General features: G+C 46.9%; 3 protein-coding genes across 5 annotated transcripts in view; all 3 read right to left on the bottom strand.

The window, feature by feature from the left end:
* Window positions 1–25,826, bottom strand: part of plxnb3 (plexin B3) — a 153,573-nt gene extending 127,747 nt beyond the window's left edge. The window contains exon 1 of one of the 2 annotated variants that reach the window (XM_075475875.1): window positions 25,719–25,826. The gene's annotated coding sequence lies outside the window, so the exon portion shown is untranslated. Of the gene's footprint in view, window positions 1–8,306; window positions 8,413–25,718 lie in introns of those variants that run through there. The other variant, XM_075475876.1, reaches the window with a different exon arrangement.
* A 3,217-nt stretch (window positions 25,827–29,043) lies between these two features.
* abcd1 (ATP-binding cassette, sub-family D (ALD), member 1) lies at window positions 29,044–47,724 on the bottom strand. Of its 2 annotated transcripts, XM_075475878.1 has the most exons (18): window positions 47,614–47,723; window positions 45,895–46,163; window positions 45,714–45,817; window positions 43,744–43,901; window positions 43,237–43,424; window positions 42,817–42,991; window positions 42,448–42,638; window positions 39,350–39,530; window positions 39,133–39,275; window positions 38,855–39,026; window positions 38,602–38,696; window positions 38,261–38,406; window positions 38,031–38,176; window positions 37,122–37,206; window positions 36,479–36,604; window positions 34,650–34,737; window positions 29,813–29,961; window positions 29,044–29,756 (listed from the first exon to the last, which is right to left on the bottom strand). In XM_075475878.1, the coding sequence occupies exons 2-17, from the start codon at window positions 46,021–46,023 to the stop codon at window positions 29,848–29,850; spliced, it is 2,241 nt and encodes a 746-aa protein (XP_075331993.1). In that variant the 5' UTR covers window positions 46,024–46,163; window positions 47,614–47,723; the 3' UTR covers window positions 29,044–29,756; window positions 29,813–29,847. The 2 variants fall into 2 exon arrangements, with proteins under 2 accessions (XP_075331993.1, XP_075331994.1); XM_075475879.1 differs by lacking the exons at window positions 29,044–29,756; window positions 29,813–29,961 and adding an exon at window positions 31,347–31,700 and having other exon boundaries at window positions 47,614–47,724.
* A 7,826-nt stretch (window positions 47,725–55,550) lies between these two features.
* tsr2 (TSR2 ribosome maturation factor) lies at window positions 55,551–59,550 on the bottom strand. The gene is made up of 5 exons (XM_075475524.1): window positions 59,460–59,550; window positions 57,028–57,118; window positions 56,661–56,752; window positions 56,409–56,567; window positions 55,551–55,954 (listed from the first exon to the last, which is right to left on the bottom strand). Exons 1-5 carry the CDS (start codon window positions 59,535–59,537, stop codon window positions 55,850–55,852), a joined length of 525 nt encoding a protein of 174 aa, XP_075331639.1. The 5' UTR covers window positions 59,538–59,550; the 3' UTR covers window positions 55,551–55,849.
* Between the last annotated feature and the right edge of the window lie 4,572 nt (window positions 59,551–64,122).

Here is a 64,122-nt window from a genome sequence, read left to right on the forward strand (position 1 = left end):
AACAGAACCAAACAGAGCCCAACAGAACCAAACAGAACCCAACAGAACCCAACAGAACCAAACAGAACCCAACAGAGCCCAACAGAACCCAACAGAACCAAACAGAGCCCAACAGAACCAAACAGAACCCAACAGAACCCAACAGAGCCCAACAGAACCAAACAGAACCAAACAGAGCCCAACAGAACCCAACAGAACCAAACAGAACCCAACAGAGCCCAACAGAACCCAACAGAACCCAACAGAGCCCAACAGAGCCCAACAGAACTCAACAGAACTAAACAGAACCCAACAGAGCCCAACAGAACCAAACAGAACCCAGCAGAACCCAACAGAACCAAACAGAACCCAACAGAACCCAACAGAACCCAACAGAGCCCAACAGAACCAAACAGAACCCAACAGAACCCAACAGAACCCAACAGAACCAAACAGAGCCCAACAGAACCCAACAGCCGGTGGTTCATGTCATTTCTGCTCAGAAAAATGTAAACTTGTTATTAAACGGGCTCTCCGATGATCCGGTCCATTAAAGCAGCAGACTGGGCGGTTTGCCTTCGCTCACTAATCTCTGGAGTTAATCTGATGTTTGAAACTCAGCAAACTGACACAATATACAACTCTAATCTGCATATATGGAGCACATATACAACTCTAATCTGCATATATGGAGCACACATACAACTCTAATCTGCATATATGGAGCACACATACAACTCTAATCTGCATATATGGAGCACACATACAACTCTAATCTGCATATATGGAGCACACATACAACTCTAATCTGCATATATGGAGCACATATACAACTCTAATCTGCATATATGGAGCACACATACAACTCTAATCTGCATATATGGAGCACACATACAACTCTAATCTGCATATATGGAGCACACATACAACTCTAATCTGCATATATGGAGCACATATACAACTCTAATCTGCATATATGGAGCACATATACAACTCTAATCTGCATATATGGAGCACATATACAACTCTAATCTGCATATATGGAGCACATATACAACTCTAATCTGCATATATGGAGCACACATACAACTCTAATCTGCATATATGGAGCACACATACAACTCTAATCTGCATATATGGAGCACATATACAACTCTAATCTGCATATATGGAGCACACATTTGAACACGTTTGTGAAGGATTCTCTGAGTGCATGATCTGTGCTGCAGGTAGAAAACGATCAGCTCAGTTTCAGCTCCCGTTTACACCTGCTGTGAACATGTGATCCGAGTCTGGATCCAGACATCTGACCTGCGAACCCGTTAAAGCTCCATTTACCCCGGACCCAGCCCAGGGTCAGGGTTAAACCCAACGAACCAGCGAACCAGCAGCAGCCTCCAGCTGTATTTAACTTGTATATGCTCCCTTTGGGTCAGATATTACAGAACTTTAACATCAATTATCACAGTTATGCAGACGATACACAACTTTATGCAGACGATACACAACTTTATCAGAGAAAAACTGGCTTGGACTTTCTGGAGCGGTCCTTAACTGGTTCAGGTCCTACTTAGAAGGCCGGAGTTATTTTGTTACAGTTGGCAGCTCAGATTCATAATCTGAGCGAGTGGCCATGACTTGTGGAGTCCCCCAGGGGTCAATTATTGGACCTCTTCTCTTTAACTTGTATATGCTCCCTTTGGGTCAGATATTGCAGAATTTTAACATCAATTATCACAGTTATGCAGACGATACACAACTTTATGTGTCTCTGTCACCGGACGACTGCAGCCCAGCAGACGTTCTGTGTCAGTGTCTGCAGGAAGTAAACACCTGGATGAGAGAGAATTTTCTACAATTAAATGAAGACCAAACTGAGCTCATTCTGTTTGGTAGCAAAGAGAAGAGGGTCAGCGTTGGTAAATATCTTGAGACTCGGGACCTTACAATCACTGAGCGAGTCGGTAACCTCGGAGTGTTGATAGACTCAGATCTGACTTTCAGCAGCCACATCAAAGCTGTCACCAAGGCAGCTTTTTACCATCTCAGAAACATCAACAGAATTAAAGGTTTCCAGGAGAAACTCATCCATGCATTCATCTCCAGCAGACTCCATCACTGTAACGCTCTTTTAACTGGACTTCCCACAAAGAGCATTAAACATCTGCAGCTCATCCAGAACGCTGCTGCTGGAGTTTTAACCCGGACTAAGAGATCTGAACACATCACAGCAGCTTTAAAATCTTTACTCTGGCTTCCAGTCAGTCACAGAATAGATTTTAAAAGCCTGCTGATGGTTTACAATCTGTGATGTGTTCAGAGAATATAAAGCCAGCAGAGCTCTTAGATCCAAGGACTCAGGTCAGCTGGTCCAGTCCAGAGTCCAGACTAAACATGGAGAAGCAGCATTTAGCTGTTATGCTGCAAACAAGTGGAACAAACTGCCAGTGGAGATTAAACTTTCACCAAATGGAGACATTTTTAAATCCAGGTTAAAGACATTTCTGTTCTCATGTGTCTATGCATGAAATCTGCACGCTATCTTTGAACTTATCTGGACTGTTGCTGGTTTTTAAATTAATTTAAATGATTTTATTTGTTTCTCTTTATATTCTTTTATGTATTTTAATGCTTCTTCTTTCATGTTCCATTTTTATTCTTTGAAGAGAATCATGAAACCAATTGTTCATTCAGAAATGTCCTTTTTTCATGATAGTCGGGTTACTCGCTCACTCGGTGTCCTCGCTGTCAGAACGTGTTGGGAGAAGGTTCTCTGTCCTGACTTTTATGGGACGTGTTGCAGATCTGCACTGGAAAAAATGCCCCTCCAAAAATAAGCAAGAAAAACAACAAATAAAAGACGTTTCTGCTTGAAATAAGCAAAAAAATCTGCCAATGGAACTAGTGAAAATCGGCTTATCAAGATTTCTTGAAATAAAATGTGATATTTAGGACTTTTGAGATAAAAGTGATCTTGAAATTAGCTTAAAAACCTCTTCAAATGTAAAAAAAAAAGCTTGTTTCATATGATATGTGACTCAAAACAATTTGTTTAAGACTTTTTCATCTAACAAGATATTTCAGATGTATTGTCTTCAAACAAGTCCCTATATCTGGCTGAAATGGTGCTTGTTAGGCAGTTGTGTCTGATATTAAGTGTAATGAGATATTTGGACTAGAAATGAGACAAATATACTTGGTAAGACTTTGTTTTTTTTCCAGTGTGAGATGCAGAAATGATGTTTGTTAGCAGATGAGACGAAGCAGAACAGGAAACATGCTGAGTTCAGACTGCTAACAGGAAGTAAAGTCAAAGGAAATGAAGAATCACCCATTTATTTTAGTCTTCATTTCTCATTTTGTCTTCTGATTTGGGTTTTTACCGCCCCAGCTGTATGAAGTTCTTCTTTTATTGTGTGAATGTTCCGCTTGTGTCGGTCTGCAGCTGAACCAAAGCAAAGATTTAAGGTGTGTGTTTCTAAGTCGGGGGTGTAACAGAAGCTGGTGAATGGAGACAGCTGCTCTCCAAGATACCAATTATACCCTTTCACAGACACCCAGTGTGAGTCAGACCGTGATGCGGCGACAACACGTTATTCCGCCGTCTGTAATCTGAAGCCAGAGCAGTCGTTTAAAGGCCCAGCGTGGAGCTGAAAGCAGCAGGAACACAGCTCTGTTGTTAACAAACTACAGACTGTTCATTTCACTCTGAGCTACAGACTGTTCCTTTCACTCTGAGCTACAGACTGTTCCTTTAACTCTGAGCTACAGACTGTTCCTTTAGCTCTGAGCTACAGACTGTTCATTTCACTCTGAGCTACAGACTGTTCCTTTAGCTCTGAGCTACAGACTGTTCCTTTAACTCTGAGCTACAGACTGTTCATTTCACTCTGAGCTACAGACTGTTCCTTTCACTCTGAGCTACAGACTGTTCCTTTAACTCTGAGCTACAGACTGTTCCTTTAACTCTGAGCTACAGACTGTTCCTTTAACTCTGAGCTACAGACTGTTCATTTCACTCTGAGCTACAGACTGTTCCTTTCACTCTGAGCTACAGACTGTTCCTTTCACTCTGAGCTACAGACTGTTCCTTTAACTCTGAGCTACAGACTGTCCCTTTAACTCTGAGCTACAGACTGTTCCTTTAACTCTGAGCTACAGACTGTTCCTTTAACTCTGAGCTACAGACTGTTCATTTAACTAAGTTTCCTTCTCCTTAGTTTCCTCCTCCTTAGTTTCCTCCTCCTTAGTTTCCTCCTCCTTAGTTTCCTCCTCCTTAGTTTCTTCCTCCTCAGGTTTCCTCCTCCTCAGTTTCCTCCTCCTTAGTTTCCTCCTCCTTAGTTTCCTTCTCCTTAGTTTCCTTCTCCTTAGTTTCCTCCTCCTTAGTTTCCTCCTCCTTAGTTTCCTCCTCCTTAGTTTCCTCCTCCTTAGTTTCCTCCTCCTTAGTTTCCTTCTCCTTAGTTTCCTCCTCCTTAGTTTCCTCCTCCTTAGTTTCCTCCTCCTTAGTTTCCTTCTCCTTAGTTTCCTCCTCCTTAGTTTCCTCCTCCTCAAGTTTCCTCCTCCTCAGGTTTCCTTCTCCTTAGTTTCCTCCTCCTTAGTTTCCTCCTCCTCAAGTTTCCTCCTCCTCAGGTTTCCTTCTCCTTAGTTTCCTCCTCCTTAGTTTCTTCCTCCTCAGGTTTCCTCCTCCTTAGTTTCCTCCTCCTCAAGTTTCCTCCTCCTTAGTTTCCTCCTCCTTAGTTTCCTCCTCCTTAGTTTCTTCCTCCTCAGGTTTCCTCCTCCTCAGTTTCCTCCTCCTTAGTTTCCTCCTCCTTAGTTTCCTTCTCCTTAGTTTCCTTCTCCTTAGTTTCCTCCTCCTTAGTTTCCTCCTCCTTAGTTTCCTCCTCCTTAGTTTCCTCCTCCTTAGTTTCTTCCTCCTCAGGTTTCCTCCTCCTCAAGTTTTCTCCTCCTTAGTTTCCTCCTCCTTAGTTTCCTCCTCCTCAAGTTTCCTCCTCCTCAAGTTTCCTCCTCCTTAGTTTCTTCCTCCTCAGGTTTCCTCCTCCTTAGTTTCCTTCTCCTTAGTTTCCTCCTCCTTAGTTTCCTCCTCCTTAGTTTCCTCCTCAAGTTTCCTCCTCCTTAGTTTCTTCCTCCTTAGTTTCCTCCTCCTCAGGTTTCTTCCTCCTCAAGTTTACTCCTCCTTAGTTTACTCCTCCTTAGTTTCCTCCTCCTTAGTTTCCTCCTCCTCAAGTTTCCTCCTCCTTAGTTTCCTCCTCCTTAGTTTCCTTCTCCTTAGTTTCCTCCTCCTTAGTTTCCTCCTCCTTAGTTTCCTCCTCCTTAGTTTCCTCCTCCTTAGTTTCCTCCTCCTTAATTTCCTCCTCCTTAGTTTCCTCCTCCTTAGTTTCTTCCTCCTCAGGTTTCCTCCTCCTTAGTTTCCTCCTCCTTAGTTTCCTCCTCCTTAGTTTCCTCCTCCTCAAGTTTCCTCCTCCTTAGTTTCTTCCTCCTCAGTTTCCTTCTCCTTAGTTTCCTTCTCCTTAGTTTCCTTCTCCTTAGTTTCCTCCTCCTTAGTTTCCTCCTCCTTAGTTTCCTCCTCCTTAGTTTCCTCCTCCTTAGTTTCCTTCTCCTTAGTTTCCTCCTCCTCAAGTTTCCTTCTCCTTAGTTTCCTTCTCCTTAGTTTCCTCCTCCTTAGTTTCCTCCTCCTCAGGTTTCCTCCTCCTCAAGTTTCCTCCTCCTTAGTTTCCTCCTCCTTAGTTTCCTCCTCCTCAAGTTTCCTCCTCCTTAGTTTCCTCCTCCTTAGTTTCCTCCTCCTCAAGTTTCCTCCTCCTTAGTTTCCTCCTCCTTAGTTTCCTCCTCCTTAGTTTCCTCCTCCTTAGTTTCCTCCTCCTTAGTTTCCTCCTCCTTAGTTTCCTCCTCCTTAATTTCCTCCTCCTTAGTTTCCTCCTCCTTAGTTTCCTCCTCCTCAGGTTTCCTCCTCCTCAAGTTTCCTCCTCCTTAGTTTCCTCCTCCTTAGTTTCCTCCTCCTCAAGTTTCCTCCTCCTTAGTTTCTTCCTCCTCAGGTTTCCTCCTCCTCAAGTTTCCTCCTCCTTAATTTCCTCCTCCTTAATTTCCTCCTCCTTAGTTTCCTCCTCCTTAGTTTCTTCCTCCTCAGGTTTCCTCCTCCTCAAGTTTCCTCCTCCTTAGTTTCCTCCTCCTTAGTTTCCTCCTCCTCAAGTTTCCTCCTCCTTAGTTTCTTCCTCCTCAGGTTTCCTCCTCCTCAAGTTTCCTCCTCCTTAGTTTCCTTCTCCTTAGTTTCCTCCTCCTTAGTTTCCTCCTCCTTAGTTTCCTCCTCCTTAGTTTCCTCCTCCTTAGTTTCCTCCTCCTTAGTTTCCTTCTCCTTAGTTTCCTCCTCCTCAAGTTTCCTTCTCCTTAGTTTCCTCCTCCTTAGTTTCCTCCTCCTTAGTTTCCTTCTCCTTAGTTTCCTTCTCCTTAGTTTCCTCCTCCTTAGTTTCTTCCTCCTCAGGTTTCCTCCTCCTCAAGTTTCCTCCTCCTTAGTTTCCTTCTCCTTAGTTTCCTTCTCCTTAGTTTCCTCCTCCTTAGTTTCCTCCTCCTTAGTTTCCTCCTCCTTAGTTTCCTTCTCCTTAGTTTCCTCCTCCTCAAGTTTCCTTCTCCTTAGTTTCCTCCTCCTTAGTTTCCTCCTCCTTAGTTTCCTTCTCCTTAGTTTCCTTCTCCTTAGTTTCCTCCTCCTTAGTTTCTTCCTCCTCAGGTTTCCTCCTCCTCAAGTTTCCTCCTCCTTAGTTTCCTCCTCCTTAGTTTCCTCCTCCTTAGTTTCCTCCTCCTCAAGTTTCCTCCTCCTCAAGTTTCCTCCTCCTTAGTTTCCTCCTCCTTAGTTTCCTCCTCCTTAGTTTCCTCCTCCTTAGTTTCCTCCTCCTTAGTTTCCTCCTCCTTAGTTTCCTCCTCCTTAGTTTCCTCCTCCTCAAGTTTCCTCCTCCTCAAGTTTCCTCCTCCTTAGTTTCCTCCTCCTTAGTTTCCTCCTCCTTAGTTTCCTCCTCCTTAGTTTCCTCCTCCTTAGTTTCCTTCTCCTTAGTTTCCTTCTCCTTAGTTTCCTCCTCCTTAGTTTCTTCCTCCTCAAGTTTCCTCCTCCTTAGTTTCCTCCTCCTTAGTTTCCTCCTCCTTAGTTTCCTCCTCCTCAAGTTTCCTCCTCCTCAAGTTTCCTCCTCCTTAGTTTCCTCCTCCTTAGTTTCCTCCTCCTTAGTTTCCTCCTCCTCAAGTTTCCTCCTCCTCAAGTTTCCTCCTCCTTAGTTTCCTCCTCCTTAGTTTCCTCCTCCTTAGTTTCCTCCTCCTTAGTTTCCTCCTCCTTAGTTTCCTTCTCCTTAGTTTCCTCCTCCTTAGTTTCCTCCTCCTCAAGTTTCCTTCTCCTTAGTTTCCTTCTCCTTAGTTTCCTCCTCCTTAGTTTCCTCCTCCTTAGTTTCCTTCTCCTTAGTTTCCTCCTCCTTAGTTTCCTCCTCCTTAGTTTCCTTCTCCTTAGTTTCCTTCTCCTTAGTTTCCTCCTCCTCAAGTTTCCTTCTCCTTAGTTTCCTTCTCCTTAGTTTCCTCCTCCTTAGTTTCCTCCTCCTTAGTTTCCTCCTCCTTAGTTTCCTTCTCCTTAGTTTCCTCCTCCTTAGTTTCCTCCTCCTTAGTTTCCTCCTCCTTAGTTTCCTTCTCCTTAGTTTCCTTCTCCTTAGTTTCCTCCTCCTTAGTTTCTTCCTCCTCAGGTTTCCTCCTCCTCAAGTTTCCTCCTCCTTAGTTTCCTCCTCCTTAGTTTCCTCCTCCTTAGTTTCCTCCTCCTCAAGTTTCCTCCTCCTCAAGTTTCCTCCTCCTTAGTTTCCTCCTCCTCAAGTTTCCTTCTCCTTAGTTTCCTTCTCCTTAGTTTCCTCCTCCTTAGTTTCCTCCTCCTTAGTTTCCTCCTCCTTAGTTTCCTTCTCCTTAGTTTCCTCCTCCTTAGTTTCCTCCTCCTTAGTTTCCTCCTCCTTAGTTTCCTTCTCCTTAGTTTCCTTCTCCTTAGTTTCCTCCTCCTCAAGTTTCCTTCTCCTTAGTTTCCTTCTCCTTAGTTTCCTCCTCCTTAGTTTCCTCCTCCTTAGTTTCCTCCTCCTTAGTTTCCTTCTCCTTAGTTTCCTCCTCCTTAGTTTCCTTCTCCTTAGTTTCCTCCTCCTTAGTTTCCTCCTCCTTAGTTTCCTCCTCCTTAGATCCTGGGGTATGGTGCTCCTCTCAGCCTATCAGCACCCAGCGTTCACACCAGTCTTCAGTACAGTGTGACATCATGACTCTGCTTCCTGTTCTGATCCAACCTCCACCTGCCTGAGCCCTCAGCTTCCACATTTACAACAAACTCTGCTCACCTTCTGCTCTGAGCCGCTCCAAAGTCCTCTGGAGACGGGATCCAGAACAGAAAAAGATTCTGTTAGAGGTTCTGTTAGAGAACCGAACGAGTAGAGCAGCCGACAGACAGAGAACGCACTGAGGAAGAGGCCGTCACAGGGAAGGAAATGGGAACAGCAGGAGGGTAAAAACAGCTCATTGTGCCTCGCAGAGGAGACTTCCTCCATCACACAGTAACACACAGAAATACACAGAGAGAGAAATACACAGAAATACACAGAAATACACAGTAACACACAGAAATACACAGAGAGAGAAATACACAGAAATACACAGTAACACACAGAAATACACAGAGAGAGAAATACACAGAAATACACAGAAATACACAGTAACACACAGAAATACACAGAGAGAGAAATACACAGAAATACACAGAAATACACAGAGAGAGAAATACACAGAAATACACAGAAATACACAGTAACACACAGAAATACACAGAGAGAGAAATACACAGAAATACACAGTAACACACAGAAATACACAGAGAGAGAAATACACAGAAATACACAGAAATACACAGTAACACACAGAAATACACAGAGAGAGAAATACACAGAAATACACAGAAATACACAGAGAGAGAAATACACAGAAATACACAGAAATACACAGAGAGAGAAATACACAGAAATACACAGAAATACACAGAGAGAGAAATACACAGAAATACACAGAAATACACAGAGAGAGAAATACACAGAAATACACAGAAATACACAGAGAGAGAAATACACAGAAATACACAGAAATACACAGAGAGAGAAATACACAGAAATACACAGAAATACACAGAGAGAGAAATACACAGAAATACACAGAAATACACAGTAACACACAGAAATACAGAGAGAGAAATACACAGAAATACACAGAAATACACAGTAACACACAGAAATACACAGAGAGAGAAATACACAGAAATACACAGTAACACACAGAAATACACAGAGAGAGAAATACACAGAAATACACAGAAATACACAGTAACACACAGAGAGAGAAATACACAGAAATACACAGAAATACACAGTAACACACAGAAATACACAGTAACACACAGAAATACACAGAGAGAGAAATACACAGAAATACACAGAAATACACAGTAACACACAGAAATACACAGTAACACACAGAAATACACAGAGAGAGAAATACACAGAAATACACAGAAATACACAGAGAGAGAAATACACAGAAATACACAGAAATACACAGTAACACACAGAAATACACAGTAACACACAGAAATACACAGTAACACACAGAAATACACAGAAATACACAGAAATACACAGAGAGAGAAATACACAGAAATACACAGAAATACACAGAGAGAGAAATACACAGAAATACACAGAAATACACAGTAACACACAGAAATACACAGAGAGAGAAATACACAGAAATACACAGTAACACACAGAGAGAGAAATACACAGAAATACACAGAAATACACAGTAACACACAGAAATACACAGAGAGAGAAATACACAGAAATACACAGAAATACACAGTAACACACAGAAATACACAGTAACACACAGAAATACACAGTAACACACAGAAATACACAGAGAGAGAAATACACAGAAATACACAGTAACACACAGAAATACACAGAAATACACAGTAACACACAGAAATACACAGAAATACACAGTAACACACAGAGAGAGAAATACACAGAAATACTCACAGTAACACACAAAAATACACAGTAACACACTGAGTAATACACAGAAATACAGACAGTAACACACAGAAATACACAGAGAGAGAAATACACAGAAATACACAGTAAAACACAGAAATACACAGAGAGAGAAACACACAGAAATACACAGAGAGAGAAACACACAGAAATACACAGAAATACACAGTAACACACAGAAATACACAGTAACACACAGAAATACACAGAAATACAAAGTAACACAAAGAAATACACAAAAATACGCACAGTAACACACTGAGTAATACACAGAAATACACAGTAACACACAGAAATACACAGAAATACAAAGTAACACAAAGAAATACACAAAAATACGCACAGTAACACACTGAGTAATACACACAGTAATAAAAAGAGTAACACACAGAAATACACATCAAAAGACACTGTAACACACACACAGTAACACACACACAGTAACACACACACAGTAACACACACACAGTAACACACAAACTGTAACACACATTGTAACACACACACAGTAACACACAAACTGTAACACACACTGTAACACACACACAGTAACACACACACAGTAACACACAAACTGTAACACACACTGTAACACACACACTGTAACACACACACAGTAACACACACACACTGTAACATACACACTGTAACACACACACAGTAACACACACACTGTAACACACACACTGTAACACACACTGTAACACACACACTGTAACACATACTGTAACACACACACTGTAACACACACACTGTAACACACACTGTAACACATACTGTAACACACACACTGTAACACATACTGTAACACACACAAACTGTAACACATACTGTAACACACACACTGTAACACACACACAGTAACACACACACACACAGTAACACACACACTGTAACACACACACAGTAACACACACACTGTAACACACACTGTAACACACTCACTGTAACACACACACTGTAACACACACTGTAACACATACTGTAACACACACACTGTAACACATACTGTAACACACACAAACTGTAACACATACTGTAACACACACACTGTAACACACACACAGTAACACACACACACTGTAGCATACACACTGTAACACACACACAGTAACACACACACACTGTAACACACACACTGTAACACACACACTGTAACACATACTGTAACACACACACACTGTAACACATACTGTAACACACACACACTGCAAAACACACACACTGTAACACACACACTGTAACACAAACATTGCAAAACACACACACTGTAACACACTCACTGTAACACACACACTGTAACACATACTGTAACACACACACACTGTAACACATACTGTAACACACACACACTGCAAAACACACACACTGTAACACACACACTGTAACACACACACACACACAGTAACACACTGTAACACACACACACACACACTGTAACGCACACTGTAACATACACACTGTAACGCACACACACACACACACTGTAACACAAACACTGCAAAACACACACACATTGTAACACACAGAGACACACACAGTAACACACTGTAACACACACTGTAACACAAACTGTAACACACACACTGTAACACGCACACTGTAACACACACTGTAACACACACACTGTAACACACTGTAACACACACACTGTAACACACACACTGTAAAATACACACTGTAACGCACACTGTAACACACACACTGTAACACACACACACACACACACACACAGTAACACACTGTAACACACACACACACACTGTAACACAAACACACTGTAAAACACACACACTGTAACACACACACACTGTAACACAAACATTGCAAAACACACAAACTGTAAAACACAAACTGTAACACATAAACTGTAACACACACACAGTAACACAAACACTGCAAAACACACACACTGTAACACAAACATTGCAAAACACACACACTGTAACACATACACTGTAACACAAACATTGCAAAACACACACACTGTAACATACACACTGTAACACATACTGTAACACACACACTGTAGCATACTGTAACACACACAAACACACACACTGTAACACAAACACTGCAAAACACACACACACACACACACACACACACAGTAACACACTGTAACACACACTGTAACACACACTGTAACACACACTGTAACACACAAACATACACACACTGTAACACACACTGTAACACACACACACTGTAACACACACACACAGTGACACACTGTAACACACACACACACACTGTAACACACTGTAACACACACACACACTGTAAAACACACACACTGTAACACACACACACACACTGTAACACAAACACTGCAAAACACACAAACTGTAACACACACACACTGTAACACATATACTGTAACACACACACACACTGTAACACAAACACTGCAAAACACACACACTGTAACACATATACTGTAACACAAACATTGCAAAACACACACACTGTAACACACACACACACACACACACACTGTAACACACACTGTAACACATACACTGTAACACACACACATACTGTAACACACACTGTAACACACACACTGCAAAACACACACTCACTGTAACACACACACTGTAACATACACACTGTAGCATACTGTAACACACACACACACACACACACAATGTAACACACACACTGTAACACAAACACTGCAAAACACACACACACACACACTTTAACACACACTGTAACACACACACACTGTAACCACACACACATACACACAGACTGAAACACACACTGTAACACACAAACTGTAACACACACACACACTGTAACACACACACACACACACACAGTAACAAACACACTGTAACACACACACTGTAACACATACTGTAACACACACACAGTAACACACACACTGTAACACACACAGTAACACACACTGTAACACACACAGTAACACACACTGTAACACACACTGTAACACACAGACTGTAACACACACACTGTAACATACTGTAACACACACACAGTAACACACACACTGTAACACACACAGTAACACACACACTGTAACACACACACAGTAACACACACACACAATGTAACACACACACTGTAACACACACACACTGTAAAACAAACACTGTAACACATACTGTAACACACACACAGTAACACACACAATGTAACACACAATGTAACACCTACACTGTAACACACACACAAACTGTAACACACACACACTGTAACACAAACACTGCAAAACACACACACACACACACACACACACACTGTAACACACAATGTAACACACACACACTGTAACATACACACTGTAACACACACACAGTAACACACAATGTAACACACACACTGTAACACCTCACTGTAACACACTGTAACACACACACTGTAACACACACACTGTAACACACACACACACACACACACACACACTGTAACACACACTGTAACACACTGTAACACACACACTGTAACACACACACACACACACACACACTGTAACACACACACTGTAACACACACACTGTAACACACACACACACACACACACACACTGTAACACACACTGTAACACACTGTAACACACACACACTGTAACACACAATGTAACACACACACACACTGTAACACACACTGTAACACACACACTGTAACAGCTGGATGGAAACAGACCCTTAGACCCAGACCACCTGAGCACAGGTAAAGTTGTATCATAGCCTATCAGGTAAGACCACCTGCTCAGTGTCCCCAGAACCGTCTGCTGGACCAGAACCGTCTGCTGGACCAGAACCGTCTGCTGGACCAGAACCATCTGCTGGACCAGAACCGTCTGCTGGACCAGAACTGTCTGCTGGACCAGAACTGTCTCCTGAACACTGCAGGTGTCCAGAGGCTCAAACTCTGTTCATCACCCCCTGATGGCGTGATTCTTCAGAACCAACAGATCCACCTGTTCTGATCGACCCGTATCCCATTCAGTGATGGTTCTGTTCGACTCCCGACCAGAGAAAATCGCACTGAGCACAAACAAAGTTTATCCGACCGGTTCTGAGAATCTGTGGCTTCACTTTGACATCAAACAGAATTTTCCATCAGAGAAACACACACACTGTGCTGTTTCACCATCTCTCTGAGGTCCTGTTCTGCTCCTCATCACCATGGAAACCTCACCGTCTCCATGGAAACCCCAACCATCAGCGGGACATGCCTGACTAACCGAGTAGAGCTGAAACCAGAACCGGTCTGATTCTGGCCCTGAGATTCTGGTTGAAATGTGACCGGGATGTCACACTTCAGGTGCATGATGTCACTTTCAGGTGCATGATGTCACACTTCAGGTGCATGATGTCACACTTCAGGTGCATGATGTCACACTTCAGGTGCATGATGTCACACTTTCAGGTGCATGATGTCACACTTCAGGTGCATGATGTCACACTTCAGGTGCATGATGTCACACTTCAGGTGCATGATGTCACACTTTCAGGTGCATGATGTCACACTTCAGGTGCATGATGTCACACTTCAGGTGCATGATGTCACACTTCAGGTGCATGATGTCACTTTCAGGTGCATGATGTCACTTTCAGGTGCATGATGTCACTTTCAGGTGCATGATGTCACACTTCAGGTGCATGATGTCACACTTCAGGTGCATGATGTCACTTTCAGGTGCATGATGTCACTTTCAGGTGCATGATGTCACTTTCAGGTGCATGATGTCACTTTCAGGTGCATGATGTCACTTTCAGGTGCATGATGTCACACTTCAGGTGCATGATGTCACACTTCAGGTGCATGATGTCACTTTCAGGTGCATGATCAAATCAAATCAAATTTATTTATATAGCACATTTCATGTACAAACAATTCAAAGTGCTTTACATAAAATAAAACCATTGCAGCAGGGAATGGAACAAGCATTAAAAATGCATACAATAATATAAAGAGAAACAAATAAAATAATTTAAATTAATTTAAAAACCAGCAACAGTCCAGATAACTTCAAAGATAGCGTGCAGATTTCATGCATAGACACATGAGAACAGAAATGTTTTAACCTGGATTTAAAAATGTCTCCATTTGGTGAAAGTTTAATCTCCACTGGCAGTTTGTTCCACTTGTTAGCAGCATAACAGCTAAATGCTGCTTCTCCATGTTTAGTCTGGACTCTGGACTGAACCAGCTGACCTGAGTCCTTGGATCTAAGAGCTCTGCTGGCTTTATATTCTCTGAACAGATCACAGATTGTAAACCATCAGCAGGCTTTTAAAATCTATTCTGTGACTGACTGAAAGCCAGAGTAAAGATTTTAAAGCTGCTGTGATGTGTTCAGATCTCTTAGTCCGGGTTAAAACTCCGGCAGCAGCGTTCTGGATGAGCTGCAGATGTTTAATGCTCTTTGTGGGAAGTCCAGTTAAAAGTTACAGTGATGGAGTCTGCTGGAGATGAATGCATGGAGGAGTTTCTCCTGGTCTGTTTGGGAGAGGAAACCTTTAATGCTGCTGATGTTTCTGAGGTGGTAAAAAGCTGCCTTGGTGACAGCTTTGATGTGGCTGCTGAAAGTCAGATCTGAGTCTATCAACACTCCGAGGTTACCGACTCGCTCAGTGATTGTAAGGTCCCGAGTCTCAAGATATTTACCAACGCTGACCCTCTTCTCTTTGCTACCAAACAGAATGATCTCAGTTTGGTCTTCATTTAATTGTAGAAAATTCTCTCTCATCCAGGTGTTTACTTCCTCCAGACACTGACACAGTACGTCTGCTGGGCTGCAGTCGCCATGGTGACAGAGACACATAAAGTTGTGTATCGTCTGCATAACTGTTGATAATTGATGTTAAAGTTCTGTAGTATCTGACCCAAAGGGAGCATATACAAGTTAAACAGAAGAGGTCCAATAATTGACCCCTGGGGGACTCCACAAGTCATGGCCACTCGCTCAGATTCATAGATTCATAGGTTAATTTACACATTCAGGTGCATGATGTCACATTCAGGTGCATCTTCTTCACACACACGAGTAATCTGATTATTTTTCTACTCCTCTTCTCCGGATCAGTCTGTCAGAGTTCTGGTTCAAACTAGCTTACCTTATTTTAAACTGGTTCTGACCAGTTCTGGTTGGTCGTTTTAAAGTTTGCCAAATGAAAATCAAACATCTAACAAACTTAACTTAACTTAAACTTAATTTCAGGTTCGTGAGGAAGGAACCAATCAGCAGTGCCGGGAGTTTAGGCCCCGCCCGCCCCAGACAGCGGGGGCTGCGGGGGTAACACTGAAGCTGTTTATAATCTGACTACCACTTGAGCCCAAGCTGTTGCACAGATTTTACACCTCGACGTGAGACCAAACTACAACCTGCTGGACACCAGAGTCCATTCAGATTTTATTCAATTTAAGGTTCCAGCAAATTAAAAGCAAAGTAGAGTTTTAGAGCGAGAGCAGAAAGTGATGCAGAGCGTCTGTCTGACAGGCAGCGAGACAGCTGGTTAGCAACGTGTGTGCGTGTGTGCATGTGTGTGTGCACGTGTATATGCATGTGTGTGTGCATGTTTTTGTGCATGTGTGTGTGTTGGCTCCACAGGGAGCAATTCAGAGAAAACCAGCTTCTTTATGGATTATTAATATCACCTCCAGCTACACAGGCGGTGTGCTGATCCGAAACTCAGGGAGGAGGCTGGGGGAGGGGTGGAGGAGGGTGGGGGTGCAGCAGTTGGTGTGATCAAGGACGCCTCATTCACACCCCACTGAGTGTGTGTGTGTGTTCGTATAATCGGTGTGGAGGCCCCACCCTAATCTGGAATCAACAATAAACCCCGACACCCCCACCCTGAGCCCCTCTGCTCGTCTTTGTGAGTTTCTGTCCAACCCCCAAACCCCCCAACATCTGCAGCTGCAGGCGGCAGAAACAGAATCTGAACAGAACCAGAACAGAATACAGAACCAGAACAGAACCAGAACAGAACCAGAACAGAACCTGAACAGAACCTGAACAGAATCTGAACAGAATCTGAACAGAATCTAAACAGAATCTGAGGAGCCAGCCCAGAGATCTGATGGAAACTTTGTGTGTACAGGATACAACACGGATTCGTCTCCTTGATTACAATTAATTGAATTCCAATTGGCTTGAATTGGACTTTATTATCTAAGTGCCTTGAGATGACATTTGTTGTATTTGGCGCTGTATAAATAAAAATTAATTGAATTGAATTGAATTGGTTCTGGTCCAACAGTTATGTTTTCAGATGAGCTGAAAGTTTTGGGCCGGTGGAACGAATCCTCCGAATACAAAGGAAAGGAGCTCCAATGCTTCCTTAATGATGTCCTTTAGGAGCTCATTCTGTCCCACAATTCCTTGCAGCAGACACCAAACTGGATTTTGTTCAACTCATTGTAGATATATAGATATATATATATATATATTTATATATTATATTTATGTACATCGACTTGAACTCGACTCGGACTTTAACATAAATGACTTGAGCCTTTTCACTTGAAAACACTTGATATTTCACAGCAAACAAAAACCTTAATGTGTCAGTTTTTAAGGGTCTAACACCTCATTCAAATCAGCCAACTGGGTTAGGGTTAGATTTCAATCACTCAACTTTATTCATTTCCAGTCCGTTTACACCAAGGATGTCCAAAGTCGGTCCAGGAGGGCCGCTGTCCAGGAGGGCCGCTGTCCTGGAGGGCCGCTGTCCTGGAGGGCCGCTGTCCTGGAGGGCCGCTGTCCTGGAGGGCCGCTGTCCAGGAGGGCCGCTGTCCTGGAGGGCCGCTGTCCTGGAGGGCCGCTGTCCTGGAGGGCCGCTGTCCAGGAGGGCCGCTGTCCTGGAGGGCCGCTGTCCCGCAGGTTTTAGGTGTGTCCCTGCTCCAACACACCTGATTCAGATCAGTGCATCATCAGCTGGTTTGTGCAGAACTTTACAATCTTTAGAAGAGATCCATTTCATCTGAATCAGGTGTGTTGGAGCAGGGAAACACCTAAAACCTCCAGGACAGCGGCCCTCCAGGACAGCGGCCCCCCAGGACCGACTTTGGACATCCGTGGTTCGCACCATCTACCCTGATTCCCCAGATCCAACACAACAACCTGTCTGCCACATTCAACCTTAAAAGGCCTTTTTACGGCTCTTTTATCACACATTTAAACACCTTTCTTTTTACTGTTTAACAGATAATTTCCAACCGAGTCTAAATACTGAAGGTTGACTGGAATCCCTGTTTAATTAATTAATTAGAAATGAATCGATGTGGACACTCTTGGCCCTCGAGCCTCTTACATTCAACCAGAGTGTGAGTTTTTAGAGTTTTTAGATTTGAAAGCCAGATTTCCTCAGTTGTTCAGTCGAGCCTCTTTCAGGTTAAAGGCCCAACTCCTCGATGAATATGCAGAGAAGGTGAATCGTGCTACTCTAACATCTCGTCCTGATCACACTAATTCTATGGTTATAAACCAGTCATCCGTGGACACCACATTAACCCCATCCTCCCTCCACTGGCTTCCTGTTCGCTGCAGGATTGAATTTTAAATCCTCTAAAGGACCAGTGCCATCTTTCCCAGAAGAACTGGTTAACACCTCCCGTCCAACCGCATTTATACTTCACTGTTACCCCATATTTACTTCACTTTAACCGCACTTTTCCCGCATCTTTACTTAACTTCAACCGCACTTTTACGGCATATTTACTTCACTTTTACCGTACCTTTACTTCACTTCAACCGCACTTTTACCGCATATTTACTTCACTTTTACTTCACTTTTACCGCATATTTACTTCACTTCAACCGCACTTTTACGGCATATTTACTTCACTTTTCCCGCATCTTTACTTAACTTCAACCGCACTTTTACGGCATATTTACTTCACTTTTACTTCACTTTTACCGCATATTTACTTCACTTCAACCGCACTTTTACCTCATATTTACTTCACTTTTACTTCACTTTTACCGCATATTTACTTCACTTCAACCGCACTTTTACCGCATATTTACTTCACTTTTACTTCACTTTTACCGCATATTTACTTCACTTCAACCGCACTTTTACGGCATATTTACTTCACTTTTCCCGCATCTTTACTTAACTTCAACCGCACTTTTACGGCATATTTACTTCACTTTTACTTCACTTTTACCGCATATTTACTTCACTTCAACCGCACTTTTACCTCATATTTACTTCACTTTTACTTCACTTTTACCGCATATTTACTTCACTTCAACCGCACTTTTACCGCATATTTACTTCACTTTTACTTCACTTTTACCGCATATTTACTTCACTTCAACCGCACTTTTACCTCATATTTACTTCACTTTTACTTCACTTTTACCGCATATTTACTTCACTTCAACCGCACTTTTACGGCATATTTACTTCACTTTTACCGCATCTTTACTTCACTTCAACCGCACTTTTACGGCATATTTACTTCACTTTTACCGTACCTTTACTTCACTTCAACCGCACTTTTACGGCATATTTACTTCACTTTTACCGTACCTTTACTTCACTTCAACCGCACTTTTACCGCATCTTTACTTCACTTTTACCGCATCTTTACTTCACTTCAACCGCATATTTACTTCACTTCAACCGCACTTTTACCTCATATTTACCGCACTTTTACCGCATCTTTACTTAACTTCAACCGCACTTTTACGGCATATTTACTTCACTTTTACCGTACCTTTACTTCACTTCAACCGCACTTTTACCGCATCTTTACTTCACTTTTACCGCATCTTTACTTCACTTCAACCGCATCTTTACTTCACTTTAACCGCACTTTTACCGCATCTTTACTTCACTTTTACCGCATCTTTACTTCACTTCAACCGCATCTTTACTTCACTTTAACCGCATCTTTACTTCACTTCAACCGCATCTTTACTTCACTTTAACCGCATCTTTACTTCACTTTAACCGCATCTTTACTTCACTTCAACCGCATCTTTACTTCACTTTAACCGCATCTTTACTTCACTTTAACCGCATCTTTACTTCACTTTAACCGCATCTTTACTTCACTTTAACCGCATCTTTACTTCACTTTTACCGCATCTTTACTTCACTTCAACCGCACTTTTACCGCATCTTTACTTCACTTCAACCGCATCTTTACTTCACTTTAACCGCATCTTTACTTCACTTTAACCGCATCTTTACTTCACTTCAACCGCACTTTTACCGCATATTTACTTCACTTTTACCGCATATTTACTTCACTTCAACCGCACTTTTACCTCATATTTACCGCACTTTTACCGCATCTTTACTTCACTTTTACCGCATATTTACTTCACTTCAACCGCACTTTTACCGCATATTTACCGCACTTTTACCGCATTTTTACTTCACTTTAACCGCATCTTTACTTCACTTTAAAAGCATCTTTACTTCACTTTAACCGCATCTTTACTTCACTTTAACCGCATCTTTACTTCACTTTAAAAGCATCTTTACTTCACTTTAACCGCACTTTTACTTCACTTCCACCGCACTTTTACTGCATATTTACTTCACTTCAACCGCACTTTTACCGCATCTTTACTTCACTTCAACCGCACTTTTACCGCATATTTACCGCACTTTTACCGCATTTTTACTTCACTTTAACCGCATCTTTACTTCACTTTAAAAGCATCTTTACTTCACTTCAACCGCATCTTTACTTCACTTTAACCACACCTTTACTTCACTTCAACCGCATCTTTACTTCACTTTAACCACATCTTTACTTCACTTCAACCGCACTTTTACCGCATATTTACTTCACTTCAACCGCACTTTTACCGCATCTTTACTTCACTTTTACCGCATCTTTACTTCAGTTTAACCGCATCTTTACTTCACTTCAACCGCACTTTTACTTCAGTTTAACCGCATCTTTACTTCACTTCAACCGCACTTTTACCGCATCTTTACTTCAGTTTAACCGCACTTTTACCGCATCTTTACTTCACTTTTACCGCATCTTTACTTCAGTTTAACCGCATCTTTACTTCACTTCAACCGCACTTTTACTTCAGTTTAACCGCATCTTTACTTCACTTCAACCGCACTTTTACCGCATCTTTACTTCACTTTTACCGCATCTTTACTTCAGTTTAACCGCATCTTTACTTCACTTCAACCGCACTTTTACTTCAGTTTAACCGCATCTTTACTTCACTTCAACCGCACTTTTACTTCAGTTTAACCGCATCTTTACTTAACTTCAACCGCACTTTTACCGCATCTTTACTTCACTTTTACCGCATCTTTACTTCAGTTTAACCGCATCTTTACTTCACTTTAACCGCATCTTTACTTTACTTTAACCGCATCTTTACTTCACTTCAACCGCATCTTTACTTCACTTTAACCGCATCTTTACTTTACTTTAACCGCATCTTTACTTCACTTTAACCGCATCTTTACTTCACTTTAACCGCATCTTTACTTTACTTTAACCGCACCTTTACTTCACTTTAACTGCACTTTTACTTCACTTCAACCGCATATTTACTTCACTTTAACCGCACTTTTACTTCACTTCAACCGCATATTTACTTCACTTCAACCACACTTTTATCGCATCTTTACTTCACTTTCACCGCATATTTACTTCACTTTAACCACACTTTAACCGCGGCTTCACATCATATTTACCGCAACTTTAACCACACCTTTACCACACCGCTGCTGCTCACTGCAGCCCAACATTTTACAAACAGTTTACAAACAAACCTTTAATTTATTGGTAAAAATTCAGCTGGACTGACAATGATCCTGAGTGAAAGTTTGCAGCAGTATTGACTAACCAGCAGGAACATAAGAACACCTTCTGTCTTCTCAAACCCCAGCTGGTGGAGGTGGATGGCCACCCTTCCTGAGTCTGGTTCTGCCAGAGGTTTCTTCCTGTTGAAAGGGAGTCGTTTCTCTCCACAGTCGCCTCAGGCACGCTCAGGACAGGAGATTGGACCAAAAAAGAAAAAGTTTTCAGTGCAATCTGTTGGTTTCCTTAGCTAGGAAATTGTTTTTGAATTGGCTCTATATGAACGAATTGGATTATTTTATGAATAATTATGATTACAATGAATTGAATTCCAATTGGCTTGAATTGGACTTACTATATAAGTGCCTTGAGATGACATTTGTTGTATTTGGCGCTATATAAATAAAAATTAATTGAATTGAATTGAATCACTGCGGTGCACTGAAATGTATTCTGGGATACTTGGCGTCCACAGAAGCTGATGTGAACACACACGCACACGCACACGCACACACACACACAGTTACATATGTGTGTGTGTTGTGGTTCAGATCAACAGCCTGCCGCTGCAGCTCAGTGTCCCTCAGGAGTTGAACCAGCACCTCTTTCATCTGTATGAACAAATGAAGCACACACACTTAAACTTGTTTTTCCATCTTTGTGGGACTCCCCCCATCCTAAACCTAACCATGGCCTAATTCTAACATTGAGTTTTGACAATGTTTGACCCCACAGGTGTTGTGGCCATTTATGTTTTGTAAGTCATGGGTTCTATCGGTTTGGTTTTCTTTGGGATATTGGAAAATACTTTGGTTGATTTGGAGTCAAGATCCGGGGTTCATTTGTCAAATGTCCGGTGTGAGGACGGGAGGTGGTGGTGGAATGATTTTTTGACCACTTTTAGATCTTGTTAAATTCAAATAAGTTAACTTTCGTTTTCATCTAAATTGTAAGAATTTTTTTTTGTTATTGTTTTGTTCATATTTTTTTGTTGGTAAAAAATAAACTACATATATTTTAACAATCAACTGAAGTGCGTGCAAGAACACAACCACCTGCTGCCACCCACTGTTGGAAAATATCATTTGGAAACTTAAAAGGCCGCGACATCAGGTGTAGTGGGCTCCATGTTTTTGAACTGTTAACCTCCTGCTCCATTCGTCCCTCACTCCTGAACAAGAGCCCGAGATACTCGAACTCCTCCACTTGGGGAAGGATCTCATTCCCGACCCGGAGAGGCATTCCACCCTTTTCCGGCCGAGGACCATGGTCTCAGATTTGGAGGTGCTGATTCTCATCCCAGCCGCTTCACACTCGGCTGCGAACCGCTCCAGTGAGAGCTGAAGGTCACGGCCCGACGACGCCAAAAGAACCGCATCGTCCGCAAAGAGCAGAGACCCGATTCTGAGGTCGCCAAAACGGACCCCCTCAGCGCCCTGGCTGCGCCTAGAAATTCTGGGGAATCGGTAGAGCACATTAACCGTGCGTGTGCACATGTGTGGATTAGAGGTGATTAGGCACAAACAATAATCTGAATCTGGACTCAGACTAAATCCTTCAGATTAGTCAAATGGATGTTTCGGTTTAATAATCTTCATCTCACTGATGATGAGGAGCAGCAGCATGATGTCACTGCTTCATGCGGGTCATGTGACCCGGTGGTCATTCGGGTTTCTGGGTTAAACGTCTGCAGACTGTCAGAACTGTGGTTCCCTGGTTCTGGGGATCTCCCAGACTCAGTTCCCTGGTTCTGGTTCTGGTTCTGGGGATCTCCCAGACTCAGTTCCCTGGTTCTGATTCTGGTTCTGAGGATCTCCCAGACTCAGTTCCCTGGTTCTGGTTCTGGTTCTGAGGATCTCCCAGACTGGAACACTTAAGGAGCATCTTTATGTTCAGATCAGAAGTTGCTTTGAGCTGATTTTTTCAGCCCTTTGGGTCAGAACCAGAAACCTGCCGACCCACCAAAAGAGCTTACAGTAGAACATGGAGGCTGTGCGGTTCTAGGTGTTTTAGATCTGGTTCTACAATGTGTCTACGATGACCCGGTTTGAGCCTGAACAGAATCTGCAGAACTGTCCCATGAACACCGCCTGGAACCCAACAGAACCCAACATAACCCAACAAAACCCAACAGAACCCAACAGAACCCAACAAAACCCAACAGAACCCAACAGAACCCAACAGAACCCAACGGAACCCAACAGAACCCAACAAAACCCAACAGAACCCAACAAAACCCAACAGAACCCAACAAAACCCAACGGAACCCAACGGAACCCAACGGAACCCAACAAAACCCAACAGAACCCAACAGAACCAGGACTCAGACCATCAGTATGTCCGGATCTGAGGCTCCTGAGGGCTTCATTGTGTTCAGGAACACTGAAGTGACTCAGGATCACTGAACTGATTCAGGAACACTGAAGTGACTCAGGAACACTGAACTGACTCAGGATCACTGAACTGATTCAGGAACACTGAACTGACTCAGGAACACTGAGCTGAACTGATTCAGAAACACTGAACTGACTCAGGAACACTGGAGTGACTCATGAACACTGAAATGAACTGATTCAGAAACACTGAACTGACTCAGGAACACTGAACTGACTCAGGAACTGAACTGAACTGACTCAGGAACACTGAACTGACTCAGGAACACTGAACTGACTCAGGAACTGAACTGAACTGACTCAGGAACACTGAACTGAACTCATTCAGGAACTGAACTGACTCAGGAACCGAACTGACTCAGGAACACTGAACTGACTCAGGAACCGAACTCATTCAGGAACACTGAACTGAACTGACACAGGAACTGAACTGACTCAGGAACCGAACTCATTCAGGAACACTGAACTGAACTGACTCAGGAACACTGAACTGATTCAGGAACACTGAACTGACTCAGGAACACTGAACTCATTCAGGAACACTGAACTGATTCAGGAACACTGAACTGACTCAGGAACACCGAAATGATTCAGGAACACTGAACTCATTCAGGAACTGAACTGACTGATGAACTGAACTGACTCAGGGACACTGAACTGACTCAGGAACACTGAACTGACTCAGGAACACTGAACTGAACCAGGAACACTGAACTCATTCAGGAACTGAACTGACTGAGGAACTGAACTGACTCAGGAACACTGAACTGATTCAGGAACTGAACTGACTCAGGAACTGAACTGATTCAGGAACTGAACTGACTCAGGAACACTGAACTGACTCAGGAACACTGAACTGATTCAGTAACTGAACAGTTTGAACAGTCTGTGGGTCACGTGAGGAAACTGTTCTTATGTAATATCACTGAAGGTGCCTTTAAAATTTACAGCAAAGCTTTGCCTCTGTGCGCGTGTGTGCGCGTGTGCGTGCGTGTGTGCTCCCGCATGTGTTGGAATGCGAGTTATTCCCTCCGGGCTGATCAGTGCCGTGCCGGGACAGGCCTGCAGAGAACAACCCGAGCTCCGAACCGAGCCGAACCGAACCGAGCCGAGCAGCAGGTCTGTCCCTGCACCAGACTCCGTTACAAAAACTCCACTTTTAAACTCGCTGCTTCCAGCCCGCTGCGCTTTGTTCAGCGGCCGAATCAACCAGCAGAACCGGGGCTGAACGGGGGCGTGTGGTCGGTGTTCCGGAACCGGACCAGAGACCCGGACCGGAGACCCGGACCAAAGACCCGGACCACCTCAGCCTGAACGCACGCGCAGCCGCCTCACAGAAAACCCTCTTGTTGTAAAACCGCCACATTCCTGCATGGAGTCCGGAGCGCGGCTGTCAGACACGCCTGGCACGCTTATTCCAACTTGGTTCCGTGAAAAGGGTCCAAAAGGGTCCAAAGGACCGGGACCGGGTCAGACTCACCTGAGCTCGGCGGGCTGCTCCGCGGTCCGGCGTAGTCCAGAGAAAAGTTCCAGAGAGCCGCACAGAGTGCAGCAGAGAGCCGGAGAGATCCGCACCGACAGCCGCACAACAGGTCCGACAGACCCCGCCCCGCTGCGCTGCGCTCCGGGCGGCGCCGGGACGCTCCTCCGAGGAGCAGCTCCCCGATTAAAGGTTCAGTTCACGTGTTCGAGTCCGACATCAAGCAGAAAGTTCTGGTCCTGACCCCTCCGGGATCTGGTCCCCCTCAATGCTGTGGTCCAGGTGGTTCTGGACCACCTGGACCTAAAACACCTGGACCTGGACCTGAAACACCTGGACCTGAACCACCTGGACCTGAAACACCTGGACCTGGACCTGAAACACCTGGACCTGGACCACCTGGACCTAAAACACCTGGACCTGGACCACCTGGACCTGAAACACCTGGAACTGAACCACCTGGACCTAAAACACCTGGACCTGGACCTGAAACACCTGGACCTGAACCACCTGGACCTGAAACACCTGGACCTGGACCTGAAACACCTGGACCTGGACAACCTGGACCTGAAACACCTGGACCTGAAACACCTGGACCTGAACCACCTGGACAACCTGGACCTGGACAACCTGGACCTGGACAACCTGGACCTGAACCACCTGGACCTGAACCACCTGGACCTGAAACACCTGGACCTGGACCTGGGCCACCTGGACCTGGACCACCTGGACAACCTGGACCTGGACAACCTGGACCTGAAACACCTGGACCTGAACCACCTGGACCTGGACCACCTGGACCTGAACCACCTGGACCTGGACCACCTGGACCTGAAACACCTGGACCTGGACCTGGACAACCTGGACCTGAACCACCTGGACCTAAAACACCTGGACCTGAACCACCTGGACCTGGACCTGAAACATCTGGACCTGAACCACCTGGACCTGAAACACCTGGACCTGGACCACCTGGACCTGGACCTGGACAACCTGGACCTGGACAACCTGGACCTGAACCACCTGGACCTGAACCACCTGGACCTGGACCACCTGGACCTGGACCACCTGGACCTGGACCACCTGGACCTGAAACACCTGGACCTGAAACACCTGGACAACCTGGACCTGAACCACCTGGACCTGGACCACCTGGACCTGAATCACCTGGACCTGAACCACCTGGATATGAACCACCTGGACCTGGACCACCTGGACCTGAACCACCTGGACCTGGACCTGAAACACCTGGACCTGGACCACCTGGACCTGAATCACCTGGACCTGGACAACCTGGACCTGAACCACCTGGACCTGAACCACCTGGACCTGGACCACCTGGACCTGAAACACCTGGACCTGGACAACCTGGACCTGAACCACCTGGACCTAAAACACCTGGACCTGAACCACCTGGACCTGGACCTGAAACATCTGGACCTGAACCACCTGGACCTGAAACACCTGGACCTGGACCTGAAACACCTGGACCTGGACCACCTGGACGTGGACCTGGACAACCTGGACCTGGACAACCTGGACCTGAACCACCTGGACCTGGACCACCTGGACCTGAAACACCTGGACCTGGACCACCTGGACCTGAAACACCTGGACCTGAAACACCTGGACAACCTGGACCTGAACCACCTGGACCTGAACCACCTGGACCTGGACCTGAAACACCTGGACCTGGATCACCTGGACCTGAACCACCTGGACCTGGACAACCTGGACCTGGACAACCTGGACCTGAACCACACGGACCTGAACCACCTGGACCTGAAACACCTGGACCTGGACCACCTGGACCTGAAACACCTGGACCTGGACAACCTGGACCTGAACCACCTGGACCTAAAACACCTGGACCTGAAACACCTGGACCTGGACCTGAAACATCTGGACCTGAACCACCTGGACCTGAAACACCTGGACCTGGACCTGAAACACCTGGACCTGAACCACCTGGACAACCTGGACCTGAAACACCTGGACCTGGACCTGAAACATCTGGAAACTGAACCACCTGGACCTGAAACACCTGGACCTGGACCTGAAACACCTGGACCTGAACCACCTGGACCTGGACAACCTGGACCTGAACCACCTGGACCTGAACCACCTGGACCTGAACCACCTGGACCTGGACCACCTGGACCTGGACCACCTGGACCTGGACCTGAAACATCTGGACCTGCACCACCTGGACCTGAAACACCTGGACCTGGACCTGAAACACCTGGACCTGAACCACCTGGACCTGGACAACCTGGACCTGAACCACCTGGACCTGGACCACCTGGACCTGAAACACCTGGACCTGGACCACCTGGATCTGAAACACCTGGACCTGAAACACCTGGACAACCTGGACCTGAACCACCTGGACCTGGACAACCTGGACCTGAAACACCTGGACCTGGACCTGGACAACCTGGACCTGGACAACCTGGACCTGAAACACCTGGACCTGAACCACCTGGACCTGGACCTGAAACACCTGGACCTGGACCACCTGGGCCTGAACCACCTGGACATGAACCACCTAGACCTGGACCACCTGGACATGAACACCTGGACCTGAAACACCTGGACCTGGACCACCTGGACATGAACACCTGGACCTGAAACACCTGGACCACCTGGACATGAACACCTGGACCTGAAACACCTGGACCTGGACCACCTGGACCTGAACCACCTGGACATGGACCACCTGGACCTGAAACACCTGGACCTGAAACACCTGGACCTAAACCACCTAGACCTGAACCACCTGGACCTGAAACACCTGGACCTGGACCACCTGGACCTGAAACACCTGGAACACCTGGACCTGGACCACCTGAACCTGAAACAACTGGACCACCTGGACATGAAACACCTGAACCACCTGGACCTGAAACACCTGAACCACCTGGTCCTGGACCACCTGAACCACCTGGTCCTGGACCACCTGGTTCTCCTTTTAGTTACTGATGGATGCCTTCTGCCTGATCCATTTTAAAGTGGACCCAAAGAACCGGACTGGACTCAGGTCCTCAGTTCCAGAACTCAGTTGCACCAGAACCAGGAGAAACATAAACCAGGAGAACCAGAACCAGGAGAACCAGAACCAGGAGAACCAGAACCGGTTCTTCAGATTTATCTCCTGTGGTCATGTGACATCGGTGGTTTTTATTGATGAGCTGATCAGAATCTGATCACTTATATTTTAAAGGTCATGTGACGTGTTTCCTTCTTCTTCTCTGATCAGAACAAACATTAATAATCAGAACAAACATTAATAATCAGAACCAAACATTAATAATCAGAACAAACATTAATAATCAGAATCTTTTTATTTATTCCTTTAAAACTTCTTCACTGATTGGAACATGATCAGCAGCGTATTGATTACCAATCAGCTGCTGATTGATTGACGTTACAAATCAAATAGTTAAAGATTCCTATGATTAAACACCTGCGTGGGTCACATGACCACTGGCCTGAGTCATGTGACTGCCCTGAGCGCTCAGGTAAAAGGGGCGGAGTCAGCCACAGGTGAGGAGGGGCCACCTGCCCAGCTGCTGTCTCAGGTGTGGCTGCAGGTAAACCTGTGGGCCCCCGGGTCCCCCGGGCCGGGCTCAGAGGTCGGGTTACTGAACCCGAACCCATAATTCCTATAATCAATACATCGATCAGCTAATAAAATGTTAGAAAATCTAAGGCACTGAAAAGAGTTTAATAACTTCAGAAGGTTCAGTCGCTGCTGAATGTCCACGTCCGTCTGCGCGTCCGTCTGCGTGTCCACGTCCGCAAAAACGTATTGAAATGTGGGGACCTTCTGCTCTGTGGGGACATGTGGGGACATTCTGCTCTGTGGGGACCTTCTGCTCTGTGGGGACATGTGGGGACATTCTGCTCTGTGGGGACATGTGGGGACATTCTGCTCTGTGGGGACCTTCTGCTCTGTGGGGACATGTGGGGACATTCTGCTCTGTGGGGACCTTCTGCTCTGTGGGGACATGTGGGGACATTCTGCTCTGTGGGGACCTGTGGGGACATTCTGCTCTGTGGGGACCTTCTGCTCTGTGGGGACATGTGGGGACCTTCTGCTCTGTGGGGACACATGGGGACATTGCTTTCAGTCCTCCTCCTCCCTTGTCTCGGTCTCTCCCAGCAGGACGCGCAGCTCTGACAGCCTCTGTTGCATCTTGGGAATCCCCGAGAGCTGGTTCTCCAGACGCTGCTTCTCCTCCTGAGACAGGAAAACAAAATGTTTAGGGTGAGAGACTGTTTCCAGTCAGCAGCAGCTCTGTTTGTTCCAGAGTCTGATGGTCTCCGGTGGTCTCCAATGGTCTCCGATGGTCTCCGATGGTCTCCGATGGTCTCCGATGGTCTTCGATGGTCTCTGGTGGTCTCCGATGGTCTCCGATGGTCTCCGATGGTCTTCGATGGTCTCTGGTGGTCTCCGATGGTCTCCGATGGTCTCCGATGGTCTCCGATGGTCTCTGGTGGTCTCCGATGGTCTTCGATGGTCTCCGATGGTCTCCGATGGTCTCCGGTGGTCTCCGATGGTCTCCGATGGTCTCTGGTGGTCTCCGATGGTCTTCGATGGTCTCCGATGGTCTCCGATGGTCTCTGGTGGTCTCCGATGGTCTTCGATGGTCTCCGGTGGTCTCCGATGGTCTTCGATGGTCTCCGATGGTCTCCGGTGGTCTCCGGTGGTCTCTGGTGGTCTCCGGTGGTCTCCGGTGGTCTCTGGTGGTCTCCGGTGGTCTCCGATGGTCTCCGGTGGTCTCCGGTGGTCTCTGGTGGTCTCTGGTGGTCTCCGATGGTCTCCGATGGTCTCTGTAAACCAGCTGCCTGCTTAGGTTGGTCTGAGTTTTTCTCCTTTGATTCTGCAGAGCTTCTTCAGCTTTGTTTACGTCTCAAAACCTTCTGAGTCTCTACTCTCCCCCCCTCCCCCCAGAGTCTCTACTCCCCCCCCCTCCCCCCAGAGTCTCTACTCCCCCCCCCAGTCTCTACTCTCCCCCCCCTCCCCCCAGAGTCTCTACTCCCCCCCCAGAGTCTCTACTCCCCCCCCAGTCTCTACTCTCCCCCCCCAGAGTCTCTACTCTCCCCCCCCAGTCTCTACTCTCCCCCCCAGAGTCTCTACTCCCCCCCCCTCCCCCCAGAGTCTCTACTCTCCCCCCCCAGAGTCTCTACTCCCCCCCCTCCCCCCAGAGTCTCTACTCTCCCCCCCCCAGAGTCTCTTCTACCCCCCCCAGAGTCTCTACCCCCCCCCCTCCCCCCAGAGTCTCTACTCTCCCCCCCCCAGAGTCTCTTCTACCCCCCCCAGAGTCTCCACTCCCCCCCTCCCCCCCCAGTCTCTACTCTCCCCCCCAGAGTCTCTACTCTACTCCCCCCCCAGTCTCTACTCTCCCCCCCCCAGAGTCTCTACTCCCCCCCCCCTCCCCCCCCAGAGTCTCTACTCTCCCCCCCCAGAGTCTCTACTCCCCCCCCCTCCCCCCAGAGTCTCTTCTACCCCCCCCCCCAGAGTCTCTACTCCCCCCCCTCCCCCCAGAGTCTCTACTCCCCCCCCCCAGAGTCTCTACTCTCCCCCCAGAGTCTCTACTCCCCCCCCCCCCTATCTGTACTACCAGAGTTATGTTGTTTCGGATATTTTTTAGAATATATTTCCAGACTTGTATTTCTTCTTGTTTTTTTTGTTCAGTTGCCATTATTGCACATATGTTTTACATTTCACTGCCTGAGACTCTCTTTGAGTCCGGAGTGAGTCCAGGTGGTCGCCGTGGTTACGGGTTTCCAGCAGCCGATCGATGAAGAGTAAAACTGAACTCTGAGTCTGATGATGACCTGCAGCCGCCGACTGTCAGTCACATGACACAGAGCAGGCTGCTGATTGGCTGCTCCCTCTCCCCAACCCTTTCACGTGCCGCAGGCGTGCAGTGGTGGTGCTGATGGTTACCGTGGTAACCGCTCATTTTGCAGAGGCTGTAGGTATATTCAATTTGTTTATGTGCTTACAGTGGATCAAAGTTCTTAGTTATGGGTCGCTGGTTTGATACAGAGCAGCTCGCTGAGGTCAGAACAGCCACAGAACAGGTGAGAAATAGGTGAGAACAGGTGAGAACAGCCAGAGAACAGGTGAGAACAAGTGAGAACAGCCAGAGAACAGGTGAGAACAGGTGAGAAAAAGTGAGAACAGCCAGAGAACAGGTGAGAACAGGTGAGAAACAGGTGAGAACAAGTGAGAACAGCCAGAGAACAGGTGAGAACAGGTGAGAACAGGTGAGAAACAGGTGAGAACAGGTGAGAAACAGGTGAGAACAGCCAGAGAACAGGTGAGAAACAGGTGAGAACAGCCAGAGAACAGGTGAGAAACAAGTGAGAACAGCCAGAGAACAGGTGAGAAACAGGTGAGAACAGCCAGAGAACAGGTGAGAACAGCCAGAGAACAGGTGAGAACAGGTGAGAACAGCCAGAGAACAGGTGAGAACAGGTGAAAACAGGTGAGAACAGCCAGAGAACAGGTGAGAACAGCCAGAGAACAGGTGAGAAACAGGTGAGAACAGGTGAAAACAGGTGAGAAACAGGTGAGAACAAGTGAGAACAGGTGAGAACAGCCAGAGAACAGGTGAGAAACAGGTGAGAACAGGTGAAAACAGGTGAGAAACAGGTGAGAACAGGTGAGAACAAGTGAGAACAGCCAGAGAATAAGTGAGAACAGCCAGAGAACAGGTGAGAACAGGTGAGAACAGCCAGAGAACAGGTGAGAACAGCCAGAGAACAGGTGAGAACAGGTGAGAACAAGTGAGAACAGCCAGAGAACAGGTGAGAACAGGTGAGAAACAGGTGAGAACAAGTGAGAACAGCCAGAGAACAGGTGAGAAACAGGTGAGAACAAGTGAGAACAGCCAGAGAACAGGTGAGAACAGGTGAGAACAGGTGAGAAACAGGTGAGAACAAGTGAGAACAGCCAGAGAACAGGTGAGAACAGGTGAGAACAGCCAGAGAACAGGTGAGAACAGGTGAGAAACAGGTGAGAACAGGTGAGAACAGCCAGAGAACAGGTGAGAACAGGTGAGAACAAGTGAGAACAGCCAGAGAACAGGTGAGAACAGCCAGAGAACAGGTGAGAACAGGTGAGAACAGCCAGAGAACAGGTGAGAAACAGGTGAGAACAGCCAGAGAACAGGTGAGAACAGGTGAGAACAAGTGAGAACAGCCAGAGAACAGGTGAGAACAGCCAGAGAACAGGTGAGAACAGGTGAGAACAGCCAGAGAACAGGTGAAAACAGGTGAGAAACAGGTGAGAACAAGTGAGAACAGCCAGAGAACAGGTGAAAACAGGTGAGAAACAGGTGAGAAAAAGTGAGAACAGCCAGAGAACAGGTGAGAACAGACACAGAACAGGTGAGAACAGACACAGAACAGGTGAGAACAGACACAGAACAGGTGAGAAACAGGTGAGAATAGACAAAGAACAGGTGAGAACAGGTGAGAACAGCCATATAAAAGGTGAGAACAGGTGATAAACAGTTGAGAAATGGTGAGAACAGCCACAAAACAGGTGAGAACAGGTGAAAAACAGGTGAGAAACAGGTGAGAACAGACACAAAACAGGTGAGAACAGGTTAGAACAGCCAGAGAACAGGTGAGAACAGGTGAGAACAGCCAGAGAACAGGTGAGAACAGACACAGAACAGGTGAGAACAGCAAGAGAACAGGTGAGAAAAGGTGAGAACAGACACAGAACAGGTGAGAACAGCCACAGAACAGGTGAAAAACAGGTGAGAAACAGGTGAGAGGAGGTGAGAAACAGGTGAGAGGAGGTGAGGAACAGGTGAGAAACAGGTGAGAGGAGGTGAGGAACAGGTGAGAGGAGGTGAGGAACAGGTGAGGAACAGGTGAGAAACAGGTGAGAACAGGTGAGAGGAGGTGAGGAACAGGTGAGGAACAGGTGAGAGGAGGTGAGGACAGGTGAGGAACAGGTGAGAGGAGGTGAGGACAGGTGAGGAACAGGTGAGAACAGGTGAGAGGAGGTGAGGACAGGTGAGGAACAGGTGAGAAACAGGTGAGAGGAGGTGAGGACAGGTGAGGAACAGGTGAGAACAGGTGAGAGGAGGTGAGGACAGGTGAGGAACAGGTGAGAAACAGGTGAGAGGAGGTGAGGACAGGTGAGGAACAGGTGAGAACAGGTGAGAGGAGGTGAGGAACAGGTGAGGAACAGGTGAGAGGAGGTGAGGACAGGTGAGGAACAGGTGAGAACAGGTGAGAGGAGGTGAGGACAGGTGAGGAACAGGTGAGAAACAGGTGAGAGGAGGTGAGGACAGGTGAGGAACAGGTGAGAACAGGTGAGAGGAGGTGAGGACAGGTGAGGAACAGGTGAGAACAGGTGAGAGGAGGTGAGGACAGGTGAGGAACAGGTGAGAAACAGGTGAGAGGAGGTGAGAAACAGGTGAGAGGAGGTGAGGACAGGTGAGAGGAGGTGAGGACAGGTGAGAGGAGGTGAGGACAGGTGAGAGGAGGTGAGGACAGGTGAGAGGAGGTGAGGACAGGTGAGAGGAGGTGAGGAACAGGTGAGGAACAGGTGAGAAACAGGTGAGAACAGGTGAGAGGAGGTGAGGACAGGTGAGGAACAGGTGAGAAACAGGTGAGAGGAGGTGAGAAACAGGTGAGAGGAGGTGAGGACAGGTGAGAGGAGGTGAGGACAGGTGAGAGGAGGTGAGGACAGGTGAGAGGAGGTGAGGACAGGTGAGGAACAGGTGAGAGGAGGTGAGAAACAGGTGAGAGGAGGTGAGGACAGGTGAGGAACAGGTGAGAAACAGGTGAGAGGAGGTGAGAAACAGGTGAGAGGAGGTGAGGAACAGGTGAGAGGAGGTGAGGACAGGTGAGAACAGGTGAGAAGGTGACATCAGACAGAGCCTCAGGTAAACACACCTGTAGGGACAGACGGGTGGAGGCATCCAGGGGTTCAAACTTCCATCCTCCCTCTCCGTCAAACTGCAGCAGGTGAGAGTGGTACTTCCTGTGAGAGAGAAGAAGAAGAGGTGTGTCAACTGCCAGCAGCTCGGAGCTCTGCTGCCCCCTGCAGGAGGAAGGCGGAGCCACGGCTCTGCTGCCCCCTGCAGGAGGAAGGCGGAGCCACGGCTCTGCTGCCCCCTGCAGGAGGAAGGCGGAGCCACGGCTCTGCTGCCCCCTGCAGGAGGAAGGCGGAGCCACGGCTCTGCTGCCCCCTGCATGTAGCCTGGGCGAAAGCCGACTGTTGACTCTGTCAAACAGTCTGGGAAAACCCAAGAAGAATCCGTTTCCATGGAGGGTGGGACCTTACCCAGCAACTTAAATTCATTGGAGTTCCCTTAACCAATCAGTAATGTTTAGAAAGGACGTAGGTTATGCGCCGAGGTTCATGCTTACTCTCGCGAGGCTCTAGCTCGCGAATCACGCTTCCCACATCCGCTTTCATTATACCGGTACCATTTGATAAATCAAACTTTTCCCAAAGCCAGTTGGAAGGAGAGCTACGACATCCTTGCCACTAACAAAATTGACGAGGCATTCCTCTTGCTCTCGTTTTAATTGTGTAATGCTCTCCAGAGCTGAGACAACTTCATGGATAGCTTCTAGCGTTCTTCCGTCGCCATGTTTATTTCCGCTGCGGTTGAACTACAATTATATGGACTACAATGGACTCCGCGCGTGAGTTCTGCGTCACCACTCGCAACTGTTTGCTGATTGGCAAAACACTGAGCGAACCGAGGTAGGGGGTTGGGCCAGACTATGTGCGGAGCCAAAATCTTTAGGCGGAAGTACGTAGGATGGCGTCGCCAGGCTACCCTGCATGAGGAAAGCGAAGCCACGGCTCTGCTGCCCCCTGCAGGAGGAAAGCGGAGCCACGGCTCTGCTGCCCCCTGCAGGAGGAAGGCGGAGCCACTGCTCTGCTGCCCCCTGCAGGAGGAAAGCGAAGCCACGGCTCTGCTGCCCCCTGCAGGAGGAAGGCGGAGCCACGGCTCTGCTGCCCCCTGCAGGAGGAAAGCGGAGCCACGGCTCTGCTGCCCCCTGCAGGAGGAAAGCGAAGCCACGGCTCTGCTGCCCCCTGCAGGAGGAAGGCGGAGCCACGGCTCTGCTGCCCCCTGCAGGAGGAAAGCGGAGCCACGGCTCTGCTGCCCCCTGCAGGAGGAAAGCGGAGCCACGGCTCTGCTGCCCCCTGCAGGAGGAAGGCGGAGCCACTGCTCTGCTGCCCCCTGCAGGAGGAAGGCGGAGCCACTGCTCTGCTGCCCCCTGCAGGAGGAAAGCGGAGCCACGGCTCTGCTGCCCCCTGCAGGAGGAAAGCGGAGCCACTGCTCTGCTGCCCCCTGCAGGAGGAAGGCGGAGCCACGGCTCTGCTGCCCCCTGCAGGAGGAAGGCGGAGCCACGGCTCTGCTGCCCCCTGCAGGAGGAAGGCGGAGCCACGGCTCTGCTGCCCCCTGCAGGAGGAAGGCGGAGCCACGGCTCTGCTGCCCCCTGCAGGAGGAAGACGGAGCCACGGCTCTGCTGCCCCCTGCAGGAGGAAGGCGGAGCCACGGCTCTGCTGCCCCCTGCAGGAGGAAGACGGAGCCACGGCTCTGCTGCCCCCTGCAGGAGGAAGTCGGAGCTTTATGCTGTTCTTTTGAATGTCTTTATGTAAAGTACATTGAGTTGCTTGTGGTATGAAATGCGCTGTATAAATAAAGATGATCACTTATTGATTGGTCCTCACAGAGACAGAATACATGTGTGTGTTTACTGACCACAGGGAGGGTCTGTGGGTGATTGACAGCAGAGCAATCCCAGCATCTTTTGCTGCCTGAAAGATGGTTCCCTCCACATCGATGCTGACGGCGCTGGTGCACTCATCCAGGAGGGCATACCGCGGGCTGGCCGAGAGACATTCACAAAACACAGAGACACAGAGAGAGAGATGATCAGAGTGGAATGAAACGTGATTACCAATCAGAGATCCCCATCCTGAAAGCCTCTGTGATGTCATCCAGGAGGAGGAGCCAGTCTGGAAGAACTGATGTTTCTAAATAAACCCGGACTAACTAACCCTACAGAACCGGCAACCCTAACCCGACCCTTCTGATGGAGGTTTGTTCCTGGTTCTGGTACCGATGGAGGTTTCTTCCTCTTAAAGGGAGCTCAGGACGGGGGATTGGATCAGAGAGAAGTTTCAGTGAATCTGTTGGTTTCCTGAGCTGTTTTAATTGGCTCTGAATGAATGAATTGGACTAATTTTGAATTTAATGAATTGGAACTAATTGGATTATGATTACAATGAATAGGACTCTAATTGGCTTGAATTGGAATGTATCATTTAAGTCTTGAGATGACATCTGATGTGTTTTGGCTGTTCAAATAAACCGGACACCAGTCCGTCCTATGAGCAGTTACCGGTGGTAGAACATGCGAGCCATCCCCATCCTCTGCTTCTCTCCTCCTGACAGAACGTCCTTCCAGTCGCTGACCGACTCCCAACCTGAGACACACGCAGACAGGGTTACTATGGTAACACCACAGTAGGGTTACTATGGTAACACCACAGTATGGTTACTATGATAACACCACAGTATGGTTACTATGGTAACACCACAGTAGGGTTACTAAGGTAACACCACAGTAGGGTTACTAAGGTAACACCACAGTAGGGTTACTATGGTAACACCACAGTATGGTTACTATGGTAACACCACAGTAGGGTTACTAAGGTAACACCACAGTAGGGTTACTATGGTAACACCACAGTAGGGTTACTATGGTAACACCACAGTAGGGTTACTAAGGTAACACCACAGTAGGGTTACTAAGGTAACACCACAGTAGGGTTACTATGGTAACACCACAGTAGGGTTACTATGGTAACACCACAGTAGGGTTACTATGGTAACATCACAGTAGGGTTACTATGGTAACACTACCGTAGGGTAACTATGGTAACACCACAGTAGGGTTACTATGGTAACACCACAGTATGGTTACTATGATAACACCACAGTAGGGTTACTATGGTAACACCACAGTATGGTTACTATGGTAACACCACAGTATGGTTACTATGGTAACACCACAGTAGGGTTACTATGGTAACACCACAGTAGGGTTACCATGGTAACACCACAGTAGGGTTACCATGGTAACACCACAGTAGGGTTACTATGATAACACTACAGTAGGGTTACTATGATAACACCACAGTATGGTTACTATGGTAACACCACAGTAGGGTTACTATGATAACACTACAGTAGGGTTACTATGGTAACACCACAGTATGGTTACAGGACCACACGTGTGCATGTTTACCTTCTTCTCTGTCCAGGATGTAACGCAGGTGCACGGTGCGCAGGATCTCCTCCAGGACGGAGTCCGTCAGCCCCTTCAGATCCATCTCCTCCGCTGAGTCCGGGTAGATCACCTGGTCTCTGAGGGTCCCCTCCGACATGTACGGCCTGCGTGGCGACACACCTGAGCTGTCACATGGTTACTATGGTAACCATAGGTGCTGGTGGCTGCAGCAGTGTTTCAGGGGGTACCTCTGAGGGATGTAGAACATGTGCTGTGGTTCTGGACGGTACAGGACTCCTCCGTATACGGGCCAGAGTCCACTGAGGATCCTGAACAGGGAACTCTTCCCGCAGCCGTTTGGACCTGTGATCAACACGTTCATGCCGTCATCCACCTGAAACACAAACAGCAACATGTAACCCGGTTCTGAGACATGTGAACCGGTTCTGGGACATGAGACCCGGTTCTGGGACATGAGACCCGGTTCTGGGACATGTGAACCGGTTCTGGGACATGTGAACCGGTTCTGGGACATGTGACCCTGTCCTGGTTTGTTCAAACCGGATCGGGCAGAACCGACGATGGTTACCTGGATGTTGAGGCTGGACACCACCACGTCTCCGGTCGGGGTGATGATTGGCAGGTTCTCACAGCGAATCCCCTTCTCCACACTGATCACATGACCTGCAGACATCATGAAAAACACATCAGCTTCCTGTTTGATGTGGGATTGGAGCAGGTGAGGCTGCATTTGGCCCAATCAGAAGTTCTTTGGTTCTGTTACAAAGAGCAGAACTGCCTGGACTTTGTTTTTCTGTCCGAACAGAAGCAGCAGAACTCACCTCGGATGTCCAGCGGGCCGCAGACTCTCTGCCCGTGCTGAATCACCGCCGCTCCTGATGACGCCGGCTCTTCTTCTCTGTCTTCAGACCGGCGGTAGATTCCTCGATTCACGTCCTCAAACACGTCGAACATCTCAGAGACCCGGGAGGTGTAGCCCGCCAGCTCCGTCACCTGCAGGGTCAGACGGGTGGATCGGCGTTACGTCACCTGACGAGGACTCTGGGAGGGGGGCGTGGCTTACTGAGAGGTTGAGGGGAGGGGGGCGTGACTTACTGACCTCCTTGTAGGAGCTCATGATTCTCTCCACGGCGTCAGCAGCAGCGTTCAGGAGGTTCCTGGCTGTGGTGAACGCCTGCGTCCGCTCGCTCACAAGCTCCTCCTCCTTCATCCCCATGGCCGCCTGCTTCACCTCCTCAGAGTCTGCGCACATCAGAGGTCAGAGGTCACCTGGGCGGGTCACCGCAGGTTAACAGGGTCACACAAAGTGCGTTTACCATATTTGGAATATCCCGTGGCGGTGATGATGGGCATGGCAACCATCACCAGACCAGAGGCGCTCCACACATACTTCATGAGGAACTGTTCCAGCATGATGTACCAGAGACGCTTCAGCAGGATCAGGTTGATCTGAGAGGACAGCGCCGAGTAGCTGCGCTGCAGCTGGGCCATCTCCACCTGCGAATCAAACGCACCCCGACGTGTCAGACGGGTTAGTCTCCACCTGCGAATCAAACGCACCCCGACGTGTCAGACGGGTTAGTCTCCACCTGCGAATCAAACGCACCCCGACGTGTCAGACGGGTTAGTCTCCACCTGCGAATCAAACGCACCCCGACGTGTCAGACGGGTTAGTCTCCACCTGCGAATCAAAAGCACCCCGACATGTCAGACGGGTTAGTTTCCACCTGCGAATCAAACGCACCCCGACGTGTCAGACGGGTTAGTCTCCACCTGCGAATCAAACGCATCCGATGTGTCAGACGAGTTAGTCTCCACCTGCGAATCAGGTGGAGACTAACCCTACAGATCCTAACCCTACAGACCCCTGCTACCCTAACCCTACAGATCCCGGCGACCCTAACCCTACAGACCCCTGCTACCCTAACCCTACAGATCCCGGCGACCCTAACCCTACAGACCCCGGCGACCCTAACCCTACAGATCCCGGCGACCCTAACCCTACAGACCCCGGCGACCCTAACCCTAGAGACCCCTGCGACCCTAACCCTACAGATCCCGGCGACCCTAACCCTACAGACCCCTGCTACCCTAACCCTACAGATCCCGGCGACCCTAACCCTACAGATCCCGGCGACCCTAACCCTACAGACCCCTGCTACCCTAACCCTACAGATCCCGGCGACCCTAACCCTACAGACCCCGGCGACCCTAACCCTACAGATCCCGGCGACCCTAACCCTACAGACCCCGGCGACCCTAACCCTAACCCTAGAGACCCCTGCGACCCTAACCCTACAGATCCCGGCGACCCTAACCCTACAGATCCCAGCGACCCTAACCCTACAGACCCCGGCGACCCTAACCCTACAGATCCCAGCGACCTTAACCCTACAGACCTCGGCGACCCTAACCCTACAAATCCCGGCGACCCTAACCCTACAGACCCCTGCGACCCTAACCCTACAGACCCCGGCGACCTTTGCCCTACAGACCCCGGCGACCCTAACCCTACAGATCCCGGCGACCCTAACCCTACAGACCCCTGCTACCCTAACCCTACAGATCCCGGCGACCCTAACCCTACAGATCCCAGCGACCCTAACCCTACAGACCCCGGCGACCCTAACCCTACAGATCCCAGCGACCTTAACCCTACAGACCTCGGCGACCCTAACCCTACAAATCCCGGCGACCCTAACCCTACAGACCCCTGCGACCCTAACCCTACAGATCCCGGCGACCCTAACCCTACAGATCCCAGCGACCCTAACCCTACAGACCCCGGCGACCCTAACCCTACAGATCCCAGCGACCTTAACCCTACAGACCTCGGCGACCCTAACCCTACAAATCCCGGCGACCCTAACCCTACAGACCCCTGCGACCCTAACCCTACAGACCCCGGCGACCTTTGCCCTACAGACCCCGGCGACCCTAACCCTACAGATCCCGGCGACCCTAACCCTACAGACCCCTGCTACCCTAACCCTACAGATCCCGGCGACCCTAACCCTACAGACCCCTGCTACCCTAACCCTACAGATCCCGGCGACCCTAACCCTACAGACCCCGGCGACCCTAACCCTACAGATCCCGGCGACCCTAACCCTACAGACCCCGGCGACCCTAACCCTAGAGACCCCTGCGACCCTAACCCTACAGATCCCGGCGACCCTAACCCTACAGACCCCTGCTACCCTAACCCTACAGATCCCGGCGACCCTAACCCTACAGATCCCGGCGACCCTAACCCTACAGACCCCTGCTACCCTAACCCTACAGATCCCGGCGACCCTAACCCTACAGACCCCTGCTACCCTAACCCTACAGATCCCGGCGACCCTAACCCTACAGACCCCGGCGACCCTAACCCTACAGATCCCGGCGACCCTAACCCTACAGACCCCGGCGACCCTAACCCTAACCCTAGAGACCCCTGCGACCCTAACCCTACAGATCCCGGCGACCCTAACCCTACAGATCCCAGCGACCCTAACCCTACAGACCCCGGCGACCCTAACCCTACAGATCCCAGCGACCCTAACCCTAACCCTACAGACCTCGGCGACCCTAACCCTACAAATCCCGGCGACCCTAACCCTACAGACCCCTGCGACCCTAACCCTACAGACCCCGGCGACCTTTGCCCTACAGACCCCGGCGACCCTAACCCTACAGATCCCGGCGACCCTAACCCTGCAGACCCCGGCGACATTAACCCTACAGATCCCGGCGACCCTAACCCTACAGACCCCGGCGACATTAACCCTACAGATCCCGGTGACCCTAACCCTACAGACCCCTGCGACCCTAACCCTACAGACCCCGGCGACATTAACCCTACAGACCCCTGCGACATTAACCCTACAGATCCCGGTGACCCTAACCCTACAGATCCCGGTGACCCTAACCCTACAGATCCCGGTGACCCTAACCCTACAGATCCCGGTGACCCTAACCCTACAGACCCCGGCGACATTAACCCTACAGATCCCGGTGACCCTAACCCTACAGACCCCTGCGACCCTAACCCTACAGACCCCTGCGACATTAACCCTACAGATCCCGGTGACCCTAACCCTACAGACCCCGGCGACATTAACCCTACAGACCCCTGCGACCCTAACCCTACAGATCCCGGTGACCCTAACCCTACAGATCCCGGCGACCCTAACCCTACAGACCCCGGCGACCCTAACCCTACAGACCCCGGCGACCCTAACCCTGCAGACCCCGGCGACCCTAACCCTACAGACCCCGGCGACATTAACCCTACAGACCCCGGCGACCCTAACCCTACAGACCCCGGCGACCCTAACCCTACAGACCCCGGCGACCCTAACCCTACAGACCACCTCGTGTTCGCCAGCGGGCGCTGCTCACCTCGTGTTCGCCAGCGGGCGGCACTCACCTTGTGTCCGCCGTAGAAGGCGATCTCCTCAGAATTGGTGATGATGCGTGAGTGCATGTGGCGCAGGTCTCCCTTCCTCTTCGCCTCCTCGGACACCAACCTCCCGAAGTGAGGCGAGCAGGAGCGCAGGACTTTAGCGGTGAGCACCACCACCAGGCCGGCGATGGCGGCGGGCCACGTGGTGTCGGCTCCTTTGGGAGGAAGACGTTCAGACAAACTAATAAAACCACATCCACCTTCACCTGAGGCATGCTAACGGGCGTACCTTTAGCCTCATGCTAACAGGCGTACCTTAAGCCTCATGCTAACGGGCTTACCTTTAGCCTCATGCTAACGGGAGTACCTTTAGCCTCATGTTATCGGGCGTACCTTTAGACTGGGCGGTGCGCAGCAGGGTGTAGCAGGTGACCACCACATCCAGGATGGGCTTCGTCAGATTGGAGTACAGGTGAGCGACGGACGCCGAAAACATGACGATGTCCTCGGTCAGAGACTGATCAGGATTGGTCAGACGGCCGTCCATGTTGCTGACGCCGTAATAAGTCTGTGGACAGAGAGGAAATCTGATTTAGAGGTCCTCAGGTGGGGCACAGGTGCATTAATATACAGGTGGGGCACAGGTGCATTAATATACAGGTGGGACACAGGTGGGGCACAGGTGGGGCACAGGTGCATTAATACACAGGTGGGACACAGGTGGGGCACAGGTGCATTAATATACAGGTGTTTGTGTGTCCTGATGAGCCAATGAAACAGTCTAACCCTGCCTCACCTGGGAGCAACTCTTACCTGGTTGGTGAAGTACAGCTGGTAGGCGTGGTTGACCAATCGGCTCCTGAAGCTGAGGGACAGCTGACCTTCCAGGTATCTGATGGCACTGTTGATGAAAGTTGCAGGAACTGCAACAAGAAGCCATTTGGAGAGCTGCAACAAGAAGGCTTGAGGATCCTTCTGCACGATACACCTGACGATCACACCTGAGGGATCAATGCCACTGATTACTGTCAGGTGCAGACAGGTGGAGACAGGTGGAGACAGGTGAAGACAGGTGGAGAAAGGTGAAGACAGGTGGAGACAGGTGGAGAAAGGTGGAGACAGGTGGAGACAGGTGGAGAAAGGTGAAGACAGGTGGAGAAAGGTGGAGACAGGTGGAGACAGGTGGAGAAAGGTGAAGACAGGTGGAGAAAGGTGGAGACAGGTGGAGAAAGGTGCAGACAGGTGGAGACAGGTGCAGACAGGTGGAGACAGGTGAAGACAGGTGGAGAACGGTGGAGACAGGTAAAACGAGGTTCTGACCATCTAAGGAGGCGACGTAGATGGACAGGAAGGTTCTGGACATCAGGGTGATGGAGTGCAGTGTGAGCAGACCGAACTCTTTACACAGTAACCGTGGAAACAGGAGCTTCAACAGGTGAGACAGCCTGACAGCGAAGTCTTTGTTCACTGATGGAGACCTGAGGACGATCAGAACACAGATTAGCAGGTGAGCAGGTGAGCAGGCGAACAGGTGAACAGGTGAACAGGTGAGCAGGTGAGCAGGCGAGCAGGTGAGCAGGTGAACAGGTGAACAGGTGAGCAGGTAAACAGGTGAGCAGATGAACAGGTAAAGAGGTAAACAGGTGAGCAGGTGAGCAGGTAAACAGGTGAGCAGATGAACAGGTGAGCAGGTAAACAGGTGAACAGGTGAGCAGGTAAACAGGTGAGCAGGTAAACAGATGAGCAGATGAACAGGTAAACAGGTGAGCAGGTGAGCAGGTAAACAGGTGAGCAGGTGAACAGGTAAACAGGTGAACAGGTGAGCAGGTGAACAGGTGAACAGGTAAACAGGTGAGCAGGTGAACAGGTAAACAGGTGAGCAGGTAAACAGGTGAGCAGGTGAACATGTGAGCAGGTGAACAGGTGAGTAGGTGAACAGGTGAGCAGGTAAACAGGTGAACAGGTGAGCAGGCGAACAGGTAAACAGGTGAACAGGTGAGCAGGTGAGCAGGCGAACAGGTAAACAGATGAGCAGGTGAGCAGGTGAGCAGCTGAACATGTGAGCAGGTGAACAGGTAAACAGGTGAGCAGGTAAACAGGTGAGCAGGTGAACAGGTGAGCAAATGAACAGGTGAGCAGGTAAACAGGCGAACAGGTAAACAGGTGAGCAGGTGAGCAGGCGAACAGGTAAACAGGTGAGCAGGTGAACATGTGAGCAGGTGAACAGGTAAACAGGTGAGCAGGTGAACAGGTGAGCAGGTGAGCAGGTGAACAGGTGAGCAGGTGAACAGGTGAGCAAATGAACAGGTGAACAGGTGAGCAGGTAAACAGGTGAGCAGGTGAACAGGTGAGCAAATGAACAGGTGAGCAGGCGAACAGGTAAACAGGTGAGCAGGTGAGCAGGTAAACAGGTGAGCAGGCGAACAGGTAAACAGGTGAGCAGGTGAGCAGCTGAGCAGGTGAACATGTGAGCAGGTGAACAGGTAAACAGGTGAGCAGGTGAACAGGTGAGCAGGTGAGCAGTTAAACAGGTGAGCAGGTGAGCAGGCGAACAGGTAAACAGGTGAGCAGGTAAACAGGTCAGCAGGTGAACAGGTGAACAGGTGAACAGGTGAGCAGGTGAGCAGGTGAACAGGTGAGCAGGTAAACAGGTGAACAGGTGAGCAGGTGAACAGGTGAACAGGTGAGCAGGTGAGCAGGTAAACAGGTGAACAGGTGAGCAGGTGAACAGGTGAGCAGGTAAACAGGTGAACAGGTGAACAGGTAAACAGGTAAACAGGTGAACAGGTGAACAGGTGAGCAGGTGAGCAGGTGAGCAGGTAAACAGGTGAACAGGTGAGCAGGTGAACAGGTGAACAGGTGAGCAGGTGAGCAGGTAAACAAGTGAACAGGTGAACAGGTGAGCAGGTAAACAGGTGAACAGGTGAGCAGGTAAACAGGTGAGCAGGTGAACAGGTGAACAGGTGAGCAGGTGAACAGGTGAGCAGGTGAACAGGTGAACAGGTGAACAGGTGAGCAGGTGAACAGGTGAACAGGTGAGCAGGTAAACAGGTGAACAGGTAAACAGGTGAGCAGGTGAGCAGGTAAACAGGTGAACAGGTGAACAGGTGAGCAGGTGAACAGGTGAGCAGGTAAACAGGTGAGCAGGTAAACAGGTGAACAGGTGAGCAGGTGAACAGGTGAACAGGTGAACAGGTGAGCAGGTAAACAGGTGAGCAGGTAAACAGGTGAACAGGTGAACAGGTGAGCAGGTGAGCAGGTGAACAGGTGTTTCACACAGAAACACTCACCTGGACTCCATCTTCCTCTTCTTCTTCTCTTCTCCAGCATCGTTCACACCGTTGACTTCGTTCGCCGGTACTTTAGCTCCGCCCACCTGGCCACGCGCTCCCCTCTGGACAAACAAACACACCCTCAGTCACCTACAGTGTGTGTTCCTCACCTGTGGGGCTGTGTGCAGATATGTCTCACCTGTAGTCTCCTCCACACATATGGAGACAGCTTTTTCACGGCATAGGCAGCGAGCAGGATGGCGCTGAGCTTCCTGAGTCTGGAGCTCCGCCTCAGCTGAGCTGGCAGCTTCTCATAGGTCAGCTGCATGGTGACAGGTGGCCGACAGGTGTTCCACCAATCAGAGCGAGAAACAGACGCGTGTCACCGCAGGAGTCTGCTGCACCTGTTTCAGAGAGGTCGGCGTGCTCATCGCCAAGGAAACGTGACCTCAGGATGCGACGCCGCACCTGCACACAGGTGAGAAACAGGCTGATTGGTTCCACTGCTACTGATCAATCAGGTTGATCAGGTGACCTTTGACCCCCTAAGCTTAAAAAAAAAAAGACGACCAATCATGAAACTTCTGACAGTAAATTAAAAAGATTTGGACAGTTTTAATGTTCATATTTTTAGGAATACAGAGTTCACTGATCATCACATAAGTAATTTTATTAGTTTGGGTCAGTTAGGGGTCAGTTAGGGGTTAGTTTGGGTCAGTTAGGGGTTAGTTTGGGTCAGTTAGGGGTCAGTTAGGGTCAGTTTGGGTCAGTTAGCGGTCAGTTAGGGTCAGTTTGGGGTCAGTTAGGGGTCAGTTAGGGGTCAGTTAGGGGTTAGTTTGGGTCAGTTAGGGGTCAGTTAGGGTCAGTTTGGGGTCAGTTTGGGTCAGTTAGGGGTCAGTTAGGGGTCAGTTTGGGTCAGTTAGGGGTCAGTTAGGGGTTAGTTTGGGTCAGTTAGGGGTCAGTTAGGGGTCAGTTTGGGTCAGTTAGGGTCAGTTAGGGGTCAGTTTGGGTCAGTTAGGGGTCAGTTTGGGTCAGTTAGGATTTGTTTTTGTTTTAACTCTTTACTCCTAAAATAAATGTTGAGTTTTCTTCAGTATTTGTCTCAGGCTCTCTGTTATCCCTGTCAAGCCACAAAGTCTTTTGAAATGAAGAGGTCAAAATTGAATGTCGTAGGGGAAAACACTACTCAAAGCAAAACTAATACGGCTCCAAAATTTATAAATGTACTAGTTTGCCTCAATTAGTGAGAAATAATGTGCCTGTGAGCACTGGGGGCTGGGCCCCCCTAAAGACCAGATCCTAAAACCGCCCCTGGGCTAAATAAATTAAGCGTGGGGGGGTCATAAGCATCTCCCTGAAATGAGTTTTTGGAACTTGGGATGTCTGGCAGTGGGAGGACCCCCCCCCCCCCGGCCCGTTTCGGTTCGAACAAAGTTCTGAGAGTGTGAATGAGCTGAAGCCGAACTTTGTTCCACTCATTCCAGGCAGTGAGGGGATGATACATGGACCGGGTTCTGCTGACAGGCCGAACCGGAGCTTCGGGTTCTGGGTGCTTAACCCGGGAAGAGCCGTGGCGGAACCTCGGTGACCTGTTGAGTTTCGCCCCGGTTCCGTTCACTCCTCACCGGCCTCTGAACAGCGGTGAACAGCCGCTCACCGAATTCTAACAGAACCAGAACAACAGACCGTGTTACCGAGCCGGACCGGAACCGTCTGTCGGACCGAGCCGGACCGGAACTCTGTCGGACCGCGCAGCGGTGCTAACGGCAGCTAACGGCTAACAGGAACTTTGTTGTTTCTCTGATGTCAACACAAACGGGCTGAAAGTTTCCGCTCTAACCGGAACCTCCGGGCCCAACTCTCCCCCACCGGGACCGCCCGGAACCGCCCGGAACCGCCCGGTGACACCGAACCTTACCTCATCACCGGGCCCGTGCAGGTCGCGCGTGTGTCCGGGGGAGCGTTCCAAAGTTCAGCCGGTGCACCTGAAGGTCGGGCCGCGTCCCAACACTGTTCCGAAACACACTCCGCCCCGTTTCTCCGCCTCTGTGGGGACGCGCAGTTATATAACGGACCCAGGAAGCCGGAGACCCGCGCAGTTTGAACGGGTTTGAGTTCTTCCTGGTCCGGTTCCGTCGGTCTGAGCAGCACCGGCCGAATATAAAACACTTCTGAAGGGGGCCAGTGCAGATCAAAGTCAAAGTCAACTTTATTGTCAAATCTGTATACGTACAGGACATACACTCAGTAGCGCAGCGGTAGCATTTAACTTAACTTAACACTTTAATACAAGGCAGAAATAAACTATGGTAACCGGTAAACAGAGTGACAGCACAATGTGGATATATATATATATATATATATATATCCACACAAAGTCTCTGATATTGACATCAGAGTAAAGTGGCATATGCAGAAGTAAGTAAAAAAAATATGTTTATGTGCAAAGTAAATGTAAAGGTCCTTGATGTATTAAAATTATGGTATGCAGTGGATCTGGAGTAGTGCAAGTATAACAGTAGTGCAAGTTGAATGTTCAGATTTGTACAGAGATGAGTGCAAAAACAGTTCTTAATGAGTTCGGTGTTGAATTTGTGAGTTATGTAGAGTCATTAGCCCCTTTCACACTGCGACCCGCTATCTTAGCGGGTCCAAATTGCACCTTCGACCCGCGTCGAGCAATGTGAACGCTCTGCGTGTTGGTGACCCGTGTCGCCTGAAGCCGAGTTCAGGGGGCGTGGCCTAGTGGCAGAGCGTCACACCAAACACAGAAAATGCTGGGCGTGTACAATGACGTAGGCACAAGCCATGCGTCGGAGGTAGGGTGAAATACACCTGTCTGCATCAAATGTTCAAACCAACGATGGCGGGACACCTTGAGGACTCGTTTTTGCAATGCAGTTCATGGAGATGTTACTTTACGGTGCGTCTTGCTGCGTGGGAAACCGAGCTCTCCCATCTTTCTCGCCAGCCCTTCCAGCAGAGGTCCATCTTTCACCGTCCCCGACATGTGGCGGTAAATAACGTCCTCTGCTCGGAGGCTGAGGAGCTCGCGGACCTCCTTGTCTCCCCAGTTGGCCATCTTCAAAAATGTCTCCAACTTGATGTAGGCTAAAACAGAGTAAAACTTGTCCTCACCTGTCGCTGTTGTTCTGAATCAGCTGTCCATTCTGTCTTTTAAACTCCTCACGTCACGCCCACGTCCGACCCGCGTCGATTGCGTTCACATCAAACTCGGCTCGGCAGAAAGACTAGGGTCCGACGCGGGTCGAAAGGCGAGTCGAGTTGACGCGGCAGCCCGGGTCGGCAGTGTGAACACAACAGCGGACACGCTAAAGTCGCGAATTAAACGCGGGTTATTTGGCAGTGTGAAAGGGGCTTTTGATTCAGACGTGTGTTTTAAGATGAGGTCAGAGAGGCAGAGCAGGGAGGGAGTTGATCCCCCTGACTGCCTGTGATGAACCCTGTGATGAACACTCAACCCTAACCCCCCCCCAGCAAAATATCAGCAAGCTCCCAGTTGTACTGGGAACATGTCCTGTTTGGGTTTCAACTAAGTGGCAAATGAATCCCAAGGTTTTCTTTGTTCATTTCTTTATTTCTTTATTAATTATCAAAGCAAAGTTTCACATACACAAATGCAAATTTTTTAAAAGAAAACCACATTTCTATGTTTTTTTGATTGAATTAAAGCAATACTTGCTCACAATTAAACCTTCAACTAATCATAAAGCAAAAACAACAATATGGGCTTGTTCCCAACTTGGGATTATGGACGAACTGTTGTCCTAAATCTTTGTTTTTTTTATTCATTTATTTTTTTTACACGAGACTCCTCGGCACATATGTCAGTTTGTTCAATAGTTATCTTTTTGCAAGAGTTTTGTGACTGTTATTCTCTTATTATTGTTCTTATCCTTATGCTCCCCGTAGCTGGCTTTTTTTGACGTTATGTACACATTTAAATGTCGTTACTCTGCTTTGTTGCAAATAAAGTTCTTAAAAAAAAAAGTTTTAAAACTTCCATATCCCAGAGTTCCTGAACACATAATCTTCAGATCAGGGGCTCATATTTTGAGAATCTGCCCCATAAGTCCTTCCTGTTGGGCCACACAGCAGAAACTCTGCTGCTGTTTGGGAACTAAAGGTTGAGCAGAAGCATCTAATAATAAAACAATAATAATATCCAGCTGTGTGTTATTGAGTTGTTATGGTTACAGAGACCCTCACCTCCAGATCAGAGCTCACGTATAACAGCTTTGAGATAATAATAAGTTCTGTTCTGACCTTTTTACACTTTGGACCACCTTTAAAATGTCTCAGTGTGCTCAGTTTACTCTGAAACTCTCAAAGATGTTCAGAAATGATGCTCCAACACAAACACACAACTACTACAAACCTAAGTCTGTCCTCATTTTTAACATCTGGATCTTAGAAAATAAATCTGCTTTTGTAAGTAAATTAATTCCGACTGAAATAGAACCATCAAATGATGAAAATCGGGATCTCATTTACCCCTTTAGCCCTTTACCCATTTACCCTATACCCCTTTAGCCCTTTACCCATTTACCCTATACCCATTTACCCCTTTAACCCTATACCCATTTACCCCTTTAACCCATTTACCCCTTTATCCCTTTACCCATTTACCCCTTTAGCCCTTTAACCCTATACCCATTTACCCCTTTAACCCATTTACCCCTTTAGCCCTTTACCCATTTACCCCTTTAGCCCTTTAACCCTATACCCATTTACCCCTTTAATCCATATACCCATTTACCCCTTTAACCCATTTACCCCTTTATCCCTTTACCCATTTACCCCTTTAGCCCTTTAACCCTATACCCATTTACCCCTTTAACCCATTTACCCCTTTAGCCCTTTACCCATTTACCCCTTTAGCCCTTTAACCCTATACCCATTTACCCCTTTAATCCATTTACCCCTTTAGCCCTTTACCCATTTACCCCTTTAGCCCTTTACCCTAACCTCCAAATAAAAACTGAAAGCTGAACATTGAGTCTTTACCTTCAAACAGCCTTTAAACTCGCTGCCTTTGTCCTCAGAAATATGGTAAAGCAGCAGCCAGTCCTTCTTCTTCTTCTGGTGTAAACGGGAGCTGCTGACAGCCCGGCTCCTCTGAGCGTTAAACTCCAGGCTGTTCAGGGTCAAAGCTTTTTTACAAAGCTTCCACAGAGGAGACGTTCCACCTTTAAACGGTGAAACAGTGAAACAATAAGTATCCAACAGAGACTTTGTAGCTTCTGTAACAGCCTTCGTTTCAGCAGCAGCTACATCAGCTCTGACTGAGACGTTCTGTTTAGCTGAATAAGAACAAAGACGACCTTCCTTTAAATATAAATAACTATAAAGCTGTGTTTGGGATCAATGGGCCTCATGCAGGAACATTTTCCTATTTTTAATTCTAAATTTCTCACTTTTTTGGTACGAAGGTCTCGTACGAACACGCCACATCAGGTTCAAACGCTCTGAACTTGGGAAAAAGTGTGTAAACGACCTGCGTAAATGATGAATCCCACCCGTGCGTATCTAAGTGCACGTGCACGAGGATAGTAGATGGACGTGTGGTGGAATTGGGTTTGATCGGCGTGTTTTTCTCTGGAGTTGTGGCTCCAGCAAGCTGAATATTAGCAGCAGCACAGTCCTTGGTGATCTAAATCGCGATGTCAGCCATTCATCTGTCTCCACGGTCTCGGAACACACGCTCTCTTCAAAGAGCACTAAGGCATCCAAAAGCAGAAAGTCAGCCGCTGGTTACGCTTCCCATTGACCTTGTTATATACAGATTCAAATTAACCTTCAATTAGTGCATCATTTAAGTCAAACAGAATAATGTCAGCATCATTATGGGATATAATGTATATATTTATTTATGTTTGCTTCAGAAGAAATTAAATATAGGGTTAGGACTCTAAGGAACACCCTTGCACCCCTTTCTTTCTAAACTTTATTTTTGGGATCCGCGTGGCCCGGGCCGGGAGTGGGCCCGGCGGCGCGCCCCCTCTGGGGGGTGCTGCTCCTGGGCCACCCCCCACGGCATTAATAAATGACCGCCCCCGCAGGCCCCTCTCGCTCCTCTGCCCTGGTGCTCTGCCTGGGGATCGAACCCTGACCTCTGGTGGGGGAGACCATTTCTCTTACCTCTACACTATCCTTCCCTACAGTTCAGTAGGCCAGTGCACATGATTTTAACCCAAACCCATAACCCTAAAGGCGCTAGCATGGTTGACGCGTCTGTCACGGCGGTGGCGGACCGTGACGTCAAAATGACGTTTCAGGCCTGGCGCTTGCCTTGAAAAGACGGCGCAGCGCGGTGTCGTGCAGTCGATTTTTGTAACTTGGCGGCGCCACCAACGACAAACCGGATGGACCGATGTGAGACCAGGGTTAGGGTCAGTCAGGAGGTGCGTTTGTACAGGCAGCTGCACGAAACTGCAGTGAAACAGCACAGGGAGCACGTAAACTCCCCAAACTGGTGCACAGAGAGTGGCAGAACTTTGGGGAAAGAGGGAGAGTTCTGTAAGAATGTGTGGAAGAAGCTACGGGACAGATACGTGAAGGCAAAGAAGAGGGCAGAGACTCTGTTGATGCCGGGGGCTTCAAACCTTCACCTCCATTAACTGAATTAAAAAATTTAACTTATCCGAATACTGCAGCAGCATCATTAATGACAGTGTTCCTGCTCTTCATTGTGTTCTTCTCCACTTTCATGGTTGTAGAGTAGCGCTAACCTTCAGGTAGCAGCGCCACCTCTGTGACGGAGAAAATTGCAACTACTGGCGCATCGACTTGTGCCAGTATATATGGCGGGCACAAACCCTACTCCTACCCTAACCCTAACCTAATTAACCCTAACCCTAACCCCAACCCTAACCCTAACCCTACCCGAATCAGGGTCTGCATCCTCTTCCCCCCCTCCAACCCAATCCCTTGGACGGAGACGGCCTGGACCCACCTCATACACATACACACAAACATACATGCCCTACACCACACACACCTTCCTCACCACCACATCTCATACCATTTGTCTCCACCTTCTCACATCAAATTACTGGTTTACACAGATTAATAAAACATAACTTCTCTAGACTGCAGCTCCAACACCCCATTTTCAAGAACCACCGAATCATATCAGCCTATAGAAAACATATAAGCCTTCAATCCATCCTCACCAGATCCAAATACTCAGATCACAGACCCACACCCCAACTCAAACATAACCACTATTATAAGAATAGGAAATTCATCCATAACCCACATCTTGACACAGCTTTTCCCATTCTAGGCTCCTTATCCATCACCACCACCAACGCAGTTTACATCATTACATGCACACTTTGTCACAAACATTACATTGGGGAGACAAAACACTCAATCCACACCCGCCTCTCCCAACACCTCTATAACATTGGGGAAGGTCGACTCAACATCCCTCTGGTCCAACACTTCCAATCCCATTCATCTGCTTACCTGATCATATCCGGTCTACAGAACAACGACCGTTGGACTTGTGGGCAGAGGAAGAGAGCGGAGAAGATTTGGATTCACAGGCTTGGGACTCAACGATATATGATAGCCCACTCCTGCGGCACCTCCTGGCACGGTCCTCCCAAGCCTGTGCCTGCATTTTATGTGACCACACGGATCCCAATATTTTAACCGACGATATGGCAGAGGGGTTGGAGCCCCGGGTCTGCCTACGGGCGGACCGGGGTTCGATTCCCCTCCAGAACACGATGTTTTAATTTATAATTATATTTGTTTATTTCTTAACCTTATCTTAATTATTTATTTATCTTATCTATTTTATTGATTTAATTTATACTCTTAGGTAGTAATAGGGGACCCCTTGTTACTAACTTTTATTACCTTTTTATCGTGTGTTTTATTGTGTGGTTTTTAGCACTTTTTTTTACTATTAACACTTTATTCAGAACTTTACTAATTTAAGCACTTATGGGTCCCCTACCCCTCCCCTTGGTATTCTTTTTTTAAATTTATTACTTGTTGTATGTTTTATCTTATTTCTTTTTTATTTCTTTCTTAATTTAACTACAAAACAACAAACTGTCACAGAGAAACTGCTACACCTGGAGGCACATTCCTGCCATCCTTTTTTTCCCCTTCTTTTTTTAAAATTATTTTTATTTCTTGGGATCCGTGTGGCCCTGGCCGGGGGTGGATCCGGCGCTGCGCCCCCCCAGGGGGTGCGGCTGTTGGACCACACCCCGGCATTGATAGACTTTGACCCCTGCAGGCCCCTCTCTTTCCTCTGCCCTGGTGCTCTGCCTGGGGATCGAACCCACTCCTCTGGTGGGGAAGAACACCTTTTTTTTCATTTTCACCATCCTTCCCCACAGTTCAGATGGCCAGCGCATATGATTTTAACCCAATCCCATAACCCATAACCCTAACCCCAACCCTAACCCCAACCCTAACCCTACCCTAACCCTAACCCCAACCCTAACCAACCCTACCCTAACCCCAACCCTAACCAACCCTACCCTAACCAACCCTACCCCTAACCAACCCTACCCTAACCAACCCTAACCCCAACCCTAACCCTACCCTAACCAACCCTAACCCCAACCCCAACCCTAACCAACCCTACCCTAACCCCAACCCTAACCAACCCTACCCTAACCCCAACCCCAACCCCAACCCTAACCAACCCTACCCTAACCAACCCTAACCCCAACCCTAACCTAACCAACCCTAACCCCAACCCCAACCCTAACTAACCCTAACCCTAACCCTAACCAACCCTACCCTAACCCCAACCCCAACCCTAACCAACCCTACCCTAACCAACCCTAACCCTACCCTAACCAACCCTACCCTAACCCCAACCCCAACCCTAACCAACCCTAACCCCAACCCTAACCCTAACCCTAACCAACCCCAACCCTAACCAACCCTACCCTAACCCTAACCCACCCTCTGAGACTGAAGACAAAAAGAACACATTCACACCTTCTGTAATCTGACACAGCTGTTCTGATCTGTTCCACAACAAGAGACACATTGACTCCCGGGGCCGGATTCACAAAACTATTCTTAAGATAAATCTTAGGAAGATTCTTTAGAAAAAAACTAGGAAGTTCCTAAGATTTATCTTAAGTGAAATTCCTCAATATTTTTGTAAGAACAATGGCATTTCTTAGGAACTTCGTATTTTTATGACTTAAGAACTTCTTAGAATGTTGGGGAAAAAACAAGGTCAGTAATCAATTAATGTGTAGGCCTCTACATAGTCATTAAAAGTCAGTCAGTGTGTACATTATAGTCATTAATAAATAATCCACACTGCACGACTGTAGCGTAATGAAATGACTGTGATCCAAATGTCATGAAATGACTGATTAAATTATTAACTTAAATAGGCCTTGGCCTCATGATCTATGGTCAACATATCTCAGTGCTGTGGGCTACATTCAATAGCCTATATACTAAACACAGTGCTAAGGCCCATTGTAAATAATAGCTAACTATAAGTTGGAGCCTAATGTATATAACCTACCCAATATAATTAATAAAACATACACAAAAACATTGGTAAAAAACTTACATAAGTTTAAACAAAGGTTCTCTCTTTTTTGTAGAAATGTGTTGAAATAAATAATATTAGAGGCTTATCTTTTTTCTGTTGCTGTGTTAAGATGTGGTGAAGGGTTGTCTTAAAGTTAAGAGGAAAACTAAGAAGAATCTTAAGAACTAAGCTTTCAAGAATATCAATTATTCTTAACATCGTTCTTAAGACAAAAGATAACATGAAAGTTAAGAAAAAACTTAAGAATTTTATTTGTGAATATGGAATGTTCTTAGCTTTTTTCTTATGACAAAAGTTAAGATAAAAGTACCAGTTAAGAACTTTTTTTTTCTTAAGAATGCTTTGTGAATCCGGCCCCTGGACTCAGAACCTTCTCAGAGGTTCTGAGTTTGGTTCCCAGAACTGCAAACCGGGCCGGAGGCTTCCTTTCGTGGTTCAGTGACATCACAGCACACACTATGTTCAACATGTTTAATATAAAACCACAGAAACCAGAATCTAAGAGTTCCATCAGCCTTGCTGCCTCCACCTGGCCTCCACCCGCAGACAGGTGGAGGCCAGGTGCAGCTGCTCTTCCTCATCACTTCTTCTTCCTGACGACTGTCCAGCCATCGTCTTCGTCCTGAGGAGGAGGGGGGGGGCGGGTCCTGCTGACGGATGGACCCGAGGCCTCACACTCCATCACCTGCAGACAAAGTTCTGTTTAGTTCCAAAGGTTCAGAGGCAGAGCCTTCAGTTATCAGGCCCCTCTCTGTGGAACCAGCTGCCAGTTTGGGAGGCAGAGCCTTCAGTTATCAGGCCCCTCTCTGTGGAACCAGCTGCCAGTTTGGGAGGCAGAGCCTTCAGTTATCAGGCCCCTCTCTGTGGAACCAGCTGCCAGTTTGGGAGGCAGAGCCTTCAGTTATCAGGCCCCTCTCTGTGGAACCAGCTGCCAGTTTGGGAGGCAGAGCCTTCAGTTATCAGGCCCCTCTCTGTGGAACCAGCTGCCAGTTTGGGAGGCAGAGCCTTCAGTTATCAGGCCCCTCTCTGTGGAACCAGCTGCCAGTTTGGGAGGCAGAGCCTTCAGTTATCAGGCCCCTCTCTGTGGAACCAGCTGCCAGTTTGGGAGGCAGAGCCTTCAGTCATCAGGTGAAGCGTACCTGCGTTCCGCTGTCGTTCTCTTCGTCAGACTGCGTGGGCGGAGCCACGACCTGTACCCTCTGGGCCTTATTGTGCGTCAGAAGGTCAATGGCGTGTTTGAGCTGCTGCAGCGCCCCCTGCCGCCACTGAGCGAACATCTGCACCAGGCTGAGCGACACCTGCACACACATTAACACACGTTTAGCTGATAAAACTCAGAGAGGATGGGTGGTGTGTTGGTGAGCAGATGAACTGCAGGAGAACAGGTGTACCTGTGGTAAACTCCCATCTTCCACCACAGTGTCGAACTCCTGGTCCATCAGCTCGGTGAGGAAGTCTTCGACCTCGTACTGCTGGAGGTCAGCTGAGCACAAACAGATCCGAACAACAGAATGAAGCAGAACCTGTTTCTGTCCGACAGGAAGTGACCTCTGTCTGACAGGAAGTGACCTCTGTCCGACAGGAAGTGACCTCTGTCTGACAGGAAGTGACCTCTGTCCGACAGGAAGTGACCTCTGTCTGACAGGAAGTGACCTCTGTCCGACAGGAAGTGACCTCTGTCTGACAGGAAGTGACCTCTGTCCGACAGGAAGTTACTTCTGTCTGACAGGAAGTGATGTTATTAACATGGTTACTCACCGTTGTCATGGAAATACTGTTGAACCACATCCGCCATCCAATCCGCTTTCTGCTGGCCGTACACGCCCCCAAAGCCGTTATCCACGGCGATCTGACAAACACAGACAGGTGATGAGAGACGGAACCGTTGGACCCAACTGAAACTGATGAGCTGCTGCAGCTGCCGGACCCAACCCGACCCAACCGGACCCAACCCGACCCAACCGGACCCAACCGGACCCAACCGGACCCAACCGGACCCAACCCGACCCAACCGGACCCAACCGGACCCAACCCGACCCAACCGGACCCAACCGGACCCAACCCGACCCAACCGGACCCAACCCGACCCAACCCGACCCAACCCGACCCAACCCGACCCAACCAGACCAGCTGAAGAACCACCAGTTCACAGAGTTACCACCTGTCAGTGATGTCATACCGACTGGACAGGCTGATGTCACCAGGATCAGGATGACGTAGTTACCAGAACTTTCTGAAACGTGGACCCAGAGTCTGTCTGAATTATGGACCTCTGTTTGGTTCTACAGCAGAAACTACGTCTTCCTCTCGTTGGTCGGTTTAATCTCAGAAACTTATATCAGAGAAAAACTGGGTTGGACTTTCTGGAGCGGTCCTTAACTGGTTCAGGTCCTACTTAGAAGGCCGGAGTTATTTTGTTACTATTGGCAGCTATGAATCTGAGCGAGTGGCCATGACTTGTGGAGTCCCCCAGGGGTCAATTATTGGACCTCTTCTGTTTAACTTGTATATGCTCCCTTTGGGTCAGATATTGCAGAATTTTAACATCAATTATCACAGTTATGCAGACGATACACAACTTTATGTGTCTCTGTCACCATGGCGACTGCAGCCCAGCAGACGTACTGTGTCAGTGTCTGCAGGAAGTAAACACCTGGATGAGAGAGAATTTTCTACATTTAAATGAAGATCACTCTGTTTTTTAGCAAAGAGAAGAGGGTCAGCGTTGGTAAATATCTTGAGACTCGGGACCTTACAATCACTGACCGAGTCGGTAACCTCGGAGTGTTGATAGACTCAGATCTGACTTTCAGCAGCCACATCAAAGCTGTCACCAAGGCAGCTTTTTACCACCTCAGAAACATCAACAGAATTAAAGGTTTCCAGGAGAAACTCATCCATGCATTCATCTCCAGCAGACTCCATCACTGTAACTTTTAACTGGACTTCCCACAAAGAGCATTAAACATCTGCAGCTCCTCCAGAACGCTGCTGCCGGAGTTTTAACCCGGACTAAGAGATCTGAACACATCACAGCAGCTTTAAAATCTTTACTCTGGCTTCCAGTCAGTCACAGAATAGATTTTAAAAGCCTGCTGATGGTTTACATCTGTGATCTGTTCAGAGAATATAAAGCCAGCAGAGCTCTTAGATCCAAGGACTCAGGTCAGCTGGTCCAGTCCAGAGTCCAGACTAAACATGGAGAAGCAGCATTTAGCTGTTATGCTGCAAACAAGTGGAACAAACTGCCAGTGGAGATTAAACTTTCACCAAATGGAGACATTTTTAAATCCAGGTTAAAGACATTTCTGTTCTCATGTGTCTATGCATGAAATCTGCACGCTATCTTTGAACTTATCTGGACTGTTGCTGGTTTTTAAATTAATTTAAATGATTTTATTTGTTTCTCTTTATATTCGTTTATGTATTTTAATGCTTCTTCCACTCCCTGCTGCAATGCTTTTATTTTATGCCGGATACAGGAAATATTTCCTGCCACATGCCATCACTCTGTATAATAACAGCTAATCATTGTTCTGCACTAATTATGGTCATTTCAATTTTACAGAACTGCATTTGTTGCACATTTTGCTGTACATATTTTACATATCTACATATTTATATACATTCCGAACTGAATCTCTGCTCGTACTGCTTTTAAGTTGCATTTATATTTTACGGCATTTTTACATTTTATAGCATTTTTATATTCTATTTCATTTTATTTATGACCTTGTCTGTATGCTGCAACTGCGAAGTAATTTCCCAGCTGATATGAATAAAGTACAAATATTCTATTATGTGAAGCACTTTGAATTGTTTGGACATGAATTGTGCTTTATAAATAAATCTGATCTGATCAGAAACCTGGTTTTAATTTCACTTCCTTTAAATTCTGAACTCTGCTTCAGTCCAATAATCAATAATCACCTGTCTCTGTTTCCATGGTTACCAGGTGGCTTTCCCTGCCCACAGAAAGTCTTATTTTCTCTAACTGAACCTTCAGATCAGGTCCAGGTTCCCCTGAAGGTTCGGCCCGGATCAAACTAACGGATCAGCTGTGACGCGCTGATCAGAACCGGAAGTTTATCGATCACTCTGATCAGCGGGTATGGCGTGAAGCCTTAGCATTAGCCTGTTAGCATTAGCCTGTTAGCATCAGCTGAGCTGGGCCCGGTTCCGGTGCTCACCTGCAGAACCGGCCAGCTGTGAAGAACCGCGCTGACTCCCTCCTTAAAGAGCTCACGTGAAGCCGCGGGGGCCGCCATCTTGGATATGGCAGACAGAACGAGCCGCGCGAAGAAACAATGACGTCATCAGACAGAAGCAGCCGATCGGGATCCGAGTTCTGATGCGGGTTCTAAACCGGGTTCATGTGAAAAATGAAGAATGTTTGGATCAGAACCCTGATGTTTAATTTATTTCATGATTAGAAATAGAAATAGAAAAATACTTTATTCATCCCCCAATGGGGGAAATTCAAATTAGTCAAGTAGCTCAACATTTTTTTTAAATATTTACAATGTTTGTATCAACAAAAACAATAATAATACAAATTCTAGTAAAAAAAATACTACTACTAACTAATAATAATGATAAATGACTAAATAAACAAATAAATAAAAAGAAATCAATCAATCAATTTGAGAAGAACTCAGCAGTCAAATTAGATTAGTTTGGATTAGATTAGATCAGTTATGTATATTATATATGTTATATATGTTATATACATATATATATATATATATATATATATATATATATATATATATATATATATATATATATATATATATATATATATGATATATAGATTAGTGATATATTGTTATTTTTTATTTGGAAATGCAGCCTGAGCTCAGCCAGTGACCTCTGGGAACAAAATGAAATGAATAAAAAGTTCTAATCACACAATAAATATGTTTTTTATGTTTCATTAGAATGAACCATCTCATTCATGGAGGGTAAAAACAGTCGTTGGATATTTAAGAAACGGTTAAAAGTCTTTATAATTGTACCTTGTTAAATCCTAATACGGATGCTTCCCACCATAATTCCAGATGTTTTAACGTCTCCAAACCTCAGAAAGTGAGCTGACTTTGATCAGTTCATCAACGTTTCTTTAGCTTTGGGTGGAAAAGGCAGAAACAGGTATCCGGTTCTGATTCCAGCCTGAAGGGTGGAAGTGTTCTATCCGTGTTGGCCGCTGACTCTGGCATCACTTTAATAACTACTGACAATTATTTTAGCACAAACTAGAATCCTCAGTGAGTGTTTTATAGTCTCAGTGATCAGTTAGATTCTGTTCTTATCGGGACCCCTGCTGAGAGAGAGAAACCAGTTAATGACAACAGAGTTTCAGTGCAATCTGTTGGTTTCCTTAGCTCGGAAATTGTTTTTGAATTGGCTCTATATGAATGAATTGGATTATTTTATGAATAATTATGATTACAATTAATTGAATTCCAATTGGCTTGAATTGGACTTTATTATCTAAGTGCCTTGAGATGACATTTGTTGTATTTGGCGCTTTATAAATAAAAATGAATTGAATTGAATTGAATTGATGTACATGGAGAGGTGCATCATGGGAGCTCCCCCAGCAGGCCTACAGCAGCAGAACTATGGGATGTTTCAGGGTCAGAACTATCAGCTTTATCAGGAGTTTGTTAGAAAAAAAGAATGAAGTTTTAGGTGAGAAATCAGAACAATGTGTGAGAATGTTTTACAATGTTACAGGATCAGATGACACTGTGTGGTGGCTACGATTTACTCAACAAGAACACGGTTAATTACTTTGTTCCCATCTGCCGTAGAAGCATCAGGAGACAGGAATGTTTCATCCAACTCAGACCCTGTGTCAGCTTTGTGATGTGTTGCTGCAAGATGAAACTTTGTTTAAACTCACTCCAGTGACTCTGAGCCTCACTGAGAGAAATTTATTAACACTGTTTTATTTCGTATATTTTCTGTTGTATTTAGTAGTTTTTTGTTTTATTTAGTATTTTTTTTGTTTTATTTTTAATTTTTTAATTTTAATTTTGTAATTTTCTGTCTTATTTTGTAGTTTTTGTTTTTATTTAGTAGTTTTTTGTTTTATTTTGTAGTTTTTCTGTTTTATTTTGTAGTTTTTTGTTTTATTTTAAATTTTTTTTATTTTAATTTTGTAATTTTTCTGTCTTATTTTGTAGTTTTTTGTTTTATTTTGTAGTTTGTCTGTCTTATTTTGTAGTTTTTGTTTTTATTTTGTAGTTTTTTGTTTTATTTTGTAGTTTTTCTGTTTTATTTTGTAGTTTTTGTTTTTATTTAGTAGTTTTTTGTTTTATTTTGTAGTTTTTCTGTCTTATTTTGTAGTTTTTGTTTTTATTTAGTCGTTTTTTGTTTTATTTTGTAGTTTTTCTGTTTTATTTTGTAGTTTTTGTTTTTATTTAGTAGTTTTTTGTTTTATTTTGTAGTTTTTCTGTTTTATTTTGTAGTTTTTGTTTTTATTTAGTAGTTTTTTGTTTTATTTTGTAGTTTTTCTGTTTTATTTTGTAGTTTTTGTTTTTATTTAGTCGTTTTTTGTTTTATTTTGTAGTTTTTCTGTTTTATTTTGTAGTTTTTGTTTTTATTTAGTAGTTTTTTGTTTTATTTTGTAGTTTTTCTGTTTTATTTTGTAGTTTTTGTTTTTATTTAGTAGTTTTTTGTTTTATTTTGTAGTTTTTCTGTTTTATTTTGTAGTTTTTGTTTTTATTTTGTAGTTTTTTGTTTTATTTTGTAGTTTTTCTGTTTTAATTTGTAGTTTTTGTTTTTATTTAGTCGTTTTTTGTTTTATTTTGTAGTTTTGGGTTTTTAGTCTGTCCTTTCAGGCTGCTGCTCCACATTTACAGTAGCTGATAATGTAAAAAGTATTTGCATTAAGTTCATCATCTCCCTGCTTCCCCATGATATCGGTGCACTACACTGTACCCATGTACGCAGGGTAAAAGTCCCCTACATGGACATATAAATCAGAAGAATGCCTGGAAACGTCTCCCTCTTTTATCCAGCAGGACCAGAAACAGAGTTCTCACACATCTATTTTCTTTATATTCACTTTCAGTTGGATCATTAAAACTGTGTTAAACATGTTTTATACCTTTTTGTGCAGGTTCTTTAAGGTTTTCAGTGACATCACAAGCTGCATTTTTATTCTCACGTGTCGTACGTACTTGGTATTATGAGGAAGAAATCATTATTTAGGAAAATGTCTTTTCTATGGAGCCACACTGCCACCTAGTGGTCTGCAGCACCAAGCAGTTAAAGCTAAATTAATTCAGGAACTGGATGTTTATATGAAGTTATTCAGCTGTTAACTGTTGTTGTTTCTCTTTGTTTAACACAGGAAGAAAACACTGTTTGGTTCTGTATTCATGTCATAACTTTACAGATATCCATCTAAATTTGAGAGGTATTCAAGATCCAAACAACCCGTCATCCACGTTATTTTAGTTCAGAGTATGTTGCTTATTTGATGATTTTTTAATTTTTTAATTTTATTTCATGTCTTTATTTTTCTATCTGAATAAGTTGTGGTGTTTTCAGAATCCTCTGAACAAAATGAATTAAGACAAAAGAATGAAGAAATGTAGTTTTCTTTGTTTTATCCAACTCTAAACACGAGAATAAAACGTTTACAGGCGAACACCATAACGTTTTTTATTGGCTGAAAGTTGAGCCTAAGCCTGCGTCAGGCCCCGCCTCCACAGAGAGAGAAAAGAAGAGAAAGAAAGCAGAATTAAATAATTCTTTAGTTTTTCGTCGCACGTTTTAACCTTTGCTTCTGGATCAGTTACACACAGAAAGAAACGCAGCGTAAGCTTGAAGCTAAATTTGGAGGGTGTGGCCCATGTGATCCTTTTGAAAACAGGCGGCCATTTTAGGTGAGTTGGCCTGTATGGCCTTGTTTCTGCTGGCATTTTTTGTGATTATAGGACTGTTTAAGTGAGTTTGTCTACTGAATCTGCTAGTGTGTCTTGTCCTGCCTCCACCTCTGGCACCCTCTATACTTTCATTACCCCCTACCCGAACCAGGGTTTGAATCCCATTCCTACTTATCTTTACCTCTTCTATTTCTACCCCTACCCGGACCAGGGTTTGAATCCCATTCCTACTTATCTTTACCTCTTCTATTTCTACCCCCTACCCGGACCAGGGTTTGAATCATTCATTCGGGTCAAACTCACACCTGAACCTGGATTTGGACTCAAATGTTCCAACAATCAAGACGTTCTGTGAAAAACAAACAACTCAGAAGCAGATGGCCATTTTTAATGAGCTGATAATCAATAACACTGATCACAGACATCCTTTAAACATGTGGATGATGTCATCATAAACAACATACAGTGAGGCAGGTGAAGGTGAACAAACTGAACATCTTCAGCAACAGAAGAAGAACAGAAGTATCCTCCAAATACTAAGGAAAGGAGCTCCGATGCTTCCTTAACGATCTCCTTTAGGAAACCCCGGGGAACAGGTGAGTGATTCAGGTGACCAGAGGAGGTTAAACTGGATGTTTTTTATTGTGAAACATCTAGTTCAGACAGGAAGTGATGTGACAGGAAGTAGAAGGTGTAAAGTCACATGACGTTTCCTCACCGGTTATACGAAATGCCTTCATCCTACATGTCGTAATAATAATAATCAGATGTTTATCTGTTGTCATGACAACACTGTCACCAAACTCCAAGTTGACGCCATCAGTCTGTTGTCATGACGACAATTCTCTGCAAGCACTTCCTGTCTGACGAGAAGGATTTACACGTTAAAACTCAGCGGATGTTCATATGGAGAGACCATGTGACCTTCATGGTGATGATGTCATCAGGTTAC

This window comes from Odontesthes bonariensis, chromosome 10 (assembly GCF_027942865.1).
Source record: "Odontesthes bonariensis isolate fOdoBon6 chromosome 10, fOdoBon6.hap1, whole genome shotgun sequence".
NCBI classification, from domain to species: domain Eukaryota; kingdom Metazoa; phylum Chordata; class Actinopteri; order Atheriniformes; family Atherinopsidae; genus Odontesthes; species Odontesthes bonariensis.

Excerpts from the sequence above, each read along its gene's own strand:
- abcd1 (XM_075475878.1), bottom strand. The coding sequence starts at position 46,023 with ATGCAGCTGACCTATGAGAAGCTGCCAGCTCAGCTGAGGCGGAGCTCC. Across the intron at positions 42,992-43,236 it reads AGCTGTACTTCACCAACCAG|ACTTATTACGGCGTCAGCAA; the intron begins GTAAGAGTTGCT and ends CTCTGTCCACAG. Across the intron at positions 29,962-34,649 it reads CCACCCGTCTGTCCCTACAG|GAGGAGAAGCAGCGTCTGGA; the intron begins GTGTGTTTACCT and ends TTCCTGTCTCAG.
- tsr2 (XM_075475524.1), bottom strand. The coding sequence starts at position 59,537 with ATGGCGGCCCCCGCGGCTTCACGTGAGCTCTTTAAGGAGGGAGTCAGC. Across the intron at positions 57,119-59,459 it reads ACAGCTGGCCGGTTCTGCAG|ATCGCCGTGGATAACGGCTT; the intron begins GTGAGCACCGGA and ends TGTGTTTGTCAG. Across the intron at positions 55,955-56,408 it reads AGAACGACAGCGGAACGCAG|GTGATGGAGTGTGAGGCCTC; the intron begins GTACGCTTCACC and ends CTTTGTCTGCAG.